Raw genomic sequence first — 71,229 nt, 5'->3', positions numbered from 1 at the left:
AGCAAGAAGGGTGCTTGCAGTTTCATATTTGATCTGTGCTCATGTGTGGGCATAAAACTACAGCCACAGCACCTTCTAGTAGATCAAGTTGTTACATACCTACACAGGCCCATTTCAAGACAGAAAAGATTGTGCCCGAGTTACTGGGTGCTTGGGACAAGCCCAGGTGATTCTGCCCAGTCAACCACTCTTCCAGTAGTGGAGAAACTCCGTTTAGTGACATATGGACACATATAGTGACACACTGGTTAGGCTGCGGTTGGACTTGATGATCTTCAAGGTCTTTTCCAACCTGAGTAATTCTATGATTCTATGATTCTATATCCAGTGGGATCCAGATAGGATGAATACCAGAAGCCTACTCAAATGTTTGTTAATATGGAAGCAAAAAGCAGTTGCTCTCCAGTTTCCCCGGCTCCAGAAAAAAAAATCACTCTCAGTTCCTCTAATTCTTTTATAAGTGATATTGAAGGATCTTTACTATGGTCAGCTACCACAGAGATAATTGATGAAACCAATATTTGCATGGATTTCATGTGAGATGTTCTTGGACACAGGCATGGTTCCTTCTGGAAGAAGCATGCAGCCCACTCCATGGCTATCCACTGTTGTTCCTTCTTATCTCCCATCAGGAAATAGTATTTACTTCTCTCCTGTGAAAGTAATGAAAATCTTTCCCCTTTGCCTGCCATCTCTTTCTGTTTGATCAGTGGGTGTTACGGACACTACTGATGTACTGTCTGAGGCTTGAAGTCAGTAACAAGCTCAAATTAGATTTAAGGAAATGAGTCAATAAGCGGAACAGGAAGGAAACAGGTCAGTTAAAACCTAGAACTCCACACACCGTAGTGTAGCTCAGGAATGTAATGCTTTTTACCACAAAGGAAAAAACTTGGGGACATGAGCTTTCACGTACAGTGTCCGTGAAGGGAAGCATTCTCTCTCTATCTCAAGTCAAAATATACTAGTTAAAGAAATGATTGATGACCAGAGATGGGAGACAAAGGGAAAATTAAATAGAGGCCGAGAGACTGAGAGATTGAAATGCCAGCCCTACACAGAGACCACCCGGCTGCAGGGACACAGGGAAGCTTTAGAACCTCACTGGAAGTTTCCATCTGAAGCAGTAAAAAAAGAGAACAGTTTCTCCTGGAAGGTTTTAAGTACAAATTTCCCACTGCCCAAGTGGTGAGACATGGCCTGTAAATATCAGAACATCAACTGCTTGAATGGGCCGGCTGAAGTGCTGTCACCCAAGCACTGTGAACAATGTATGTGTCAATGTTATTGTAGGGGAAAGCAAGCCAAACAGCAGTTTCCAAAATGTAGAGTAAAAAAGTAAGTTATACTTTGTCTTGTCTCATGCAAGACTTTGTCAGCATGTGAAATGTGCGCAAAGACCCCTTGAACCTGCCTTCATTCCTGCTCTTAGTATTTTACTGCACTTCTACTTAGCCAAGCACAGGGGCAGGGATAAGGATGGGTCTGTCCTTTCATGGAGCAGGGAGAAAGACACAACAGATAGAAAAAAAAACTATTAATTTTTAGTGGGGGCCTGGAGACCACTTTGTGGGGGCTTTGGAGGAACCCAGGGCAACTCTTTGCTCTGATACCTTTGCAAATTGCTCCTTTGTTAAGTTTGCTGGCATGCAGATGCTGGTGAAAGTCAGCAGGGAAGTTGACAGCAGTGTTTTGAATCACTCTTCTCAGCAATAGATAATACCTCTCATTAGACAGGGTAAAACTACGATGATAATGATTACCACACTTGGAATAAATCAGCGACGTGCGAACTGGCACATTTTTTGGCAAGCACAATTACCCATGAAAATTGTATCATTTTTCTCTTCCTGCCCAGCCTGCCCACTTAGCAGTGTTCTTCTTTCCCTAGGGAAGTGATCCTTAATTTTGAGCAATGAAGCTGTGAGGGTCTGGAGCACAAGTCTTAGGGGAAGCAGCTGGAGGGACTGGGAGTTCAGCCTGGAGGAGGTTCAGGGGAGACCTTATTGCTCTCTACAACTGCCTCAAAGGAGGATGTGGTGATGTGGGTGGGGGGTCAGCCTCTTCTTTCTGGTAACGGTGATAGAATGAGGAGTACTGACTTTAAGTTGTGCCAGGGGAGGTTCATGTTGAATACTAGGAAACATTTCTTCTCAGAAGGATTAGTGAGGCACTGGGATGGCTGTCCAGGGAGGTGGTGGAGTCACTGTCCCTGGAGGAGCTCAGGAAACATTTAGGTGTGGCACGGAGGGCCCCGGGCATGGTGGGGATGGGTTGATGGCTGGACTAGATAATCTTTTCTAATCTTAATGATTCTATGAAAAGGCCCCTTTCATCTTCTGGTCTATCAACAGGGGGCCTGATTGCTCTGGTCTGTGTTTTGACTCACAAAGTCTTTGGGTAGGACTGAAATGGTGTTACTTTGACAAGTGATGGCTTTGCAATTTAGAGCCACAAAAACTTACTTTCTGTCATATCCCAGGTATAACAGGCCAGGAGGCCCCCTTACCAAAAAATTAGACAGAGGTGTAGAATTTCATCTGAAACCTCTGGTAACCATTTTGGAACCAGTGGCCCAAATCCAGGCACACGCACAGCTATGTGCACATTGCATAAACATACATGGCACTGTCTACATTTTGGACAGCTGCACTACAGTGTGTATTGCTGCTGTAGTTTTGACAGTGTTAGCTCGATGAAATTACTAATTGCACTTGAAGTGCTGGAAATAATATAGCCATATGTGTAACTGCTGTGTGTACTTCATAAATGAGATGGTGTCACCATAAACTGTGAAAATAACACAGCTGTATAAAATTATAGTGATGAATGTGTGTTGGCTTGCAGTTCTACCAGTCCAAGCCAATGCTGTTCCCTCAGAAGTGTGGGCATTTAAACAGGCGGTGTAGGCAGCAATTGCTTCAAGTGCGCTTTGCTTATCTGCAGAATATAACCCTGGTACCTTCTCCTCCCAGTGCTTGTAGATGTTCTAGGGCTGGGGCAGAGGGGAGTGCAGCTCAGCGTGGGGGCTGTACTTGTTGTGTAGCTCCCTACTTCTAGTCTGTGACCAGAGGAAGCTCTGGGTTGAGCAGGTTATCAGCACTGCAGCACATCTACATGCGGCTGGCGGGGACTTGGGCTGGGGAAACAAAGGACAAGTCAGAACAAAAGACAAAAACTTGAGCAGTTCTAAACTGACAACAGATAGGCAAGGAGCGGGATTACAGTCAAAAGACACCCAAATAAGGAGACAAAGGACCTTAAGAGAATCCTAATGACTCAGAGGTGGGAGAGGATGGGCAGACAAAGGCCGTGATTGGTATCAGGTGCTGAAGGCAGCTATCTGCTCGTGGAAGCAGCCCAGGTCAGCCCACGGGCATCCAAGGAAAGGCGTGCTCAGAGCTGGTGAGTGTCTCCTACCTTTGTGACCACAGGGATACCTGTCCGGGGTGCTGGTTTGTGGCTTGGGGGTCTGGGGAAGACAGTGGTGATAGGAGCAAATTGATATCGTTTTAAAACAAAATAATCTGCAGTTCTACGTTATTGCAACATCAAAGGTAAGGATCTGGATGCAATTTAGTCTCTGAATAGCCTGACTGTGCTGCTGGATGTTTCCTGAAAGAGGCAGGCTTGGGAAAAAGGGTAGTTAAGCCATCAGCAGATAAGCAGAGATTTGTAACTTCCACATCCTGAGCAATTGGTGTGCCGGTGTGGGTGCATCACTCGGGAGTGACTGTCACTGCTTATCCATCTTGATAAACGCAAAGAAACATCTGGGGTCAAATAGCAGGCAGGATTCGTACCGCCAGGGCTATAAACTGAGGCTCTCTTCTGATATCACACCAAAAAAAACCCATACCATCCTAATAATCCCAGAAGGGAGACAGTCGGTGTGTGAGAGACACGTAGAAGTTAACAGTGGGTGCATGGAGAGCTGTATGCGGTATCACACTTGTCTTACTTAACAAGTTACGCATGGATGAATGAGAAGGAAGGATGCATTACACATACCTAGCAGAATAAAAGAAAAGAAATGACATCTCCTGGGCAGCTCTGTAAATGCTTACTGTTTTTACTTCTATTTTTCATGCTGTGGCAACACCACTGTGCCCCTTATGCCTTAAAATGTAGTCAACAGGAACCCACCTGCTGATGAGGCTGAGATGGGGCTACAGCTGCAGACGTGGCTACAAAGCATCAGCCCCAGAGAGAGGTTTGTTTTGCTGCCATCAGCACTTTCTTGTTATATAGAATGTCTGGACAGGTAGGAGAAATATTAGGCTCTGGCAAGCAGCAACTTGCAACTGCAGCTGTTTTCACAGCTTGAAAATAATCCAGTGTGAGGTAAAGACTGGTTGCACTGAGAGCAGCAGGAGCAAGGGACCAGAGGCAAGCTCCATCCCTGCCTCAGATTTACAGTTTGATCCTCCTCATTCATCTGAACATTTCCCTCCTTGCCGCGTGGCAGCTTCCTGGAGCCACCATCACACATCAGAGATGTTTTCCTCATAAAATAAAAGGTAGAGCAAGCCAGTCTGGGCTGGATCTGGCTGGGAAAGGGTGCTGTATTTCAAACACACTGAGGACGTAGAAGGTGGTTACAAGAGTTCAGGTCAAATAATATCCTTCATAGCAGCAGGGAAGGAATGAATTATGGGGTATGAGGTGAAAAGGAAAAAAAAAATTAATAGGATTGAGAATGATGCTGCTTGATCTCACTTCGATAAAGCCACAGCTGAACAAATCAAAGTTACCTGGGTCAATGAATCTCACATAGAGAGCAGCTCAACTTGCTGTAGGCAGTTACGATGAGTAGGAGAGGTGAAGTCCCAAGCAGAGGAAGGTTTCAGTGGAGTTGGCCTATCTCTCATCATTACGTTTGACTTTAAGATGCAGTTGAGTTCTGCCATGCTTAGGTGAACTGAGCGTTAGACAGCTTTGCCTAAACACGCTTTCTCCATTTTCTTTTATCACTTTTGCTGTTTTTTGTTTGTTTTAGACACCTGTGTCATGTAACTCAAATGGCCAGAGCCTGCAGCTTTCAGCCAAACTCACAGTCCAGAGCCCTTTAGCAAAGAATTTCCTAGCGTGTGTTGACTGCTATGGTTGTAACTTAATTAGCAACGTCCTTATTTCCAATAAGCTTTGGGCAGACGTGACCTATGCTGGTATGTTGCTGTCATTTCTCCCTCAGAGGACGTTTCACTGTGAGGATCCACATCTCCTTAACTGGGTTGCTGCCCTTGGGATGTTGGTAAATAGGTGAAAGGCTTCTGGAAAAGGGTAGTTGCAGCTCTGCACATTCAGCACAAGCCAGTGGCTTGGAGTCGATGTTTTTTCTTTGTTAAAAGCTGGGAAAATAACAATGAAAAGAAACATTTGCTTGGGAGAGGATAAAATAAGAGACTTGGAGGTCTGTGAAGCATCATGGAGATATGTCAAGATGGTCTGGAAAAGAGACTGGAAGAGAGAAAGAGAAATGAGTGGAAAAAAATAAGCAGAGGGGAAAGACATGCAAATAAGGTGAAAGTAGCAACCTAGGACTTAAAGGAAGAGAAAGATGGAGAGAACCCACGAGAGAAACTGGGGAAAGAAAAAGAATTCAAATGTTAGACAGAGAGCATGAAGAAAGCCTTGTAATATTAAGACTAGCAAATTCCATCTTATTTATTCATGTTCCTTCTGAATTACTTTTCCCTGGTGGCTGCTGAGGGTCCAATTGCTGTGTTCTTTCTTCCCAATTGCTGTGTTCTCCCCTCCTTCCATGGAGTGTGGCCAAGCACTTTTCTTTGATGATGATGAATGGGCAAAACATTCTTCAGCCTTAAAGTAGCGTTCTCCAAAGCCTCTCTGCCTTGAGCAGTTTCCCCACTGCCTCCCTGGTGGAAACTTGGCAGTTTCATTACAACCCCCAGGCAGGTTCTCTCCTATGAACTCCTCCTGCAGGTTGGTCCATTATTAATGCTGAAATAAGTGTACTGTTATAAAATAACCACGAATCAGACTAGCTCTCCTTGCAAAGAAGAGAGACGTATTCCCTTTTCCATATCCTTCCTTGTCATCTCTATGCAGACAGATGGCCTCTTGCAGATATTTAGTAACTCATTTTAAGGGACGGTCCAAATCCTGTTGCAGTCAATGGAAATTCTGCTAGTTTTAAAGGGCATTGGTGTGGCCCTGCAAGGTTTGCCCTTGTGAGGCTTGTGCCCAAGCATACCCTTTGGACTCTTCAGAGAACTTGTTTGGCAGAGAACTGAATTGGTAGGGTAGTTTCTTAGAAAGACAGATAAAGCCTTTGAACCTTTTCTGCCTTTAGCACGGGCAGGATTTTACAAGCCTAGAAAGATGTTTAAAAGAAAAGCTTTTCTCACTGATAACTTTTATTGGTCCAAACAATAACACAGTGATTTTTTTTAAAAACAGCTTCCTAGTGATTACAGGGAGTGAGTCCCATCTGACTTCTGAAATGAGGCCTGGGCTCTTTTCTTGCTCCTCGGCCATGTCTTCCTGTTCTTCAGCCAGACTTCTATGAAGGCTTGCTCTCGTTAAAGGAAGGAGCGAAGAAGGGATTTAAAACAACTCTCTTTAAATCAGAGGCATGTTTAAAAGTTGACATCTCACAGGATTGACATCAGACACATGGATCATGTGAGCCTCGCAGCCCAGAGGTCTGAACTAGGAACCTCTGTACATATCTTCTGGCAGCAATCTTAAATGTGATATATGTGGCACTGTGCTGGAAAGCATATACAAACTTGACTGGAGTACAGGAGCTCTAGGCAAGTGACTTTCAACAAGATCACCTGCGAGCTTGAAAAGCAGTTTATTCCCTCTTTGACCTTACTTAAGTTGTTTGAAAAGTCAAGTATTAACTAAGCGAGGCCAGGAAGAGACAGTAATTTAGAGAGTGCTTGCATCACTGCTGTAGGTCACACACAGCTCTACTGTGACTGTGGCTGTCCCAGAGGTGGAAACCATACCAGCACGGGTGTTCCCGGACTCATGTTTTCAGAAGGTCAGGAGGTGGAAGGATCTTGAGGACATACAGAAGCAACAAGATGTATGTGTTGACCTAGGTTTGAACAGCCCTGCCTTGGCAGGTCTGGTCTTGAAGATAATAGTTTGCATAAATAGTCCTGTTGTCTTCAAATGGTGAAATCCTTCTAAATTCTTCCAGGGGTGTGAGGGCTGCAGGGAGAGGCCCTGAATGAAAGACTACTGTGCAGGAATTGCCTCAGCCGCAAGAGCCCAATCTGAATCTCTCACAGGGACAGAGTAATGTTTAATGTATTCCTGGGTACAAGCAGTGCCATCTCCTCTGCTGATGCATACACAGGGTTGTCGCCTTTTCAGCAGTCCCAATCATAAACAAATAAATATTGACTTCATTTTCACATGCTTAACTGGCTATACTGTCTATCCCAGAAAATCCATGGGATTTCTTAAAGAGCTTTGTTACTCAATTCGTTTTAAATGGCGATGAATCCACAGCTGCAGTGTTAATTATAAATGATATCATTTTCAGGAAGTGTTAAGATGAAGCACACTCACTGCTGCCATGATAGCACTGAGTACATCAGCGTCCCAGCATGCTTGTTTTCCCAGGCATACTTCAGCTTCCACACTGAAATTTCAACCCTTGGTCCTAATCCTGTTAACTCTTAGCCATGTGAGTAATGCTGCTCAGCTAAGTGTGCTTCAAGATAGCTGCTCCTGCATGTGACAGCAGGCACAATCAGGCAAATGTAAAAATAAGTCTGTATAAACACACAGACTTCCAAATTCCACTTTATTTTCTCTGCTAAATAAAGGTCTGTCTCTCTTGATCATCGCTGGACTTTCATTGTCGGATGTGAGCCAAGTGTTCAACGTGAAGCAACCAGGACTTTATAACACCAATCAAGGGGTGTAAAACACCCAACGCTGGCCAAGTGGTTTGGTGATAATGAACTCTGCTTACAGCATTTGCACAGTGTGGTTTCATCTTCACAACGCCTATAATGTGAACTGTGGACTCATACTACCCTAAGGGTAATACATAGGGGACTTGAGTTAGGCTAGAGAAAATAACCTTTCTCTTACTCAGTTTGCTCTAATTATAGTCTGAGCTGCACCACATTTTTTTGTGTCCTTGATTTCCGCAGGTGGCATAAATAGATGGACTGTTGGCTGAGGATTTGGGGCGGAGAAGACACGCATTGTAAGTTTGTCAAGACAAACTAGGAGGTCACGCCAGAAGGCATAATGAGGCCCCCCAGGGCTGGAGAGCAGGGATGAGGGCACAAAGACAGCTGGGGGCAGTGGCATATGGACAGGTGACTAAGGAGGTTGGCAATGGGGAGTAAACTGAGAGGGTTGTGCTACTGAGATCCCACCAAGTTGGTGGGGAGCCCAGCATCTTGTAGAAAGCAGCATGCACTCATGTTGTTGAAGAGTATGATTATGTCAAGAGAGACTTACACAATCAGCCATTTCCTGACTTTGAATGCTTCTGTTTGCTACACTAACATTCTTTTTAATGGAGCCTTTTGTCAGCAAGAGGACCATCTATTTTGCTGCAAGCTGGTGCCAAAGGAGCATCACGACAAATGGAAGTCACAAACAGTGAATGAAGTAGTTTTTGCACTTATTAAATTATGATGAAATATCTCCATGTTATTCATTTGTGTTGCATTTGTATATGAAGGCAGTAATTCTGTTAAACCTCAGCTACCTCAGTGGAGGACAGTGAATTAACGTGGATGAATGAAGGGCTGTCTGACTAATGGACTTGCAATATAGATAATGCCCCAAAACAAATTCAACATTGCTTTCGATAACAGAGAAGGCTTTAAAAAAGCCAACAAACCCAGAAGTTTTGGTAATTGAAATTCACTGATGTGCGAATATTTTTTCAGGCAGATATTTACTCTTTTCTTTAATATACGGTGCCTTATTAATTATCGAGAGGATACAGGCATGATTCTGTATTGATGTATGGTACAAAATGAAGGATCAAGATTTGATTCGTATCGGTGTACTTGTCTAAGCACTACCTAGTGATGGAGCAAGGAGAGATAAAAGTGCAGCTCAGCAGAAAATTGCCAGAGCTCCTAAACTCCTTTTTTTCCTCTTTCATTTCTTGACAGCTGCAGCAGCAAAGACAATATCCAGGACTGCAGAGATTAACCGCTGTGGTAGCACCACTGGTTTGTTTATCCAGTACTTTGCACTAGCCATAAATGCAGCTCAAAATCCAGCAGGAGATATGGCCCTGAGCACCCTGCATAGCTGACCCTGCCTGAGCAGGAGGATGGGAAGGAGGATCTCCAGAGGCTTCTTCCTCTGCTAATGAAAGCTGGTGACCTTCCTGTTGCAGGTACATCCATGCAGGATGCCCAGAGCCTCGTGTTGTTGGTGGCACCCAGGAAGTGGGACATGGGATCAGCAGATCTCCGAGGAGGCTTAGAGAGGGTCATCGCTTTAAGGGAGATGGAAGATGAATCAGTATGCCCAACTGCACTGGAAGGCTATTTACTCTGCCTATCTCTGAGCATAAGAGTTCAAGAAGCCTTTACCATATACTGTCTGTGGAGGGAGATTAGACCAGGCAGAAGGTGACTCAGAGCATCCAAGCTGGTCTCCTGCTCTGAATCACCTCCTGGGACAGCTCTCCTGTGATTAAGGAGGTAGCTGATAGATACTGAAGGAGCAACTTTCCTAAGTGTTGTGCTGAAAGATGTCTATGCATCTTCCTTTTTAAGGCTGTGGATAACAGATGAGTGTTTTCAAACCAGCACAGGAGAAGATCATCGGTCAAATTTCTGAACCTAACCCGAGGACAAAAAGTGGGCTGAATGAGTGCATACAGAATATCATTCTCAGCCTCCCGTGACAGGCAGATTAACCATCTCCAGCGGGAAGTCTTCAGTGTTAGCACAGTGGAGAGGACTCCTCTTAACTGGTGAGATACTGTGGGCCATGGCAAGTGGACATGGTGGTGATGGGTTGATGGTTGGACTGGATGATCTTAGTGGGCTTTTCCAACCTTGATGATTCTATGATTCTAGAGGGCTCAAAGCAATTTATTAAACTGAATTATTGTGGATACACAGCCTTTCTACACGTTCATTCAGGTTAGCAAACTGTTAAAATACTTACTCTGCTGAATATTTATAAGTGTACAATAAGATAACAGTTTAAGGAAGAGAACGAGGGAACATGTAGGAACACACCAGATTTTAAGCCAAAATTTTCCTCATGGTTTTATCACAGGGTATCAAATGAGAAGTGACAGTTACATGTGACCAGCAGGGCAGAATTGCATTCACCAATGGATGCCTTTTCAGTTTCCACTGGCTGTATTTTTGCCATGCAGTTTTTAGGCAAGATGGGAGGCCTGACAGACTCTGGTTCAGCGGTGATTTTATGGCAAGTGTGTTCTTTTTCCATTGGCCTCAGAGGTCTGAGGCTGTAGCAGTCTTCATTTTTCCATTGACAGACGTTAGGTGAGGAGTGCTAGGAAGGCTGGTTACATACCTTATGCATGTGTGCTTCCTGGCTGCCGAACAAAGCAGAGAGCAGCCAGATCCTCCCTGCCTCTTACTTGGAGGGGCTCAGAGAAGTTTCTTCACTCTGTCCTGTTGATGACTGAAAAAAGAAGAAAGAGGAGGCATAACTGTCCTTGATACTGTCCCTGATTTCTCCTGCACTGACAGCTTAGCCAAAAGATTCCAAAGCTGCTGAAGGAAAAGAGGAAGAAAGGAAAAGAGGAAGAAAGGAAGGTGGGCAGTATGATATGAACTTTGTTTTTGAAGGAAACTAAGATAAGAAAAAAAAGTTCCTAGGCCTCTTAGTAACAGAATAAACCTTGGAAACATGACTTAATTCTACACCGTGGGCTCAGAAACTAAGAGGAATGAATCCCATGTGTACTGATTATTTTTAAAACGCTTGCGAGCTCTGGTTCTGCTTTATGATTATTTGGTGACTTGCTCCTGCCTGGAGCGGAAAGTTTGACACTGAGCTCCCACAGATATATGGCCTATTAGAGGTCCCTCAGGTGGTCGTAATGCAGAAACCAGGAGTAAGTTACCTCTGCTGTGGGTCTCCAGCACTTCTAAAGGACTTCTGCTGCTGTTCCCATGAGTAATATTTCCTCAGGACCCCACCAATATGAGCCGTGCTTGGGTGAACACATACGAGAGCAGTTTGCCGGAATTCACTGTTAGACCTGATATGTTTGTAAGAATTGTCAGAAGCTTCTGGAAGAAAAAAAGGGATCCCTCAGCACCACAGAGTAGGTGAGTGTAGCAACCCGCAGCAGAATGCAGTGCAGGAACATTTCCACTCTGCCTTTGGGTGCCCCCTGCACTGGATGATCCACTGCATGCAGTTTTTATGAGGGACACACTGGAAAGGGTGATACCAAGGAACTCGCTGCCTTCTATGAATCTGAATCCTTGTGAACAGAGGTTTATAATCATGTACTGTATGGAGCAAGCTGAAGCTGTATTCTTATTACCTTTCTTTTAAGCTTATTGCTGAGAACTTTCTAAGCTTTCTTCCCTGGAGATGTGCAGATTCTTATTCTCATAATAGGTGCAGCCTGGGGGATGACACCAGCAGCACAAGAATCCTCTTGGGAACAATTTTGCTTCCTTTCTCCTTCCCTTTGTCTGCTGTATCTATTTGGCAGCACTTCTGTAAGGAGTCGTGCACATACGTAACTTTAATCCCATTCAGCAGAGGGAGTCAGATGCTAAAATCTCTGCATGCACAGCAGCCCCTCAGGACCCAGAGCTGTGTCTGCATGTTGGTGTGCAAGCACTCAGCTCTCTGCTGTATGCTAGGCCAGGATGGGGTCTATGTAGGTGTCCCACTCTCAGCTCGGCTCTGCTGCAGTGAGAAAAGCACAGTAGCAGCATGGTAAAATAATTAACAAAGTCACTGTGTTCTTTGGCACTGCCTGGTGGGTTATCATGGTGAGGCACTGGAACAGGTTGCCCATAGAAGTTGTGGGCTCAAGGCCAGATCCGATGAGGCCCTGCGCAGCCTGATCTGGTAGGCCGTAACTCTGCCTATGGCAGGGGGTTGGGGCTGGGTGGGCTGCATGGTCCCTTCCGACCCAAACCATCCTCTGATTCTATGATCTTTCTCTATGTATGGTCACAGGACTCTTTAGCAGACATCATTTGCAGCAGAGTTGGCCTGCCATTTGTGAGATGTTTGTTCCCATTTTGTGATGTCTTTTCCTCTCCTGTGTTTGTGGATAGCTGGTGCTGCAGTGCTGCTTTGGTGGCCAGCTTTCTAGGGAGGAAAGGGGAGCTGACCTGAACAGTGATGGGAACCTGGCACGCCAAGGCACGTACACCTCCAAGACCTGAGATGTCTGTTCAGAATCAGGATGTCACACAGATCTGTAATGCAAATTCACCTTCACTCCTTAACCATACCAACAACCTACCCCAAGCCAGAAGCATGGCTGCAGCCGAATGCTCAGGCCTGCAGCAAGATCCTTCCCCCACAGTAACCATCTTGTGCGCTGTATCCCAAGCAGCTGGGCACAGAGCAGGGAGGAGCACTGACAGCTTTTGAGCCACCCTGCCAGCCTCTTGTGGGGAAATGAAAGCCAAATGCGTGTGCTGAGACCGTGGCTGTGGTGTGAATCAGTGATGAGAAGTTAGAGATGCTAATGACTGGTACTATGGGGGCAGGCCTGATGGGAGAATTGGGCCCACGTGGCTTCTCCAGCTTTCTTTCAATTATCTGATGAGCACACTTTGATCTAAGAAAGACTGCAGGATCTGAAAATCTGCTCAGAATGCTCATCCTTAGAGCGGTAACTGAGTTTTCAGTATTTATGGCAGCACCTGGAGCCATAATTGTGTGTGCACTATAGACGTTAAGATGTGGTAGCTCAGCTTGAAACTCAGCTTGGCCATTAGCTCCATGTAGAGGAGAGCAGGAAGAAGGAAGGGGAGGATGCTCGGCAGGCTTTTGTGAAACCTGCTTATCTTGCTCGTTATGGAGGTTTGCCTCCGCTACAGCCAACATCTGTCACACCAAGATGACCCGCAGCTCTTCTCTCAACTGCTTGACCTGGTACAATGTCATAACAAGTGGAAAAAGGTTTGCTGCTCCTCGCATCTGCTCTCCTGCCCCATACATGATGCCAGAAGGCACATACACTTTTCCCTTCTGCTGATGGAAACAGGGTCGCTCTCTTTGCGGGCACGGGAGCAACGAGTCCTGTGCTCTTTGGCAGACATAGGCCTTGATGTAGCCATCAAAACGGAGGCCTCATTCCCTAACAGTGCCAGGCGCACACCTATAGCCTACAGCAAGGTGCAGCAGCGGTGCAGGTTCAAGCCTGGAGCTGGGACCGCAGGTCTCCAAGGCCAAAGTTTTGGGTCAGATCACCTGCCCTTATACGGGCTTCGGCTGTCCCACGGTGCAGCGCCGGAGGGCACAGAGTCGGGTAGAGGTGTTACCGCTGCGCCCCGAGGCAGGACGTCAAACCGCAGAGCCGTCCCGATCCCCCCAGGCGGGGTCGGGCTGCAGCGGGGGGCACGCCGGCCCCCCGGGCGGGAGCCGCAAGCACGCCTGGGCGGCTCCGTCGCTCCCCGCCGCCCGAGCTCCGCCTCGGCCCCGCACCCGGCGGGGCGGGGGACGGGGGGGCGGCGCTGGCTGCCGGGGCGAGGGCGCCGGCTGCGGCGGGCGCGGGGCGGTCGGCGGCGAGGACGGCCGTCGGCAAGGTCAGTGGTCGCCCGGGAGAGGAGCGCGAGGCGCGACGGATGCCGCGGTGCCGCCGCAGGGGGTGAGGCGACGGCCGGCGGTGAGGAGGGGGGAGCCGGGGCGGGGTGGGCGCGTCGCCCCCGCCACACCTCCCGCCAGCCGCTCCTCCGCCCCGGCCGGAGCCAGCCGCGCGTTTCGTAAGCGGACGCCGCGCCCGGCTCCGCCGGCGGCAGGACGGAGCGGCGCGGCCTCCCGGTGCGAGCCGCGGGCTGTGGAGAGGGAGGCGGCGACGGCGGCGGCGCAGGTAATGGCCCGGCGCGGGGGTGGCGGGGCGCGAAGGTTACTTAGAGAGCTGCCCGGTAGCGCCCGCCGCATCGGCGGGGTGGGCTCGTCCTTGCGCTTCGCTAGCGGGTAAAGCCGGGTAACTTGCGGACTTTTTGGTTATCATCGCTGTAGTCTACGTGGAGTCTATGGCTTTTTTCTTTCTTTCTTTCCTTTATTTATTTATTTATTTATTTATTCAACCCCCACCTCCCCTCCTCTTCCTTCCCATGCTGGCAGTTAGCGGAGCGGATAGGCGGTCGCCCGGGAGCTCTCGCTTAGCGCAGGGTCCGCACGCAGCCCGGCCCCGCAGAGCGGCGCGGAGTTGGGTGCGGGCGGAGATGCCGCCTCCCGGCTCAAGTCGCGACGCGGATCTCCCGAGCGGTTCCCCGAGCCGTGCATCCATGGGCGGGCTGTGTTCCGACATGCCGGCTCGGGCTGGAGAGACTTTCTTGGAAGCTTCTGCAGCGTGGATATGCCTCAGGTCGTCAGGCGGGGAGACACTAGGGTGTGTGTTTCTGTCATAGAGGTGTATATATTAAGAAAATGAAAGGAGAACAAAGCAAACAGGCTTCTGATAAGGTCCTGTTAATGCAGCTACGAACACTGTAATTTCGCTGTTCTTGTTTTCTCGTTGAAACTCTTTCCCTCCTTCTTGCAGATACGGTCGTTTTTTAATATTATCTTTCAGAGATCTTTGCATTTGATACAGATTCACTCAGGTTTTGAGTCTGCCTGAAGCTGGCAGAAAATATCTGTAACCTTTTGACTTGCGATGTCACCGACGTGCTGCTCGTAGCCTCCTGCATGCAGGCGGAGGTCACAGCCCTTCTGAAGTGCCCACCGTGTCTGCACTAACACAGGACTTCGCAGCACGATGATAAGCGTGATTTAGAAACAAAGCCTTCCGCTTGAAACGCTGTTCTTGGCTACCTAACGGGATTGGGTTTGAGCTTCTTGTTAACTGCACGAGAGGTGAAACGTGTAGCAGTAACTGGCTGAGGCGTATGGGGTCAGGATGACTTGGGGCCGTTGCTGTCAGGGCACTGATGTATATCACAAGGGTGGATAATTCCATGTGTGCACAATGCTTCTGTTGGTGACATGGCCCAAAAGCTCATATCTCTACTTGTGTCTATTGGAGGTTTTGCACAGCTTGCCAGGTATGTGAGGACAAATGGGAAAGGTTTGCTGTTTGACATGGGGGTAGAGAAGTTGTTGGGGCAACGCCTGGTCCAAGTTTTATACATGTTGCAAAGTCTCCTTAGAAGCAGCGGACAGTGATGTTGGACATCCGGATTAGAAACGCCAGCAGGGCAGTCAGTGTTATTTCTGCCTTAATATGATGTGTTTAAATTATACACGCAAATGAAGTAGCTTGGAAGGAGCCACTCATCCAGATAGGCTCCAGCATAGCAGTGTGTGCTGAGAGCTGGCAGGTAGAGGCTTCTGGGCACCGCTCCCCATTCGACTCGGTGGGTCTTTAGCTCTGCCAGAATCCCTGTGTGTGTTTTTCCAGTGCCTCTTTCTGGCTCCATTCAGGCTTCTTGCATTGACCCCTTGATGGAGCGGAGCAGGAGCTCTATCAGTCACAGCCCTATGGGGGCTTCAGCACAGTTTTAACTTACCGAACATATTGTCCTGGTGAAATTAAGGAACGATACACTCAAGTGAGTTTACATGCAGGGATGTTAAGTTAAGGGCTGCTTTCCATAAGCTTCCCAGGTTGTGGACTGTGCATCTTTTGTGCTTGCATAGTGCTTGGAGCAGATGCCATGTAATGGCTGGGTTGGAAATGGAAAAGCTGACCTCACTTGGGCCCAATGCATACAGAGAAGGAGCAATGCTACTTCTCTGGAGTTCGGTGAAGGATTTCAAGCAGAATTAACTTTTCTAAGTCACTGAAGTATTTTTCAGACCATGACCCCAATCAGCGGGTCGTGCCTGGAGGATGCATCTCTGCAGCGATATGTGTGATGTAGGTGATGGGTTGGTGTGACTCTACCAAAGACCCAGTGATTTGTATTTCTGCACACAGTGTTGACTTCAGGGTCTGGCCAAGGGCACTGGCCTTCTATTGGTCTTATATTCTGTATATCTGTATTAACTTGTCAGCCAGTCCTACATCCCTTCCTTGCATCAAGCAGCAGTTACTCGGGCAAGTAATTTCCCTGGCTAGAGTGTGGTTGTTCAACTGAGTAAGTGTTGTACGCTCTGAATAAAAGATGGTGCACTCGGGGCATGAGTGCTCTGTGCTTCGGTGCAGAATGTGGACAGTGCATTCCCAGAGACTGAGATCCTGGCATGCCTTAAATTCTGTCCTGTTCTTAGGCTTTGCCTCTGTCTGGTGAGTGGGCTGGGAGGTGGATTCTCCTCTCATTCAGAGTATGCAGAGCTTCTGGAGAAATTCCGCAGCTGTTTTGGGTCAGCCCAGAGCTTCCTGCTTGGTCTGCTGGTCCTGTTTTCTCCACAAATAGCTTTGCTGCTTCTGGGCCCTGCAAAGGAGGGGAACAGAGAAGCCAGCCCCCAGTAGCGATATGGCTCTGGCCTGTCCAGCTGCAAGACGTGTCATGGGCAGCCGTCCAGGCTTCCCAAAGTCTCCTGATCTAGTGAGGCCTTAACCCCTCTCCAAGCAGCTGTTTTTCTGCCCACAGCAGAGTTGCCCATCTTTTAGGCACTGGCTTGGTGTGTCCTGGTGCAGGTCACCAGCGTGGGGACTGTGATGTGTCCTGTCTGATCTGGCTGTCCCAGGTGAGGAGCTGAGGTCTGGAATGGGATTACCTCCCTGGCAGCAATCTCAATGAGCGAGGAGCCCCAGCAGCTTCCACATTCACCCTTAGGTAACAATCCTCCAGCTTGCACCAGTGGCTGGCAGTCCTGAAGGTCATTGATCTCGCACTTGTTAGGATTAGAGGCTGGATAGAGGGGAAATCCTTGAAGCAGTGCTGTCTTTGGCAGGGAAGAGATGAGGTTTGGCCACTCTCCATTCTGCCCTTGTAGTGGTCAAACCACCAGGGCCTGTGCAGGCCTGGCCATGCTGTGGTGTGAGCATGGTCCCCATGGCAGGGGTTAGTGTGAAGTAGTGCAGTAGGAGGGCTGAGGAGGGCCTGAAAATTGCGTTTCTTCTCAGCATGGCTGCTTTTTGGTTCATAAAGCAAGAGCTGCTTGAAGCCTGGGAGGGACAGCAGGCTGGCAGACACAGATGGGAGCCTGCTGTGTGACCTCCAGGGCTCCTTGGGCTGAGTGGAATGAGCAGGGAGGACTTTGGCAGAGGTGTGTGATAGCATTGCAATTATCTGGGTGCTTGCAGGCATCACCTCTGTTGAGTTCAGTGGTGATTAGATTGTCCAGAAGACAACACTCAGTGCCATGTGTTTCTTCCAGAATAGCTTCAGTGAATGAATACAGTCTTAATTCGCTTGCAGCAGCCCCCTGCCAAGTGTGGCCTGTTACGTACCCATTGTCAGAGTGGCCCTTCTGAGACTTCCAGCGTCCATCTTTGATGTCAGAACTGTAAGCATCACCTTAGAGGTCTAAGCTGGATCTCTAACAGCCTTCTAGAAGGTGTGCTGTGCCACTAAGATTAGAAGCAGCTGTCAAAGTCAGGTGGAGGAAGAAGCTGTGTAGCTGGAACCCCGTGGTAGGTTATAGAGAGTGCAGAGCACCAGACAGTACAGGAGGGCTGCAGGTTCTTCTGTCCTTTCCCCAATGCAGCAGTGGCTAGTGAGGTGACACAGCAAACACCTGTGACAGATAATAGCAAGCCCTTGCAGCAGATGTGTGCGGGTCCTTCCTCTGAGGTTGCTGGCCTTAGAGCTTCCATGTGAGAAGCCCTGGGGCAGGAGCCCTGGGTGAAGCATTGCTGCTGCCTTATCCCTGCCTGCTTGTGTTAACCAGCACTGGATGTTTCGAGTCAGCTGTACATGCTTAGTGATGGGCTGGTGCTTTCTGCGTTAGGTTTTATGCCAAGAGCTGGGGAGGGATGCTGTGGGCTCTGTCTGAACCTGAGGACCTGGTAGCTCCAGGTTACCCAGGCTCTGAGGGCAAGGAAGGATGACAGTGAAGCTTGCTTTGTTAGGAACATCAGCATGCAAAGCTTGTGACAGTTGCTGCCAGCGCCTGCTAGACCAGGTAAAAATACTAGAAAGAAAGAAGGAGGGGGTGTTTACATATGGGAGCATACAAAGACAAATAGAGTTTTTTTAAAAGCACAAAGCCTATACAGTGACTGTGCCATCAGACACGTTGCCTCTCGTCAGCTAATATCATCTGCAAATAAAGCAAGTCAGGTTGTTGGTATTGCAGCTGCTTTCTCTCATGAAGCAGGGTGAGCCGGACCTGTCTGACTCCGAGAAATGTGTTGACAAGCAGCCTGAAGTCCGAGGTGCAATGGGTAATTTCCTTAAGAAAAACAACAACAAAACCGCACATGAAAACAAACCAGCAACAAACAGTGTGAGACTTATCATCCAGGATGAGCATGTACAGCCATAATGTTTGCTTGCAGCTGTATTTTCTATGACACACTCTTAGAAGTTGCTCTTCGGCTGCGTTCACCAGCAAACACAGCCTGGAGGCGATCAGCTTCTTCTCTGACCTGCAGTTAACAGCTGTAATTACGTTTAAGCAGGTTTTGGTGTGGGAGGGGTTCAGATGCTTGGAGCAGTCAGCTGGGTTTTTTGGGATCCAGGCCTTGGGAGTTTTCATCTTGACCTTGGGCAAAACACATCAGCTGCTTTGTGTTTCTGCTTTTCAAATCCAATCTGTTATGATTCATTTCAGAGCAACTGATTGATATCAGTCTTGGTTTCCTCATCTGAAACAACCCCAAAATCCCCAAATGTTTGTGCACGAAATTGAAGTTCAAATATGAAATCTCCCTCACTCCTCCCTGCTCTTTACCTCTGATAGCGGTGGAAGGAAAAGAATCATTCGTAGCCATCTGCTGGAGGCATCAATCACGCTGGGAGCAGTCTGCTGGTTGTTCCACACGTTATTAATGATGAAAAGATATAAACATACGAGCTCATAATTATGTTGCATTCAAATTACTTACAAAATAATGACATTAGGAGAACAATGAGGTTACAAAATCCAGCGGACAGAAAGCAAGGAAGTGCCAGAACTAACATTACGCGGCTCCCCTTTGCGTCTGCATTATGATACAATCTTTAATTCTGTAATTGCATCATTTTTTCCCTTTCAGAGTCCCTCTTTTAGTAGGTAGGTAATTACTGCATAATTCATTTTCTCTTCCCCATTTACTTTCTGAGTGCATCTCCACATATTTACTTTACACCCCACCCCGACCCCACACTGATCAGTGCTGTTAGTTCCTTCCTGGGGGCTTCACAGGCAGGGAAGCTCTTACTCTTCCAACATCTCAGATGCTGGCACTGCATTCATTTTCAGGAGCGGAGGCAAAGAGTAAGCAGAGCTCAAATGATGGAATCTTCTTCAATTTTTGGCTGCCTAAAAATGATGCTGAGGGATGTTGTTGTTTTTCATTCACCCCAGAGTACCTGCCGTGATGTAGCAGTTCATCTGCTGGAAATACAGGGACAGCTGACTGGAGCTGGAAGTCTTGGCACTCTTGCAGGGCAGCCTTAGATGCACTGGATTTGCAGAGAGCAGGGAAAAACTGCTTTTAGTGACTTGCTGAGCATCTTATGAAGACTGACTGTGAGAGAAAGTTAAGTCCTGCCTGCAAGGTGGTGTATCCAATTTTGCAAGTCAAGTTGTCTCTCCTGACATGCCTTGTTCACTTATCTTCCTTGCTTCCACTGAGTGGGACAGGGGCTGAGGGACCGCCATCACTTTTATCACACAGCCCCTATCTTTTTTGCCTACAGCAGCTGATTTGCTGGTTTACAATTAGAGATAGCATCAGTGAAGATGTGTTACAGGAGCTTGGTGAAGGTTGTAGAGTCATTTCTCGTGGTACTTCTTAATTTCAGAGTGCTCAAAGTTCACAGACCTTGTATTAAGCATGTAACACATCTGAGCTTTTATGTAATTTTCTAGCTGGACAAAGGGAAATGGGAGAGAGACATAAAAAAAAATTGACCTGTCACATGAATCTGCAATGACCCTGGTCATCCACAGGGCTTAGACCTTTGGGCTGCAGCATTAATTTCTAATCCATGAGCTTGCACCAGTTGGCTGTGATACTAATTGCTAGAATGGGGTGATGTGCTCTGGGAAGCTTGCTGTCCCAGGTCCCGTTTTGGGATGAACTAGGCAAGGTGCTGCTGCTTCCCAACTCCTCCTTGCCTCTGTTCCTCCTGCCTGGGTTTTTATCCCGTCCATCTGTTTTGGTCCTATCCGTCTATGACACCTGCCTCCTGCCTCTCCCCTGGCTTGCTGGTTCCACTGCTGTAGCCCATGCCCTTACCATTGGTGCTGTCACTGCCACCTATAATTTTTCAGAGGTCCTGGATCTAGATACCATAGTGGGGTTGTGTGCCATCTTGATTGAAATCTAGATCTAGAATTTTTGTATTTCCAAACTGTAGATAAAGGCCAGTCCAAAACCATGAGTGAAACATTTTTTGGGGATTAATCTTCCTTGCTTTCAGTGTACAGCTATTGCTGTGGACATCCTCCGAGATCAGACAGTAGGGTAAATGGCTGCTTTAGGCCAACCCTGTACAGCAGCTTTCTACTTAAAGAATATGCCGTGCTCTGCCTGTTTCTCAGTGTTTCTTTCTATGTATTCTCACTTGATCTTACCTAGCTTATTCTACTGTTAAGCCTGGGTAAATACGCTGTTTAATAGGTCTGAATATGAGGCTTAAATTACTTTGCTTCGTAGAAGAATGAGGAAGACTGGCCACTTACATTTCTTTCTTGGGGGTATGTGGAAGTAGGTTCTAGAGGCTGGGCTTCAACGGAGGAGCAAACTGTTGCATCTCAGTCACTTCCTGGAGATAGCATGTAGCCTGATCCAGCAATTAGATACTTTTTTGCCTGTATTTAAATTATCCTTACCAATTTACAGCACTTGTCTTCCTAGAGCTTTGTTCAGAGGAGAGGAGGGGGAGGAAGGTTGGTATAAACCTCATGCTGCAGTAAGAAAGGAAGAAGCAGAAATTATGCTGAAATGAGTGTAATGATTGGCTTTCTTTGCTCTCTTGGAGCTTTTCTGTTTCATTAAAATAGATGAGGAAAAGTGGATACCAGCAAAGAAAATAACAGTTGCCAACAGAGAAGGGGCTTGGAATGGCCAGCCTGACCTGCAGTGATACAAAATGGGATGAAAATGGTTTTAAACTCAGGCTTGTGTTCTTGGGAATTTGTGATATTAATCATGATCACGACAGATCAGAAACATGTCAAATGAGAACAATACAAGAGTGACGGAACTGAGTGTCTTTAAAAGTTTCGAATGACTCAACAGATTGTGCACCTCTACTAATTAATTAATAAGCCAGATACCAAAAACTGGCACCGATCATTTCTCCCAGCACTATCACTATGTGTAAACAAGTCCAAGTATTTTGGAACTGAACTTTACCTACTTGAAAATGGTGCTCAGAGGAGCATAGCACTGCTTTTTGGCTCTGATCTGCAGGTTCTTGGGAGCCAAGGATGTTGTCTAAAGAGTTTAGGAAAGGTAATGGGGAAAAAATGGCTTGTGTCAAAATAGAAATCTACACAGCTTTCAGAGGGGGAAAGAAATGGTTCTGTGTGTTGGAAGAAGGTTGCGCATCCCTGACCTGGCCACCTCCAGCCTGGAAGGCAGCCACGAGCGTGTGCAATCTGGTTGAGTGTGAATAAGGGTTACGTGTTGGCTTCAGGTGATCTCTGCTGTAGCCTTGTTCTGGATAATTTGTGTGTTTTTCTTCTGAGGGCAAATCTGGGCACTGCAAGTCATCACAGCTCCATGGGGATATAGGCCATCGCCCTGTGGCGTGGCCCTGTGCTGGATGTGCCTTGCTGGCATCCCTCCACCTCCAGCTCTGCCTCCTGCTCTCATCTTCCTTAGAGTGCCTGTGGTTGGTTGGATGCTGAAAGGCATGGACAGGACTTTGGGAGAGCTGGCTCAGCAGAAGAGGTGGCGAGCCAGCTGATGCCAGTATTAATATTCTTTCAGAATTGATGGATGAGACGATTATAAAATTGCAGAGGGAAGTGAAACTTAAAAGGAATCCATGTTTTAATTGCGTTTTGGATTTTTTTCAGCAGCCAGCTTCTGAGGTGCATGGCTGATCCTTCTTTTTTTCTGTGAGGTTGTTGACGTAGGCTGCAATATATCGTTTAAAACAAAAAGAAAAGAATAAAAAGAAAGAAGAAAGCCTGGGCCAGGCTGCTTTCTTCACTCTTCAGTTGCATTACATGGGAGTGTGCTGTGTCTAGACAATCAGGTCTGAAAAAGGAGAAGGGAAAAGGAGGCTGTGTTGAGCAGCTCTTACTATACCTGTGGTGGTGAGATGCTCAGGCCTGCATGAGGCATCCAGGTGGTGGACTTGCATTTCCCCTATGCGCCTTCCACTTCTGCTGATAGGAGCAGGATGCTGGAGCCATGCCACGCTCCATGCCAGTCACTGGCATGGGCACTGCCTTGTCTTGTCCATGGTGCAATAATGTTCTAGCTGATGAAGGCCCCGTCTCAACCTGTGAGAAGCACGGATCACAATTTTAGGCACTAGATAGCTAACTTCTGGTGAATGCTGGCTCAAAAATACAGCCCAGATGTTTTATGTGCTGTGTGAGCTTTTTCTCATGGACAGCAGTTTTTTGCTGGAGTGTGCTTCGTCTAGAACTGGACCAAAACATTTTTCATCCAATTTTGATATTCTGCAGGCTTTTAAGAAAAACACCGCTTGGTAATAGTTTTCCATAGCCCTACTTTCCTCTGGGATTGAAAAGTCTGCTGAGTTTCTTAAACCCTAATTTGCCCTAATTGCACTTATTTTGAGAAAGTACACACGTAGGTAATTTAATTAAGAGGAGGAAGTATCAGCATGTTTTCCTCTTGTCCCCTCCTGCTTTCTCCTAAGTAAAAAGCTGAGAGAATGAGGCATCTTTCTAGAAGGTCCTGTCCAGAAGTGTGGACTCTTTAAGTCCCAGACTTGGCAAGTCCTGGCATTTTGGTGGCCCTTCCATCAGCTGCAGGTCAAGTTGTGTAAGGGGTGTGCTCAGGTGTTGGGTGGACTCTTTCTAAAAGTGATTAATTTGGGTGGAGGTGTTCTGCCTGAGTGCCCTGGCATGCTGGTTTTCAAGCTCCGTGCCCTCTCCCTCCCTCTGTCCCCTGGAAGGATGTTCTGGGTCTGCTTAGCAGTGGCAGGTTCCCACTTTCCCCCTGCTTATCTTCCCAGGGCAGCATCTGTGATCCACGTGGTGAAGTTTAGAGATGAATTCCTCTGGCTGCATTTCCCACCCTAGTGCAGGTTGGTGTGTTAATGCTTTGACATAATTAGGAAGAGTGGCATACTGAGGAGACTGCTTGCTGTGGGAGGCAAGGTAGCTGACACTCTGCATGCTGTGTCAGCCCAGGCAAGAAGCAGTTGTGTGGATGTTAAGATTTTGTGGTGTGTTTGCATGTGGTGGCTGTATGTCAGGCACAGCTGGCAGTGCTGATAGAGGGATTTCTATTATACAAACACTTGCTGCTTAGATGGGAAAAACTTGCTGATAGTGGCATTCGATGTCCAACAGTTCAGCTGCTACTGCTGGATCTGTGCTAGGAAGGGCTCATGGCAGCAGGATGTGGTACTGAGCCATTCCTCTCGCTGTTTGGAATATTTAAAATCTTCAAAGCTTTATTGTTAGCAGTATTGCATAGAAATGAATGGAGTTGTGCTGTTTGCAGGTGCTTGGGAGCCTGTTTTCTTCATTCCACTGTGGCAGGTCTGCTAACATCGGTGACTGCAGCTACATATTGCTTGTCCAGGTGTAGCTCCATATCCAACAGCTCCTTGCTGAGCTGGGGACAGGCAAGCTTGGGTGGTGCTCTTGAGGTGTTATGGTAGCTGGGGGATGGCTTGGGCTCAAATACGAGGTGATGTTGCTGCCAGCTGCAGCTGAGCACAAGGTGTGCTGGGCTGGTTCTGAGTGATGGGGCAGCTCCTGCACATGGGGCAGTGTGGGCTGAGGGCATGTTGTATAATCCTGGGAAATGCTCATTTAGAGGCCAGCGTGGTTATTTGCGTTACTGATGAGATCAGTAGACTATGTTCATAGTTCTAATTATGGACCTGTGGATGACTGGCATCAAACAGAAGGGATTTTTGTATGTGTGTGTAATTCATGAGATCTGCTGTTCGAACCTTCACTGATACTCTCATTTGTTGTCTTCCAAAGTGGTAGTGAAGCTGAAGAATTCTAGTTGTGTTGCTGACAAAAGGAAACAAAGGCAGCTGTTGCATTGGGGTAACTTGGCTTCCCAGAGGCTTGGCTGCTCCTGAGCACTGGTGTCACTGCTGATGGGTGAAGTACTGCAGGGCAGGTGAAGTGCAGAGGGATCTGCTTCTCTTACCCTCTAAGCGTCCATTCAGAACTGATGAGCATCTGCCTTTGTGCTGGAATGCTCTTATTTTCACAGGATAAATCAAAGGGCCAAGCCCTGTGCTTCGGTGCTGTTTGTTCTTGGTATCTGTCACAGTGATTTAGGAAAAATTACTTCTATGAAGAAATGGTGTTAGTAGCAACCTGTAGTAGCTTTGCAGGTTACTCTGCTTTGTGTTCTGGTGGTACGTAAATGTGGGCATAGTTCTCCACTTCTTGCCCATTCCTTTTTCTAACTCCAAAATGCTTATGGTCAGTTTAAAACTAGTCAAGATTCTCACATAGGCCAGTGCCCAGTGTTTTTTTTTTCCTGTTAGTTCAGACTTTTGTTATATTAGTTAGTACCAGAGATGTGGGCAGCTCCTAGCTCAGTCCAGTGCCATGTGCTGTTTGGAATGGCTTGCCTGCTACTTTGCTGTCCCGGTATCACAATTCATGAGCTTCTCTAATCTGTTTCATTTGCAATGCACAGCTCTGAACAGAAGCCAATGCCTCTCTTACAGGGGCTGAGGTCATTGGTGTGACATGCTCCGTGCTCTTGAGATGCAGTAGCTTCTCCCTTGCACAAATCCTATCCTGCACAGTAACAAGCAGATCCCATTTTATTTCCACGTGGCTTGCTCATGCAGTGGAGAGGATGCAGAGAAATGTATGCAAGCATCTTGGTGGGGGAAACCACCTTTGAAGGCTCCAGTAGTGTTAAACGTGACAGAAATGCTGAGCTTCTATGTTAAGTACATCCCTTCCAAGAGGAAAAAAACCCCTTGGTTGTACTTTTGAAAGCAAAACTGTTGGCAGATTGTGCATTAAGTAACTGCCTCTATGACATCGTTAACATTTTATTTTTTATTCTTGCTACCGAGAAGGAAAATAAATAAGAGACTGGGAAGGACAGGTAACCATTAGTTTGGGTTTTTGTTTGTTTTACTCTTGTGCATCCTTGTTCTCAACATCTGATGTCCTGGCAGCCTTTTACGATCTCCTCTGAGCAGGAGACTTGGTGATACGAGTCATCCAAAGCAGTGAGTCCTGTCAGTAGTGCTCTCTGTGCTGGCCTTATTAAAGTAAGTTTTTAAGGTCACTGAAGATGAGCTTCATCTGTAAATTGGCTGTAGCACACCAGGAATGCGTGGCTTTTTCACTCATGTCAGCGTAGATGTGCTCAGGCTCTCTGGATCTTGAGGTTGCTTGGTATCTCAAGCAGCTTATTAGGTTTCTTTGGACTATCATGTGATATAGTTAGTAACTGGTAGTCTATTTCAGGAGTGCATCATGGAAATAAATTTGATTAGGAATAGTGCACATACATCTTCCATCAGTATTTTGGCTGCGTTTTCTAGCTTATAAAGTTCAGAATTCCAGATACTGGGAAAATCTCTTCTTGCAAATTCCCTTCATGTGAAAAGCTGGTGCAGAATAGTTTGGTTGTAGCAGAGGGAGAGGCCAGAGGTGCCCTGCACCTCCCAGAGCCAGAGAAGCTGAGTCTCGCAGGCCACACGTTGTTAGCTTTGTAAGCTTTGAGAGTGCAATGGATGTTTGGAAGCAATGAAAATAGATGGCCGTGTGGCAAGTACAAGAAATGATTAACTCCGCTGCATTTATTTTTACAGTGAAATTGCATTTTCACATCTCCACGAGGGATACTTTATCAGGATAAGAACCCAGCAAAGCATTTCTTTTTGTGGACATAGCAATTTTGGCGCAGATGTGATGAAATTAGCGGCTCTGTTGATGAAAACACAGTGAGTTGGTAAAGCTGCAGTTTTCAAACTATGGCTGCATTCTCTCTAAGGACACTTGGCGATGTGGCTGTGATGATCTGAGGTTGTATTTCTTCACCTTCCAGATTGGCTGGAAAAGGTATGTTGGGCAGTGATCGTCACAGTGTAATTAAGTCGTGGAGATTATAGAACAAAACCTGGGATTAAAAATTATGCAGGAGATAAAACATTATTTGGTGGAAATTTGATTTCACTTTTTAGTGACTCAGAGAAGTCAGCAGTTAAGATCTGAATCATGTTTTTAAAGGTGTTCTAACAGGACTTTCAAAGTTGTGGGCACACCGCATTCAAGCAGTATACCTGTAAAAACTTGTGAGTACCAATTGCTTGTGCTTGTGAATGGGACAATTGCTTGGCCCACCTACTTTTTGTGTTTGCATGCAAAATAATTTACGTTTGCAGTAGAGCATTCTGTGTGCAGGCAGGTTATGCGATGCTGATCTGTGTTCAGGCAAAACAGGCTTGGGAAAGGTAAGTTTAGGTAGGTGCTTGGGTAGGGCTGAACGTTTACTGGAGGCCACCAAATTATGCCTTGTAAAGAAAAGAAGGTGAAAAATAGAGTGAAGAAGACAGAGAGGCTACCTGGTTGCTGTAGCTAGGACCCAGTCTATTCAGTCAGCGCAGTGCACTGTTGATGACAGGGAATTATGCAGGGCTCTGTTTCAGCTGGTTTCCAAAATGACTCAGTATAAGACCTGACAGTGAGGTCATGTGGATTTCTTTTAAAGGACCTGTTGTACTAATTAGGTTATGTTATGTGGCTTAGCATTAGTTAAGCATGCTCAGGGTTACTGGTAGGAGTTCAACCTTTAATTTCCTGCTGGAAGCAACTTCCCTTCAAGATGTACAGGAGTTGTCATTAAAGACCGTAACACATTAATCCCCATAGCACTGTTTAAATTATGGAGGAAAGGGGATCAAAGAAGCTGCAGAAAGGAGAAGGGGAATTATTGAGTTGTGCAATTGCACGGCTTAACACTCGATGTCACAGGGAGAAGATAAGTTGTGTCAGTGTTAGTAAATATTTGAGTTGAGTCTGTTCATCTGCATGTCATATATGTATATATAAATAAGTGGCAGCTATAATTATGTATAATGGCTTATGTAATTGCTTGAACAGGGCAGCAAAGAAAGTAAGATTTCCAGACTATTTCTTTGGCTCATTACAAACACCCAGTTCCTCCCTCTCCACCTCCAGGCACTCCAAACTCTGCTCACACGTTATCTGAGTTCACCCTGGCTTCCTGCTTTTCCCTGTCCCCATCCACCCTGTTTCCTCTTGTTCCTGCCCTGGTTTCCAGCTCCTGCAGGGAGCCCAGTGTTTTCACTTGGGTTGTTTTCTGCAGCCTGCTGCCCCCTCCTTAATCTCCAGCTCACAGTTCTAAATTTCTATAGCAGGTGTAAGTTAGAAAAAAAAACCTCTTATTTTTTAAGCATCCTCGTCCGGTGTTAGTTTCCAGATACTGTGCAAAGGATGGGTGGAGTTGTGCTACAGGGAAACTTGGTGTGAAACCTGCCATGCCTGAAAGAAATCTCCATCTCTTGAACAGTAATTCCAGAGGTGTAATTCTCTGAAGGCTCAGACTCTGATTTTTTTTTATCCTAGAAAGTCGGTGCCCACTAAGAAGACCTTTATCCCCCTGTGCTGCTGGTTGTTTGAAGTACAGGGGCAAAATTCAAGTCCTGAGATATGAGGCTTTGTGTCTCTGGAGGGCTGGGCCTCAGCCCCATCTAAACCAACCAGGCCATTGCGCTGCCAGGCCGTGAGGCAGAGTGAGCCAGTTGTGCAGCACGTGCAGTGGGGTGTCTGTATTTGGCTGGCTGTGGGAAGATGCAGCCATTCCCTCTCATCATGTTGCTGTTACCTGGGAGAAGAGGCCGACCCCAACCTTGCTCTGACCTCCTTTCAGGTCATTGTAGAGAGCAATAAAGTCTCCTCTGAACCTCTTTTTCTCCGGACTGAACAATCCCAGTTTCCTCAGCAGTTCCTCATTAGAACTGTGCTCCATACCAGCTTTGTTGCCTCTGATGGCTGTTGGTACTCATTGCTTTTTTCTTTTTTTTCTTTTTTTTTTTTTTTTCCCCCAGGTCTAACAACTCTCAGTGGCACCTCCAAGTAATGTTTCATTGCCATGCAAAAGGAGGAAAACACTTTGTCAGCAGCCTACTTCAGGCGGAGAAATTTATATCTGTGAGAAGCATATGTACAGAGCAGCAATTACTCAGATCATCAATATTTATACAGCAGATAATAGTCATCATGGACAAGATGAATATTGTCACAACAGCAGTAGTTGCTGTAGGGGGGGGTGGGTGTGGAAAAATAATTGCTAGGTTTCTTTAAACGGGATAATTATTTAACTTTCAAGTGATTGGTGAAAATTGCGTAGAGTCTGAATCAGGTATTCAGTAGGAGCTCATCTCCTTCTAGAAAGTAATGGAAGTGCCCCTCCTGTTTACTCTTGTGTCACATAGGGAAAGCTGCCTGGGAAGTCTTTTGCATGCTGTTTTTGCTGAAGGCAGTACTGGTGTCAGTAGTGGAATCAAAAATGATGAAAAAAAAACCCCAACAAAACAACAGAGAAAAGCCCAGCGACTTGTTTTGAAAATAGTTATGTTCCCTTGCAGACAGACAGGTGTTTGTGGATGAGATGGCCACAGCTGTGTGCACCTGGCTTTTATGAGCCACAACCCAGTTGTGGCTGCAAGGTGGCCATCCCTAGGGCAGACTCTTTACCCCCAGAGACTGCAGCAGCTGTACCAGGGTTCTCCTTTCCCTTCCGTCCACTCCTGTGTCTGGCTGAATGCTCATGTATGTCATTTGTTACAAATAATTGCTGAGTTGTTTTGTTTTTTTTTTTCCTTCTGCTTTTGATATACCTCTGAATAGCTCAATTTTCTTCTGTATACTTGCTAGCTCTTCAGAATGACTATTTAAGGATTTGCACTCATTCAGCTGACTTGGAATAGTAGACAGTGGTCTGCAGTACTTGATGCTCAACATGAAGCTGTGGTGAGTTGGTTGTCATTTGTAACACAAATCACACCAAAAGTAACACCAAAGTAACTCGAGAACGTTCCTGACAGAGCAGATACACAAAAGACCATAAATAGAGCAGCATCGAGCTTCCAGATGCCTTAGCCTAGGGGATGCAGATAATGATGTTGCTGGTGCATTGCCAGGAGAAAGGAGCCCCAGGAGTGGGATTTGAAAAAGCCAGCATCCCAGATAGGGAGCAGTGTAGGCTGGCTTCAACAAGGAAGAGTCAGAAGTAGCTCTTTTAAGTCTGCAGTCCTCCTTCTGTTGCAGGGAGATGCTAAATGGCTCTTTTTTATTCTCTTTTGGAGTTCAGCACCTTCTTCTCTGGTGCAGGCAGGGGAGGAGCCTAGTGGTAGCACTCTGTGTGAGGTGCGGTGCTCACCCAAAGGACAATAGGGCTGTGCTCCTACCTCTGGTGGCACTTGGTCGTGGATCTTTTTGTAGGTAAAGCTGTTAGACTGCCTGGATTCTAGCCCTTCTCCAAATGAATTTTTAATAGAAAATAATTAAACATTCATTGGAGCAGGGACAGGAACCCAGGTCCCTCTCATCCCTCATATTCACTTTTCCTTTCTGACCTGAATATTGAATTATGCACTTCAAAGTAGAATGGGTTCAGCAGGAGGCATTGGCAGAGCTCTGCTGAGCTGCTGAAATTGCTGGTACTTAAAACATTCATCTGGGAGAAGGGATAAGAATGTTATTATTTTGTCAGTTTGATGCTTAGTGAATGAAAGTTTCCTTCTGCAGTGAGTATAGAAGAACTCAGGTTCTTACAAGCTAGTTTGCTTGTAAGTCATTCTCTGAACCTTTCTTTCATTGTAGTAAGTTGCATTGGGATCTAGAGATAATGAAAAGGAACCACTTCTCCCCTCATTTAAGGATATGCTGCGTTTTGGCCTTACTATCTCTTTAAGCCCTGTGCCATTAATATTCTAATTCCATGATGAGATTTTAGCAGTGAGATTGGTTGCTTGCAGAAGTCATGAGTCCCTCTAATTCTGTTTCACTTCAGGTTCAGGCACTGGGGCTTTAGATCGAGGTCTTTCTGTCACACTGGTGGAACCCAATTAAAGTGTTTAGAGGTTTTGATGAATGAGGATTTAAAGATTCAGAGCTGCGTAGTAGTGTTCTTTCAGATTAAAAATTGGAAGAACTTTGTGACAAGGGATGGAGTCAGAATTATGTTGCTATGTCAGAATGTGTATCCTTAACAATTTTCCTTGAGCAGAAGAAAAAGCCTCCTTAGCTTCTGAGCAGCAATAGGGTGAAGCTGCCTCTTCAGTTAGTCTTACAGCTAGTTTGTGGGTTCACTTTGCATTGCCTTCTGGAAATCTTCACAGCGTCCAACTTTTGTCAGAAAGTTCATTGTTTCAGTTTATGGATGGAAGACAGATCACCCTTAACTGAAAAATCAGCTGGAACACTCGGGTTTAGGAATGTTAGCGCCATTTCCCATGGGAACTAATTGGCATGCTTTCTTTTCCCATTCCTTCCCTCTGGGCTTGGCTTTGTGGCTGACTTGCATCTCTTCTTTTCATGCTGAATTGCCCATTGTGGTTGTTGGAGATAAAATCTTGCTCGGAAATCCAGTCTGTTTTGGTGATTGGAGTCATCCCATATGTAAAGACCCTGTACTGGTATTTCGCAGATCTGAAGACAAATAGCCAAATTTCCATTATTTAGGAGGAAGGCAATACTTGCCTTAGTACAGGTAACACAGGCGTTCATTTTCTTCATCAAGGAATTCATCTGAAAATCCACATTTTGCTTAAAACTCACTTTTGGACTAATTTCAAATCAGAACTTTGGCTTAATTTTCAAGAGTAAGATATCATTTTTTAGGCACTTGCAGTAATAAATGTGTCAGCAGAATAATGGCATTTCTTTTAAGGTCTAAGTAGAGTGTGTAGGAGATGGGGGTTTGATTTGCCTGAAGAGACTCCTCTTGGTGGTCTAGCGTAAACGTTTCTACATATTGAACAGAATAAGATTGGCAATGTGCTCAAATTTCATATTAGACTCCGGATTTTACTTTTAACAAGGTAGATTACCTTGCCAAAATAGAAATCAAGACAAGTACTGTGGTTGCAGTAACTGTGGCCTACCGATATATAGTCAGTATTAGAGTAGGCAACGTATGAAGTTTAAATGTGTCTAGAAGATAAGAGCTGGTCTGTAGTAGCCACTTGATAAGAAATTACTCAAGTAGTATTGCTCCCAAATTTGCTTTTAGTATGTAGTCAGTTATTTTTACAAGGCCACTTAGTGCTGTTACGGTTGGCTAATCAGCAACTCCCCTTCAAAAAACAAACTATAAAAAAAGGACCCTTCTGAAAGTCTTGAGGCGTACGGCAGCTTGATCTCTTCATTCTCTCAATCAGGATCTTCTGTCTTTCAGCTTAAAACCTCTTGGAAGCTGCCACTCTCTGTCTCTGTGCTGCTACCATTGAAAAAAAAAACAACTCCAAAAACACACTAGTAGTAGAAGCTGAATGGGAATATCAGATGATGAAGAAGTCTAGGACATGTCAGGATGATTTCGAGGTGGTTGCCTTTTTTGGAAGTTTTTGCTGAATAGTTTGAGATTCAGCCTCCCTCTTCTTTCTCTAAAGGCTGGGAAGAGTGAAGCATTCTTCTCAAACAGAGCCTGTCATATACACTGTGTTTGCTGCAAGTGGGACTGCTTGTAGGATGACTTGTTCTCCATTGGAAAGATCTGTGATGAAAGTCTAGCCCAGTTCTCCTCTTGAGAATGATTACTATGAAAGAGTCTTAGCCCAGTGCAGTACAGTTGCTTCATATGTGGGGATAACTGCCACAAAGAAAAGCTACCCAGACTGGACTCAGACTTGAAGGAATTAGAGACATGAGGCTTTAAGGAGACTGTCAAGTTCTTTGCTAGGAGAGTGGTGAGGTCCTGGAACAGGCTGCCCAGGGAGGCTGTGGATGCCCCATCCCTGGAGGTGTTCAAGGCCAGATTGGATGGGGCCCTGGGCAACCTGATCTAGTAAACGTGGAAGTTTGGTGGCCCTGCCAGGCAGGGGAGTTGGAACTTCATGATCCTTGAGGTCCCTTCCAACCTGGGCCATTCTGTGATTCTGAGTGATTCTATTTATCTTCCTGCAGAATCTGTGTGATTATTTAAGTTGTATGAAAATAATGATAAATTTAAATATGTAAAATAAAAAAAAAAAAATCACACTGGTGTTCCTGAATATGCTCATAAATAGACAAAATAATCCGGTGAAAAGCGTTTTATATAAGGAAATGTTCATTTTAAGAGGAAATAATGCCCATCTTCAGAAGTAGTTTAGGGAAATAGCCTCACACCATGTTCCACTTCGGAGTCTTGATTTAGTTTGCATCTTTTCTGATGCAGCCACATCCTTGGCCCAAGGAAGAGTGCATAAGGGGCTGCTAATGCTCTAATGCTGGTAAGAAGTTATGCAAGGGAGGAGTACCATCTTCTGACAATACTTTCATCTTTATATCCAGTCCTTTGGATCCAGCATGACCTAAAGGTGAGTGGAGAAGGGCAATGGAAGCATGCACCCAGGACCACAGGAATGTTACTGTTGCAGCCCTTGGAGGATCCCATTGTAGCTCAAAGAGATGTGTTGCTGCTTTCTTGTCAAAGTCTGTGTGTGGATAGTCATGGGTTTCTCTCAGAACCTCACATCTCTTAAAGTATAGCCATTGTTACTGCAAAGAAAAGTTTGAAAACATGACTCCTTCCCCTTAAGAAGGCAAACAAAAAACTCACTCTGTGTTTTGAGGGACCTGACTCATCTTTTCCCAGTGCTTGGGTTACTTTCCTCCACTGCCCTCCCCTGTACTGTCTGAAACTCACTCTGGTCTATTGGATAAATTCTTATCTTTTTATGTTAATTAGTGGTTATGAAACAGGAACAAAAAAAATTAAAGATCATGCACTGGCAATTTAATGAAGTGATAAGAATCTACAACTTTGTCCTTTAATAAGATTATAAAACTGTTGCATTTTTAAAACGAAGGGAGATACGGAGGTGGCTGCAACCTATACAAGCACAATTTTAAATCAGAATATCATAACATCATGCCGAGTTGGAGTTTTAAAGGTCTCAGTTTCTGGCACTTAGCGCTCACTTCTTTTGTGCGATTCTAAAAGTTATACAGTGGCGTTTTTCAATCAAGAAAGACCTGTGCATTTTGGTGACCTTTACTGCTTTCTTCAGAGGGTTTTTGCAATCAGACATAAAGGAATGAAAAAATGTTCGGTTTGTTATTTTTGTTTGTAAAGGTCTTCAGCTTAATCCCATTACAGCTGCACTACTCCCAGTTAAGCACCTGTGTTCTGCACCTGCACCACTCTTATTTTGAGGAGGCTGAAAGTCTGCTTGCAAAATCTGAGCTTGTTTGTGAAAGTAAAGCTAAAAAAAAAATATAGGAGGGTAGAATGATGCTCTTAAAAGCAAGAAGCTTTTGTTCTGATATTTCTTCCCTCTTTGGTCCCTCAGCTCCATTAAATATATGATATTTTCTTCTTAATTTAAATTCAGAGCTTTCAAAAAGATTGGCTGTTTTTATCTCTATTGACTGTAGCTGGCACCAGGGGAATTTTATGTGCCTTTCTGAACCCGCTTACCACCACTTGTCGATGTTCTGCTGCTTGGGAACATGAAAGCTCCCAAGAGTCCACGTTAATTGCAGTCTCCTCTGTCAAGAGAGGTTGCTCATTAGAGAATGCAGTTTGTTGTACCAAACAGAGAGCATAGAGAAGCCTGGGCACCCCTGAGTTCTGCTTCCACATCAGGTGGGTGGAATGTCAAGTGGAACATCCGTCTGCTTGGGGAGAGCCATGGAAACGGAGATCAAGTCAGTTCTTACAGCAACAACTGCAACACTTGCTAACTTGGAAGTACTTCTGATGTCTCATGATAATCACCAGACAGTTACACGCTTCATTGCTGCTCCGTGTTTAAAATTGGTGTGGGTTACAGTTATGCTTCATGACTTACTTTTCTACAGATTAATATTTTATGAGGCAAATCCACACTGGGATGGCTGCTAGGAAGGCGGAGTAAGCAAGAACAGTTGCCCTATTCCTCTTTCTTTGTCATCAGCCCATTCTAGTGTAGTAAAAGATACCTGCAAACTGTGTGGTGTGTGTATGATAGATGGACCTTGAGCTGAATCATGCTTCTTCAGCTGGATAATGTTGGTGACCAGCATGAAAAATGGTATGTGTTACTGCTTGCTGGGAATGAGTTGTGAATTCTAGATATAAATGTGTAAATTTCCAGAAACACAGTGAACATCACATGGCGTTGATTGTGGGTGCTCTTCAAGGAGGACGTGTTGTTTTGCCTGGTTTTGTTTGGCATGTGCGTTGCTCGTATCCGCAGAGATGACCTTAAACTTCTCCAGTTTTGTGTCTTTGTATACCTGGGGTCAGTCTGTGGGGGAAGATGCCAGAGATCCACTGACAAAGACAGGAGAGGAAAGGTAATTGCTTTCTGACAGACCTTTTGGCTACATCTGCATAAGCAGAAGGATCCTGTGGTACAGATTGGCCTTTAAGGAGAGTGCAAGTGGTAAGAATGTCTGCCTTTTTGCATGAGGGATGAATATTCTCAGTATTTGTATAGTTTTTAGGTAATTCATAAGGACTTCTGATAAAAACACAGTCTTTTTTTCCACCCAGCTGTATGACCTTTAATGTTTTGACTCTGAACTTTTTCAGGGGAGGATAGTGTAGAAATCGAATCTTTGTCAACTGAATCATTTCATGGGGTCTCTAAAAATTAACTGCTATGCTTGATACCTCGAGTAGTTAGACAAAACAACTAGCTTTAAAAAGAAAAGCACAATCTTCCTTGGTTAAAAGGCACCATGTCCTCCTATATCCCCCTGCTTGCTTGGTGTTTTAAAGGACCTTGTGTTTAAGACAGACAGACTGGGAGCTTTTCAACCAGGAGCAAAACAAACTAATTGCTCTTACGGTTAGATGAGATCTCCAAAGACTGGGTGAGCCACAGCTCTTTGAGTTTGGATTTATTTCTTCTGGCTGACGAGGATACTAGGCAGAGGCTTTCCTGCCAGTCAGCATTTAATTGGAAGAAGTGTCACTTTGACTGAATTTGCTGCGGGAGGAGTGTGAGCGATGGGGTGAGGCAGAGGGCTCTGAGGAGGGTGGGAATCGACGCAATGCCTCGAGGAGCCATCTGTAGAGACGCTTCATAGCTGTGCAGGCAAGGCCTGTTTTGTTATGTGTAGGGGAAGCTAAAAATAAACAGGCGGCAAAATGGTTTCTTAATCATTAGGGTGTGTTGTGTGTTGCTGTCTTAAAGCAATAAAAAGGCAGCATTATTTCAGCTTGTTTGAAGGAGTTCAGGAGAGCAGCAGGATATGGAAAAATGGCACCAGTTCTCCATACACAGCATGGGAAAGCATCTCAGCTTGCCCAAAGGGAGCAAGCCATGAGCCCAGCACCTTGGGGTGTGCTGTGCCCTGTGCTTTCAGATACGAATGCTCTTATCCAGCACAGTCATGGTGCTTGAAGGTGGGGCTGGAAGCATTTGGCTCTGCTCTTTGGGAGTGAGAAGGGGGAGATGGTCTTCTAATCCAAACCAAACTTGAAGCTGGTGGCACAGCTGATTTGAACGGGCTTGCTTGGTCCTGCAAGCCTTGCTGCTCGGTGCTGTGTATTCTGGAGTGCCACCTGCTGGCTCTTGCTCTCTTAGCTCTCTTTTCTAGAAGCAGCTGCTCTAGGAGATGAGAGCTCCAGCCAAAGCTCGTGGTTGTTAGTAATAATAACAGTATTATCTGTTTGTATTGATACCTATATTTATTTATTTATTTTTAATTGCCATGGCACTTAAGGACCCTTTATATTGACAAGGACCTCACCCTGACAAGTGTTCTGCAAACTCAGTGCGAAATAACCCAATACAAGTTCCATTGCTTAAAAAACACGGAACGCTGTATGATGAAGTGGTTTAAAGTTTAGAAAACGATTTTCCCAATAGATGTTGTTTTTCTGGTAAAATATGCAATGCAAAAAAGAGCACACACTTGATTTTTTTTTTAAAGGAGTAATCATTAGAATGAAGGCGCTTGACAAATGAAGTTACTTAAGCAAAAGTTAGGACAATGCTGACCCAACTGTAAGAAGTAACAGTGATGTCAGTGAACTAAATAAATCTGAGGTTCTTTTGGCTAGAAAGCAAGGGATGTTGTAGTTTGTGGCACAGTGCAAACCTGGATCCAGAGCTGAAGTATTCTTCTAAATGCGAACTTGATTTGGTAGTAGAGAAGAGGTATGTCTCGTATCTGCTTTGTCACATTGATTTTCAGTCTGTTGGCCAACTCTTCAACTGGTGTGAATCACGTGGTTCCTGTGGCATTGCTTTGGCTGTTAGGCATTGCTATCACCAGTCTCGTACACCGCTGTAAGGCACACAGGTATTACTTTAACAGAATAGAATTAAGATCTTAACCGAATGGAATTTACTTGAATTCTGCATAGATACATGTCTTCTTAGACCACACCTCCACTTTATAGAGTGGCGAAACAGGCTTTTGGCCTTTCCTCTTTTCTTCCAGCAGTCTGAGTGTCACCTTTTTGGCTACAAGTGCTGTTCAGTGTTATGCTACGTGTAATATATGTTGCGTGTATGTGGTGAAGCTGCTCTGATGCGTGTTCATAAGCTATTAGTGACTTTTTGGGATGTGCTTTTGAGTCTACCAGGGTGGGATAAATGTGACTCTGAACTACCTGCCTTTCCAAAGCAAGATCCTCTAGTTCTTCTACAAGAGGCACCACAGAAAACAGTAATCCCATCAAACAGAAGACTTCTCAGGCTTCGATCACATCAGGGAATGTGACATATGTGAAAATGCCTCGTGTTGTGTTTTTTATTTATTTTTGAGCCAACGACCAGAATGAATGACTCTTTGCAAATGTGTGGCTATGAAACTACTGCTGAATAGTTGGGTGTATTTATCTTATTAGCTTTCCCTGGGCTGGGTAAGAAAAAGAAAACACGGTGCATTGTCTGACTTATGTATTTGCATTCAGTAGTAGACTGGTGTGAGTAAGAGGTAATTCTGTCTCAACCAGTGGCTGACAACATCAAGAAGTTATACCAGAGTCGGTGCCAAAAGCTTTGTTTGCCCTTTGCTTTACCTAGGTAAAATTTCTTTCCTGTGAAGGAAAACAGTCAAACTGAAACGAAAGCTGAAATGGGTTGGCATTTTAATGGAGATTACTGTTTTTGCCCAGGGAGAAAGTATTTGCTTAATTTGGTCTGAAATCACGGATGAATTTGTTCAACTTGAAACTGCATTTCTTTAGTTAGCTGTAACTCAGATTCTGAGTCCCAGGGAATCACGAGACTGGTTTGCAAGTTAGAGACTGCAGTTCAGGGAGTTCTAGCTAATCAGAAGCTGGGGCTTCTGAAGTTGATATTTTCAAGCTTTTCACTGAATACTGAACTGATTGTTGACAATCATGAGCCTAAGGGACTCAGCGTTGCTCTGTACAATCAGGATTGTGATGAAGTCCTGAGCATTAGCAATATTGTGCTCGTTATCTTCTCAAAGCTTGTTCTGCTTGTTCTCCAAGCTAATTCTACAGAATTAGGCCCTAAATTAAGCAGCAAAGCAGTTTGCTTCGTTTTGATTTTTTGCTCTAATGTAGCATAACGCTGTCCTTTCTCAGCATCTGCACTCCTTCATGCAGTAAATGCTGTATACTGTTAGATAAGTGCTGCCAAGTAGAGTGTTTTTCACACCAGGGTGTTTCTAAAGCAGCCAGACTTTGACTGGCAGAAGTATGATGGGTGATGTCTAGCCTGAACTTCGAAACTCGCTGTAAAGAAGGAAATACAACCTGACAGATCTTGGCAGGTCTGATAAACTCCTTGCAGCTACAGAAGGTGAATGGCTCTTGGGATTGAATACCTACCATTTCTGTGAAGGAAAGCAAACAGATTTTGAGTAACACAAGCAAGAAGGGTTTATCTTCCCCTGCCTGAGAGTTTGAGTGGCTGATGGCCAGTCTCCACTATTGCACGACTGTCAGAGCAGAGAGGCTGGCAGCTCTGCAGTTGTGCTGGGTCTCTAGGGAGCTGTAATTTATCTTGGCCCACCAGAGAGGGTTGTGTGACATGCCAGTGCAGGCCCAGTTGCTACCTGAGTTACAGTTGTTGGCCTCTAGGGTACCTAAACTGCTTTGCTGCAAGGTGACTCATCTTGCAAACTGTGTTGGTTCACATGAGGCAAAGTGAGACTGGATGCAGATTCCCTTGCCTTATTCTAGGCTTCGTCCTAGAAGACCATGCACAGAAGTCTTCTCCCACAGCCATGCCCATGTCTATTGGCATGAAGGGAAGAGCCAAGAACCTTTCCCGGCATTGGTTTGTTTCCTCCCTGCTAGTCAGAAATATTTCCTGGTGGGACCAGGGCTTTGAATCTTTACATGCAACCTTTCAGGTTGGTTGCAGCTGTTCTGGGAAGATTGGGTTGTGTTTTCCCAGGTTGCCCATTTTCAGGGTGGTACGGGAGGACTGAAGGCTTCTGCCACTTAGAGGTTTAGTGATCTGCCTGTGGCTGCTGACACCAGTTCTCTGTATTACTTATACTGATGGATAGCGTGTTAAATATGTAAATGTGCAACTGACCTCAAGAGCATTTGTCATCCCATTAACTTCAGTGGCTAATGTCAGATCATTCACTTCATTACTTGGCTGCTCCAGACCTCCAAGTGGAGTGTTTGTAGTTATAGGTAGAACATGCAGCTTGGAAAATTGTTGGAAAACGTTATTTATTCTCTTTAGTATTCCAGATCTTTTGGGGAGGATTTTACTCCTGTAAAGTCCTGATATATACCAGGAAAGCAGATCACCTAGAAATAGGAAACCATGAATATGTATGCTGCTCGGGCTTGGCCTACCTCTGCTTGTGATCCGTATTTGCAGTGAGTGTTGGACTGTTCCCAAAACTCAGGCGGTGAATGTGGTATTAATATTATTAGCTGCCAGGAGTGCTACGGGGTGAATGATTAGTTTCCAATAAGAGAGAAGTTTTTGGTTTGGTTCCAGTTCCTTTTGGTGTAGTCTGCAAACTAGAATGACCAGTGCCGTGACCTGGGGTAGTTGTAGCACTTATCAGAGGCTGCAAATGCATGAAGATCACCATTTGTCTGCATTAGGAAATTGACATTTTCTGGCTGACCTTGAGGAGCCGTGCTAGCTGGTTATCGGCTGCTCTCTTGTGAAGATAAGCTCTTGGAAGTCATTCTTCTGTGTTATGACATCTGCTGCACCTTTTCTCTTGATAAACGGGGACTTTACTCCCTGGCTCAGTAAACTTCAGGAGAAAGGTAATAAGGTTTAAAGCTACCCTCTCGGTGTGGTTTCCCTCAAACCTTTCTCTGTTTCTTTAGGATCTATGTGATAGAAAAGATCTTCCTTATTATTATGAGGCTTCTACTACAGTGTTTTCCAATTGCTTAATCCCATCCTTTTCAATGCAAGAGGGTGCATTGTTTGGATTCCCTTGAATCTCTTGCTTTTTTTTCCTGTTATTTGCTGAAGCAAAGGAAGAAACCTCCCCTACTACCCACACCCTCACAAAACACAGTTCAGCCCAGCCTTTGGGATCAGGGCTGCTGAGCAGTGTGGGTCTCAGCATCGCTTCCTCAGGAAGTCACACTTTGTGGGTTCTGTGTATTAGAAACACAGAGCAGAGTTGCTTGAGGTAAGCGTGAGATGGGCTTTCTACTTTACACGTTATGTAAACAGCACGTGAAATGGGAATGTTGATTCCTTTCTGTCTTCCTGTGTTTGGGCCAATATACAGGCAAATTTTGACCTAGTTTTATCAAAAACTACTTGGAGAGCTGCGCCCTTCACTTCTCTAACAGTCAACTGCCTTAATATGCTACTTCAAGCTGATTTCCAGTCAAGCACCCACTGACCTGTATCAGTGAGAAGCATTTGAGTTGTATTTAAATTATTTCTTTATTTAAAATTACTTCTTTTTTTGGATGGTGGTATTATGTCAGGCTACTAGCAGATTCTCAGGGGAGGGAGGGATGGAAGAATGTTTTAATTAAGTTTCTCTTCAGGTGTCAGGCAAATTCCATCAGTGGCAGACAAAGCATAAAGCTGTAATGGAAGAACAAATTTGTCACTTTAACTGATCAGTTGCTTCGTGGTCTCTCTCCCTCTACATTCTGAATACCACAGAATCTCATCACGTAGCCATGAATGAATATCTTTTTTGGGAAGAAGATGCTGCTACCTAGAATGAGTTTGATGTCCACAGAGCAAGCTTTACTCTGCTTGCGTATAGCTGTGAGGTTGTGGAATTTGGCCTTTGTGGCTTAATTTGTGACTTCACTGTAAATTAGGGAAGATACTTTAAATCTGTCCTTGCCAACCATCTGTTCCATGTGTCCTGGCCATCAGTGACTAACCGAGTGGCTTTTAGTCAGGGGATGAGAAGATTGCTTTTCTTTTGGGCCCCCGCCCCCATTCCGCTTAATGTCAGCTTGAGTGGCAAATGGATTTGTCACTTGGTGGTGGAGAAACCTGGCTTTTAATTCCTGTCACCCTAGGGTCTACCAGTGTGTCAGGCATAATTAAGAGCAGCCAAGAAAACTGATAAAAGTGCTAATGGCCCTGCCAGAGTTACAATGAGAATGAACTGCAAACATGAGCGCTGTCACTTGAGATGCTTTGAGCCCTGGAGTTTCAGTTCATCTTCAAATTGAGAGGGAACCTTTTAGTATCCTCTGCAGGGGTATGTCCAGATTTGGGGTGTTTCAGGACCAGGGTTGGCCTCATCCTGTCAATGCACTCCTCATGCAGAAGGAGAACTTCCAGACAGCAGAAATGAGGAGGAGTCACTCACGAGACTTTCTGGCCAGGCAGCCCTGCATACAGGGATCTCTTGTGCTCTTCCTGGCTAGGGAGAACCTGGGAGTTTCAGGGACCTATAGCTCTGGAGCAGTTTGGTTTATTGCCTTGTTAAAAAGCTGCAAACCTTGGAGGCTCTGGGCTGGTGAGGAGCAGGTCAGGCTCCATGGCCTGGTCCCCATGTCCAACTGTAAGGAGGGCTACTGAAGGGCTGGGTGGGCAGATGAAATGTGCCTGAAATAGGCACGTTTGTCAGGAATATTTTGATTTCAAATAGCCATTCTTCTGGTAAAAAAACACTGCATGATGCTTTCTAGTGAGCATGGCTGTACTGTTTTGACTCAGCAGTAAAAAACTGTTCTCATCATTTGCTGACCAGGCACGTTATGGGTGATTAGTAGTGTTTGCTGTTGGAACAAAGTGCAGCTTTATCCTGATCATATTTGACCAAAATAAGGTCTTTGGAGCTGGGGAATGTGGACGTGTCAAAGTTTGCAGATAAAAGGAGGGAGCAGCAGAGATTGTGAGGTGAGATGGAGCAACGTACAGCAAGTGAGTCTCTCTTTATATGAAAGCACTAAAGGCTAATGTTTTCAGCTGATGTGGTTTTGCTCCAGAAATGTAGACTTCTGCAGCTGGTTACAGTAGTGTGGTGGGCCTTTATGTCTCTGCTTTCTGTTGGAAGGGTTGGCTGGTGGCAATTCCTGAAGTAAATGTGGTGTGTTAACACCTTGTATTCAGGTTCCATGATCCACCTCTGTTAGCTGAGTGCTAGAGAGGTAGGTCAGCTCCTGTCATGTTTAGTCTGTTCTATTGAGGCTACCCAGAGCAGATTCTCCATCAGCACGGATCCCCTGGCACAAGTTCATAGGATACTGCAGGCTCATATTTCCATATTTCACAGTTTCACTCAGTGTTATTTTCTGTGACTCCACACATTCGGGAGTATGTATGCCTAGTTGTCATCTTGGCAAGGGCTGGAGTAAGCTGAAGGACTGGTGCCAGCATATGCTGGCTAAGGATTTGGTCAAATTAAAGTGCTTTTGCTCTGCAGTATTTCTGTACGATTGTGAATAACAAAATGGAAAGGATAGTGGGTGTAGGCTGTCCATCTTAGGCAGAAGGTGCCTGGCAAATAAGTAATTCCTCTTGGACCAACTACGTCATCTCTGCGCTTCTTTTCTTAGATGATAAAAGGGTATAATAATGATAATACTTCTCTCTTAACAAGGGTGTTGTGCTGAATAAATTAATTAATCTTTGTGCTGTTTCAGTTACTATGGTAATTAGTGCTACAGAACAGCCTAAAAATAAATGGAATGGTTTAATGAAGGATATTCAAGGAAAGTCAGGTAGTACGTCCTAGGTATTTGCAACAGTCCTAATACATTTTGTACAAGCACAAGTCTGCTGAAAACATTCACAGATGTTGAATTTTATAGCAGGAATGCTACCAGATATTAATTACGTTCTTCCTATTCACTGTCAGTTTTAAGTGAGTGTAGCAGGCATTTCTTTCCATGTCTGTGGGCAGAAGGCTCTTACAATTAGTTCCCCTCTGCGCTGCCCCCTCCATCTCCTTTCCAGCCTAAGGGCACTTAAACCTGGTGGATCTTTCTTTGTCGTAAATCATGGACAGTTATACCATCACAGAATTCTTAATGAGTTTGGGGGCTTTGTGTAATGAACCTTCCTTGAGAAAGGTGAAGTTTTGTCTGCCTTGCTAGAAGCCTGTTAGTAACCTTGCCATGCAGCAAGCACAGCATGCCTAAACACAGGCATAAGCCTCTGCAAAGTTTTCGAGGCTTTCATTGATGAGCTAACTACACCAACGTGCCCTGGAGCCAGTCTTTAACAACGTGATGTGATATTTAATCTTCTGTGAATTGTATTAAATTCCACGGGCATTATTAAAATATCTCTTTGCGGCTTTCATGCTGGTGTAATTTGGAGCCTTAATAAGTCAGAAATATGTGTGAAGATAGTCCTTCATTCTCTGGTGGAGGCAGCACCCCTTCAAGGCTGTGCTTTTCATTTCTTAGTCTTTGGGGCTGTCCTTATACTGTGTTAACAGGCAGTGAATTGTCACTATTGTGTTCTTGAACTTGTCCCTCTCACATCCAGTGGATGTTTAATGTCCGTCTTTGATCCAGGTTCCAAAATTAACTACCTTTTCTGATCGCTTTATAGTTGGTGTTTGTGCAAACATTCTTTGCAGCAAACCTAATTTTAATCAAACCTCCTTGCTTTCCCTTTCCTCTCCCTGTAGCTGCGTTGCATTAGCTGCAGCAGCCTTCTTTTGTATGCCTCGTGCAACATCTCTGCATTGTGTTGGGAGGCTGGGAACTGCAGCAAATGCCCTTTCCCCCTTTGATGTCTTGGGAAGCAGGAATTCAGTGCAACAGCATGCCTGGCATCACCCAAAAGAAGAGTTTGGGGCCCTGCCTCAGCCTCTGACAAGGTGTATTAGCAGAGCAGATGGCATGAATGACAAACAGCTGAGAGCCAGGTTTTATTCTCCAGAGCTTTGTGTCTGTGTTGCTCTCGAGTCTTGTGCTATTTCCTCAGATCTTTTAAGACTCCTCAGAGGGCAGCCCCAATCTGCAAGGTGGGCCTCTGTGTCACACTCTGAGCCACCCACAGTTCATCACTCCCTTGGGTTTCTTCCTTGGTTCTCCTCTCCTGAGAGCGGTCTCTATCACTGTGTGTGACTCTCTCCTTGCAGTGGCCATCAGCAGCCCCATGGAAATTGGCCGCATAAGGGGCAGGCAGGATGGTTTCCTGATGCTGCTTTACAGGTCTGTCTCTTCTCACTTTCTCTGCTGCTGCTGCACCTGTCTGATACTTGAATTTTGGAGTATTTTTCATACTCTGTTAATTTTTGTTTGTATTACTACCGAGCTCTCAGCACTGAAGAGCTCTGTTTGCTGTCAGGTTTACGCTAGGCGGAGTTAGTAATTGCAGTTGCACTTGCCTTTTCCTGTTAATGTGGTTTCCCTGTCGTGTCCCCCAGCCCTTCCACCCACATGCATGCCCATATCCACCCGTACATAATGCTGTCTCTCTTAAAGACCCACAGAGTCCTTTCTGATTGTTTTCCCCTAGTTTTCCTGCCGGCACCCCCCATGGCTGTCACTGTGTAACAAGCACAAAGCCTGGCTGCCTCTTGGTTTTTGAGCTCCAAGCACCAGAAAGAGTGTGGCTTATTCCTTTCTGTGGAATGCAATGGAATGAAGCAAATAGTTACTGTGTGGTTTAATTCTGACTGTAGGTAATGGCTTGACTTTCTTCTATCCCTTTCGCTGTACTTGGGAGTGAAGTTGCATTTTACCCACCAAGCTAAATCCATGAGCTTTGGGAAAGGCAAGCTCATCAGCATCTGCAAACACCAGTGGGTTACATGGCTGTGACTGCCATTTAACTTGTCCTTAGACATGTTCTGGAGGAATCATACTGGCTTCCGCTTACAGGATGTCACCGCTGATCAGTCAGAGTATATCTCTGATTGTTACTTGAGGCGTCTGGGAGAAGAAATGTCGTGATTTGAAATAGGCACGTGCACCATGCTACCTTGCTTTTCACAGCAGTGTTTGTAATTAAACGTGTAGCTTTAAGATAGAGTTGGAAGTGGCTGTTTTCTTTGGTTCAACGCCAGATCAAAATGGGGCTCACAGCATGTTCTGCAAATATATTGAAGAATCATAGAATATCCTCAGCTGGAAGAGATCTGCAGGGATCGTTGAGCTCAAACATCATGCGGGTCTTAGGTCCTGTCATACCCTTCCAGTTTGACTCCATGTTGTTTTGGTTTTTTTCCTTTTGTTCCCTTAGGTAGCACCAGTGCGTTGTAACTTGGATCACTTGGAGAAATGCCTCACACCGTTACTTAGCATTCAGACCAGCCAAGGTCTTTTCATTGGGATGGATATTTTTGTTTTTCTTGGACACTCTTTGCTTGGAGGTGACTTTCATTTTTTTTCTGTTCCAAATACCTCACTTCTTTCTCTTTTAGCACTGATCTTCTGCCTTAAGAATGTCATTGCACCAGGGATGAAGGGCTCGATAGCACATGAATATGTAACTCCTGAGCAAGGATAGGAGGTCAGAAAAAATTGAGCATGATCTCAGTTGCTTGAAGATCAATAGAAACTAGTTTAACTTGAGCGCTGTAACTGGAGAGAAGTGGTTAGAGGTGACAACTCAGTGGGGTCAGAGAATTTCACCGTTCTATTCTACTTCTCATAAGAGTATTGCAGTGTCGGTATAACATTTTTTTTAACAGTTTTGATAATAGTTTAACAGTTCTCATAATAGTATCTCTAGGACGTTAGAGTTGCATCTTTTTAATGTCTGAGCTCATTTGTCAGAGAGAATGCACGACTATGAAGAATTTGTATCAATCTGCTGGGTCACATGTGGTTGGTTGGTCTCTGGAAACTGGGTCTGGTGACTTTTGAGTGATCCCTTTCTGAGTTCCCTTCACTTGTTTTTGATCTGGCCTTTCCCTCTTAGTCTTTTTTCAGCCAGGAGGTGCCCAGCTCTTCCATTTTTCTTTCTCAGGTGCATTCCAGTCTTTTGAAGATCCTTTCTTCCAGTCTTCCTTGTGCCTGCCTTTGCATTAGGGATGTGGGGGTAGTGATGCAAAAGGATCATTCCTTTCCTTATTTTCTGCTCTTTTCTTTTGGTTGTAGCCTGCATGTGAGCTGTGAATGCAGAGCTCCCTCCATGGCAGCATTAAGTTCCTTCTGCATGTGAGGTGTCTGTTAATGCCTTGCACAATATACATCTGGTGCTTGGGTGCCTCGTCCCAGTCCCTGTGCAGTCTTCACACTGGCCAGGGTCTTAGGCAAAGCATCCCAAAAGTCTGACTCCCATGGCTGGAACATGGCTTTTCTCACAAGCTCCAGCTTTCATAACCTCAGCCCCTGTTGCTGCCTCCTGAGTCAGGGTTGTCACTGCATGTTTGTTGAAGCATTTTGTGAGCCAAAATCCACTGCTGTTACAAAATCGGCAGCAGGGCCAGCGCTGCCAGCCAGTGACAAGTCATTAGCATCTGAAGAGATGACGTGTATTTTGTTTTCTCAGTTCAAATATTGGCAGCATGTGGGACTTTATAGTCCAGAGGCTCACCCTGCATTGCAAACCCGGTGTTTATGCCTGGTTTGTATTCTTGAATGACATTATTTCTGTTCTGCTGCTGTCACCTATTGAGTAGCGTGTTGCACCCTAGTTGCTGTTACCTGTAGGAAAGAACAAGAAATAACACTGTGAAAAGGGAAAAAATCATCTAACAGTTGTGGTGTTAACTGGGTATAATGTTGTGATAAGAGACAATCAAAGGTCCCCACGCAAATATTTTGGGTTTGTTTTCTTGTATTATCTGGATGCAAATTTGATACTACTTCAAATACAGTGAGGAAGGCAGAGCAAAAAGTTGTAAAAATACCTCCCCTTCATATTTGCCATGCATTGGAGTGACTGAAATCAAACAAGGCTAAACAACTCGCTGTGGAAGTAAATACAGCTGCCTCTTTTTGCATAGCTGTAAGCAGTAAGTGGGGAAGTGCAAGGAATCCTTTTTTAATGACTAGCTCAGAACAAGGCCAACAACAGCTTGCTTTCAATGCTGTGCCTTCTCCATGGTGTGCTGCAGTCCTGGGCTCTCAGCAGAGCCTTTCACCTCGGGGGATGCCTTTGTCAGGGGCAAGGTTTATTTCACAAGCTGTTTGTCTAACCTAGCCCACAGTTAATTTAACTGAAGAACTTGCCATTCCTTTCTGTTGCGCAGGAGAGTGGGTGTTCCGATGTAGTTAGGTGGTTGCTCATTCATGAATGCATTTGAGCTTCAGGAGCCTGTGGAAATGCATCTGTTTTTTTTTTCCTTCCACTTTGCATGCAGATTTAGTGGCTGGGCCAAATAGCTAGAAATCCTCAGGGTTTTAGAGGGCAAAATTAGAAGAACTGTTACAGTACAGAAAGGGCTGAAAGGGAGCTCTGAAAATATGAGGTGGATGCTGGAGAACCTGCTTCGTGCCTCTCCTTTCATGGGCATAAATACCTGAAAGGTTGGTGGTGATTTTATAACTGCAAGAAAAGGGTGAGTGCTGGCTGTTGTGACAGGTATGGTAAAGCTGACAAAATAAGACTTGCTTGTTAAGCATTGCAAGAGAAACAAATCTGTTACCTTATGAGGTCATCTCTAGTTTTCCCTGACCCATAGCCAGGCTCTTGTTTCCTCACATTCCTGTCAGTAACCACCTAATTCATGTTTCTCTTTGCCTCAGGTGCTGAAGGACCGGAGGTTTCTCTGCACTTCTCCCAGCCTTCTTGAGAAGAAGCTGTTGAAGGTGGCAGTGGGACACTGGCCAGACTCCCACCAGGTTGGTGGTACCTCACTGTGCCGTGCCTGCCAGCCACCATGGAGACGCTGTCCCAGGACTCCCTGCTGGAGTGCCAGATTTGCTTCAACTACTACAGCCCACGCCGACGGCCCAAGCTACTGGACTGCAAGCATACGTGCTGCTCGGTGTGCCTGCAGCAGATGAGGACCAGCCAGAAGGACCTGCGGTGTCCCTGGTGCCGTGGTATCACCAAGCTGCCACCAGGCTACTCCGTGTCACAGCTGCCCGATGACCCCGAGGTGATTGCTGTCATCGCCATCCCCCACACCTCTGAGCACACCCCTGTCTTCATCAAACTCCCCAGCAATGGGTGCTACATGCTGCCCCTGCCCCTCTCCAAGGAGAGGGCCATGCTGCCGGGAGACATTGGCTGCCGCCTCCTGCCTGGCAGCCAGCAGAAGTCCCTGGCAGTGGTGACGATCCCGGCCGAGCAGCAGCCGCTGCAGGGTGGCCTTCCCGCTGAGGCGGGTGCGGAGGAGCCTGACCGCAGAGGTGTGGTGAAGAGCTCCACCTGGTCAGGGGTTTGCACTGTGATCCTGGTGGCCTGCGTCTTGGTCTTTCTCCTGGGCATCGTCCTCCACAACATGTCGTGCATTTCCAAGCGCTTCACGGTGATCTCATGCGGCTGAGGGGTGGGGGGCTGCCCCAGGGTTGCTCACCCAGGGCTTGGGGTGGTGGTGGTGGTGGTATCGAGTGACACAATTCACTGCAACTTTGGCCGATGACTGCAGGATACTTTGTTCCCAGACGATGGTGCGCCGGCCCGGCAACAGCCCTCGGCTGCCAGTGGAGAAACCTATGTCCCCTATGCGATGGTAACGGCAGTGAGGAGGACTGCATGCATCACCATAATCATTTATCAAAGGGACTGTAATTTATGGCAGTTTTTATTGTGTTATGAGATTAAAGACATCTGTGTAGCTGATTGTACTGTAAAGTATGCGGTATGAGCTCTTCTCTAACCAAAATCAGAACTGCTCCACATAGAACTGAAGGAGATTTGGCCCGTGACTCAGTGAAAAGTGTTCGATACCAACCCACATGTGTTATTTTTTAATTGGGGGGAAGGGGAAGACTTGTAAAAAGAGAAATCATTCAGTTGGTAAGACGTTTTATATGTTTTAAACTGCACATTAATTAAGTTAGGAGGGTGTACAGTAGTTTTTAAAAGGAAACGTTTTACAAGCAATCATTTGGTTCTGTGGTGTGTGGTTTTTTGCCTCTATGTCTGATTTTCCCCCCTGTTTTTGGCTATGGGGAAGTGACGCTTCCAGAATCTTCTATTTGAAGGAGGTTCTGAGCAGGGAAGCAAAGGAGGAATGCTTAACAACGCAGCCAAACATTTCTGCCTACCCTACTTCACATGAAGAATGGCTCTGAATGGTGAACATTAGTCGTACTGTTTTACCTCTGATCTGGCAACAGGGCTTCCTGCAGATTGGCCTTCATGGCCATTAGTGAAGAAGTGGGTCATGAGAAGCCCGAAGACTCCTTCCTGCAAGGACGTGACAGCAGATCGTTCTTCCTTTTCTTTTTCTAGAGGTTGGGCTTTCTTAATTTTTTTCTTAGAAAAAATGTACACCTATTTTGCCTCCCTGTCTCACAGGAGATACAGCTGCACACCCATGGGTGGTGTGAAAAAGGAGTTGCTGTAAGGAAGCCTCACCATGCCAACAGACCACGGACCCTTCTGTGCAATCTTTACGCTTTTGTGTTAAGAGGCAGTGACAGAGCTGGAAGAAGAACACAGGTCAGCCGAGCCCTCTTCTGGGTTGTGCTGCCCCTCATAAATCACTGTGGCTGTCATGGTGTCAAAACGCGTGGGTGAGCATAATGCAGACCTTTTGCCACGTTTCATATGAATGTTGGTCTTCGTTGTGACAGATGTGGAGAAAAAAAAAAGCACAGGAAATATCCCTGTCCACCTATGAATGTCCTGATCTCCCAGTTATTTGCAGTTCTCTACTCAGAATGAGCCAAATTCCTGAACCTGCATTTCAGCAGCGCCTTTGCTCCGCTAGGTTTAGTTAGTACTGTTTGTAGCTTAAATGGAGCTCTGTGTGAATTGGTAAGTGTGAATGCTGACATCTGTGAGATTTAAGGATCGGATTGAGAGGCACATAGCAGGCCTTTACTAAGACAGAAAGTACTATTGATTAGCACTGGTTCTTTTTGCAGGTACAAAGTACGAGCAATTCCTTACGTGTAATCTCCCCGAAGAGTGACTTGTCCACCCAGTGCTCTCTGTAGTAATTAGAGATTGTTCAAGGTTGTATTACAACAACAGAGAGCGTAATTTAGACTACAGTGCCCAGGTTGGCCTCGTAGATGGTGATGGTTTTCTGGTTTTGTTTCTGGTTGACGGTAAACATTCTCAACTAGGACTTGTCAAAGAACATACCTCTGACTTAGTGCTGGATTTCTTCCCCTCCTCATTTCCACACCACCATTTTCTTCCTTATTTTCTGTTAACTGCAGGATAGCATAAACATATGGTGCTTAATTGTTATGGTGTATGTATGGTCATGTTTGGAGAGGAACTGTCATAGATATTCATAGCACAGAAAAAAAAAACAAACACAACATTATCCTCAGATAACAAATTCAATGCCTTTTTTTTGTGCAAGGCAACGTGCGGTGTGCCTTGAACTTAGGAGAGCTGTAAGGCATTGACATCTCTCAGCAGCACATTTGATTTGATTGCAGTAGGGAACGACAGGAATTCCAGAATGTGTCTGGGAGCGTGTTAGTCTTTTGTTCCCAGTAGGCAGCCAGGTATCTGGTGACATCTACACTACGCTGCTTTTTATGTAAAGAAAAGCCAGTTCACCAAAAACTCTTGCCTTTATAGACTCTTAAGGAAGTGACTAGATACAGGACTCAGCCCTCTACTGCCTTATCCCCTGTAGCAATTCATGCTTATACCAGGAGTACGTAGCATAGCTGGAAGGTGCTCTGAGAACAGCGTGGAAGTATTTCGCATCAACTTCTACATATTGGAGTTTTTGATGGCTGCATAAAGACACGAAGCAGTCAGAGAGCAGGCCCAGGAGATAACAGCATTAACCCTAACCTTGTGCTGGCTGTACCTGCCCCACTGGAGCTCTTGAGGCCAAGGTTTCTCTGCACTGCAGAGTTGTCATGAAAACTGCCCCTCTTCATCCCCACATGGAGAGCGCAGTATGAAGGAGCAACCAGAAGTTAGGTTAAAATGCCACACTGCATAACACATTACACAACAGGCAGAAGTGGAGTTTATCTGGTGTTAACGACGTACTGTATTAGCAGAATACCATCGTGTGTTACATAATGCAGTGCATTGTTTTGTTAATATGAATTTCCTGTACTCTTTATGCCTGCTGAAATGCATGTGTGACCTAATTTCTGATCCAGCCATTTACCTGCTTACGGCCTTGTGTAAGAGCAATAAGAAAAACCTCAAGGTTTTTGTCTGCGTGTGCGGTGTGTACGTTAATTCCTTCTTTTCTAACAGCAATTCAGGAGCCGGTTTTGTTCTGGCTTTGGACTGTGACTCTCAGTTTAAATTTGCAGCTGCCACATCGTGTGGGCTCACCTCACGTATCTGCTGACTTACACAGAAGAGAACTGAGTAGTTTGTTGTCATGTGCGGTGTTAAAAATGTTTCTCGAGTGTGTCAGTAGTCATCCTGCATTCCACGTCCCGATCCCTGGCGTTGAAAAGTACCTCTAGAAACAGAGTTTGGGTCAGTTTTGTTCTTTTTTGGTTTTGTTTTTGTTTTTTTTTTCAAAAAGCATCCTTGTCTTTGTATGTTTTCTCTGTGGAGATATTTGGAATTGTGTGAAAATCACTGAGTTTTTGGCTAATTTTTGTTGCCTGCTGTCCGGTAAGAAGTCAAAGTCACTGCTGAGTTCCACCAAACAAAAAAGAGACTTAACTGTGACTGCGGTGCTGTCTGAGCAGCCAAAAATTAGACTGAAAGTGATTGTGGGGCATTACAAATGCACCTGCATTTTTAGAGCAAGTTACTCTGTGAATGCTTATTAAATGGCTTGTTTAATGGGAAGGATGTGTGTGTTGGGCTCCAGCCTCTTTGTTATCCCGGAAAGTCCCGACTTCCATTTATGGCTCCTGCTTTCCTGGCAAACAGACTTTAGGATTCACTTTGTGCAATTTGGTTATGTGAATTTTAAAGATTCAAAATACGCAATTTTGGTATGTGGGATTTCTTTTAGGAACTGGTGTTCAGTAATTCTTCACGCTTAACTGCGATGTAGAGGAGCCTGAATGTTTTGTGAACATGGAGCAATCATGACTCCGAAGTTTCATCTTTATTAATGTAGCACGGTCTGAATAAAACATTAGCAGGAAAAGGCTGATATCAAATGAATTACGGTACCTCTGTTACTTTGCTATCAAGTGAAGAGCGTGGATGGGAATTTGGCAGAGTTGCTGTTTTTATTATGAGGGGTTGGCTGAAATTCGATTCTTAGTGTTTTAAGGCAAAGCGTTAAGTGTGGGTTGTAGTAAACGACAAAGGGATTCTCACATTTGATTACTGTGGAATATGAAATTAGAGCTGAAGACTATGAAGCAATGCAGTAGATTTTTCTATCTGGTTAATCAGGTGATTTATAAGTTTTATGTACACTTTGTGCTCATGGAAGTGAGGGGCTGTTGGCCTTGACCTGATGTGCATTGCACTGATGGGGACCTGGCTTTGCCCTCGCAGTCATGGTTATGCCGTGAGCCCTGGACTGCCTTTGTCATAGGTCTTCTGAAACAGGGGTGGCTGACTTTGGACTGGTTTTGGTACATTCATAACGAGGCTAAAATGAAAGAAAAAAATTAATACCCAGTTTCTTTATCCTAGTTGTGCATAAAGCGTGGCTTGAGATTCATCTATTTCCAGATTTCTTCTGTGTTTGGATGAGGGCAAAGCAGGGATGAAGGGAAGAAGAGATTGCATGGGAGCAAATAAGTCCCAGCGTCATCCAGGAGGCTGCTGAAGTATCAGCTGGCCCTGGAGGCGATGTTTTTGTGCAAGAGCTTCAGCAGGGTGAGATGGCCTGGCTATGCTGCAGTGGATTTACAGCATGCTTTAGTGACCTTTCCCATGCTGTCCGTGGGCCTGACAGCTGGGGCCGTTCTGTTCTTTCTCTTTGTCACTTTGCCTCTTGCATGCTCGTGTCAACAAACAAAGCTGCTTGCTTCATCCTCAAGTCGAATGATTCTTGCAGATGTTTCTAAAGTTGCCTTGAGCACCTTTAATGAAAAAAATTACCTTCAAAGTTCAGTGAAATTTAAGGCTTAATAAATGCATTTTTTTTCCCAAGTGTTTCCTTTTACTTATAAATTTCTCATTTTAACATTAAGTAAGTCCTGGAATTTTTGTTCTAACAAGTTCGTATATGTCTAAAGCGATTCAGAGACTGGATGAGATCCACAGCCAGAAAAGAAAGTTCTTCCTATCCTTCCCACAGTCCCCTTCTGATCTACACAAGCCTGTTTCCCCCCCCTCCTCGTTTGTACTGTGCATGTACTAAGCGTGGCAGTGAGATGGAGCTGGTGGGAATGCACTGAGCCCCTGCACGTATGAACATGGGGACGTGTTGCCATGTTCAGGGGAGGAGGGTAAGCACACAGCACGTGCTCTTGTGTAATAGAGGCCAAGAAGATTAGAAAAAGGGCCCCAGGCACTTACAGCTCAGAAAGGTTGTGTACTTCATGGTGCTGAGATAGATAGCATGATAGCACAAAGCCCAGGTATTGCTGTCTGGCTTTTTGCATGAGATGAACGCGGCTCCCTTTGAACTGCCTCATGCAATCAGGCACCTAGTGCTGCTGCATAGGACCAGCTGCTCCAGAGGTGGCAACTTGTTTGGGGCTCCCATGAGGAAGCCACATCATTGCTTTGTGCGTCCAAGCTCGGGTGCCACAGAATAGCTAGATGCCTGAGTTTTTACTCCAGCGTGAGTTATAAATTCAATTGAAGTTCATTTGTCACACCTTCATAAAACATGCCTGAAAGAGAGGGTGGGAAAACAGGAGGACCAGATGAACAGTGTGTGACCTACTGCTTTGGTTCTTGGGATGGAGTCAATAGATAAAGTGAGAAACTTGGCCTTCTTGCTCAAGAGTACTGGTTCATGCATCTAGAGAATGACAAAAGGATGTGCGTGTGCTGTCTCTGTGCTGATTGGTTTTGGAAGCATTGCCCCATAGGCTCCTATGTGCGCTGCCTAGACCTGCAGCACTGGGGTTTGTGTGTCCTTAAGGGGGTAAGAATGTGCCTCAAGACCTGAAAACAAACAAAAAAGAATCCATCCCTGCAAGGTGCTTTGGCGTTGTAAAAAGCATGCACTTTTACTTTGGGAGGTTTAGGTTGGATGTTAGGAGGAAGTTTTTCACTCAGAGGGTGGTGACACACTAGAACAGGTTGCCCAAGGAGGCTGTGGATGCTCCATCCCTGCAGGCATTCAAGACCAGGCTGGATGTGGCTCTGAGCAGCCTGGTCTGGTGGTTGATGATCTGCACATAGCAGGGAGGTTGGAACCAGGTGATCATTGTGGTCCTTTTCAACCCAGGCCATTCTATGATTCTATGATCTTACGGTACTTTCAAAGCAGCCTATCATGTACCACGTGCATGTGGCTGACTGTGAGAATGAAAGGAAGCTCAGTCTCCAGGCACGGCCAATTTGCTGACTGAAATGCAAATGAATAATTTCTTGCTTAAATTATTTGGAATAACGGTCACAGATGTTTCTCAAATATTTACTTAAGAAATTTACTGGAATATTTGGGACATGATTCGGGTTAATATACTGAGCAAGAACTAAAGCATTAAATGTACGGAAGGTGAAGGGATCTGGCCATACACTGAATGCTTTCTTGAGGAGAGGTGGACCTTACCTTTAAGAATTTCTTTCTCTATTTATTTTAACTTTGCTAATCTGCATAATTCTTTGAGTAACGTGAAGTTAATCAGCTGTGCTATGGGGAAGACGATATTGCTCTTTGGAAGCATATTGGGTAGCAGAGGCTCTGTAGTCTCCCAAGGCAGCTGTTTTCAAGCATTTGAATGTAGAAACCTATACTTTTATAACCCTTATTTTTAATTGCTGATTGTACCTGGCTGGCAATTCTTAACTCATAGAAGGAAATAATAATAATAAAGTAAAACTATGCGGTCCCAGCCCATGGCAGAAGCCATCCTAAGAATGCAGAGTGGCTGTGATTTAAAGAACTCTGGAGAAATAAACTGGATTCTAATAGTGTTTCTCCTGCGGTTTCGAAATGCTGAGGGATTTGCTAAACCTACAGGTTGATACAACAGAATCCCTGCTTAATGATTGTGTTTGCTAAACTGGATAACTGCAGTGGCTACATGCGCTGTGCTTTCTTTTCCTTTCTGACCTCATCTGGTTTAGAGAAGACAAGGTTTGGACAGTTGTAGCTGCATTGAACAGCATGATAAGAGTTGTAAAATGTTACCAGCAAGGAGCGTGTAGCTTTGTGGTAAACAAAGCATTGCAACAACACTGAATATCTCTGGGCAGCCATCCAGGCACAACAAGCATGAAGCAGCTCCAGCGAACCCCAGGGATCGAGAGAAATGTTGCTGGGGAGCAGTGGATAAACGAGGGTGCTTTTTAATACTCTGGATGCTGTTTGTGTTTGTTATTGCTGGTGTCTGACATTCTCGGGTTTGAGTTCTTCCTTTTGTGCTCTGTAACAAGGAGCCTAGAAAGCACTTTGCACTGCCTCCTTGCGAGACTGCTGTCTCCTGTTTCTTTTTCTTCTTCCCATTGCTTTGCCAGTCTGTTTTCCTGCAGATGTGCAAGGAGAATCCTATCTGAATGTACCTGAGACTTCTATGGCGTTTTCAGTGATGAAAATGATAACAAGTCTCCACAAATAGGAATGCATCTCCAGGGCTTTGTACAGAGTAATGTAATACATCTGTCATACCCCTTTAGTGTACTGCCGTCATCGTCAGCGCTCTGTAAATAAATGTTTTGGATTATTATAGCTTTCAAGATACTATAACCCTACTATTTTTTTTTGGGGGGGGGGCGAAAGCAACAGCAATATAAGGGGGAAAACAAATCAGAGACTAGAAACTGTTTGCACTACCACATTCTATGAGTAAGATTCCTCATTATCGTCTCTTTTTGTTGCAGTTTTAGTGCATCAGTGACATCAATTCTCTGATTCCACTTTGGGTGGGTAGAGGGGGGGGAAAGGAAGAAGAAACCCCATATTCATGGCTTGGTTTAGGTCTGCTGAGTTTCCAAATCTGTGTTTGTGCTTCTGTTTTGTAATATCTCGTGAACCTCCTAACAGCTGAAAACTGCAGTAGCATCACCATCTCAATGAAACGTCACGTGCTGCCTGTTCAATTTGAGATGCTGGCTGAAATGTGCAAAGCCTGGACTTCCTGTGTTTTGAGCGCTGGGTGTGGAATTAGCTTTGGCTGTCGGCTCTCAAGAGATCAAACTTGGGTCTCGTACCTCATTTAAAGCCGTTAGTGGACTCAGCCTGCGAGGTTCTTTGTCATATGTCCTATATGCAGTGGCAGTCCTTGTTTTATAGATGTACAGCAAGCAGCCTTTCATAAGGAGGTATTGACCAATTTGGAGAGCAGATTATCCCTTTCCTGAAGAGACTTTGAAATCCTTGATTGGCTCAGTGACCTGATTTTTTGCAAGAAGAAGATGAGAGTTTGGTTATATCACTTCTGTGCAGGCCGTAGCTGCTGCATTTGCTTGCGTGGCCCAAGGAGATAAGAGGTGTCATGGGGCAGGTGTAGAACAGCCTGGAACACAGCTGGCTTCTGCCACAAACCTCTGCTGGAACAACAGCTCAGCAGGGACACAATGGGAACATTCTCCTTGCTGAAAGAGAGTAGCTGAGCACATCTCAAGTTAGAGCTTGGAACTCACGCTTGTTTTGCAATAGATAGGAATCGAGTGTTTGAAAGAAATGTCAAAACCTTTCTATAGGGATCCTTCAGCTAAACTGTCACAAATGTGGAGGTCTCTCAGCCACCTCCTGTCCTGTGAACTGAAGAACCTGTCCTTTCATTCAGCTTCAGGTAAGAGATTACCAAAATGGGCTGCTGGTTGCAGGGTTCTAGGCTGAGACCTGCCGTGCTCCTCAGATTCTCTTCTGGTAGGCTCTAAAAAGTGTTTCTCATTCTTCTATCCCCTTCCCCAGCCTCACTTTGCTTCTGATTGCTTTGGGAAAAACAAAAACAGGAACTAGGAAAAACAAAAAGAGTAAAACCGTTCTTAATTCAGGCCTTGTTTGTACCATCTGTTCTAGATCTATTTAAGAAAGAGGAGGTGCCCCCTGCAATTCAGCTGTGCTCCGAATGAATCCCAGTAGGCTTCCTGCTCTGAGAGCTTGCTCAGCAGAAGACATTTGAGAAGAAAAATATTTGTATGTCCTGGGAGTAAGCAGATGAGGCCCACAGCTGCTGGAAAACGCAGAGGGACAGGTGCATGCATGTGCATCTCCCTGCTGTAGATCAGACAATGATCCCTGAAGTCTGGGACCAGCAGGCCAGGATGGCAGTGGAGGAGGTAGGATTGACTGCACACATGCATGTGTTCTCTGGGGGAGCTGCCTGTCAGCTTCCCAATCGATGTTTCAAGCTCCTTTCAGTTAATGTCAGCTCAGATGACTTGAGCTGCAGCAGCCCTAATCACACCAAAAACATTGAAAGTTTGCTGTAGGGCCTGAGGGAACAGCATGGAGCTGTGTCAGGGGAGGGTAAGTTGTTCATAAGGAAAAGCACAGAGGTTGTTGAGCCTTGGAACTGGCGGTGGTCATGGCACCAAGTTGCCAGAGCTCAAGAAGTGTTGGTAGGCAACGCTCTCAGACATAGGGTTTGACTAGGTGGTCCTACCTGCAGCCAGGAGTTGGATTTGAACATTGTGTGGGTCCATTCCAGCTTGAGATATTCTGTGATCTGTGATTCCAACAAACCTGTCCCACAGGGCCTGTCCTTGTGCTAGCCCTATTGGCAGAGGTTTCTGCATTATTAAGGGAGAGGGGAAGGAGGCGAGAGATATTTTTATTTGGGTAAAGACAAATAAACTTTGACAGGTGTTAAAAAGACAAAGGAAAAGCACGGAATGGTCATAATGTCAGCAGGAGTATCCTGAGGTGCAGCTCTGAAGTGAGCTAGTTCTCTCCCTCAGCACTGAGGAGCAGACGTGTACATATTCATGCGATGAGTCCATCAGTTAAAGCAAGAACTGAACAGAGGTTTGGTTCTGGCTTTGAGAAGGAAGTCAGACATGCCCTGTACTACCTGATTATGACAATGTCCTCTTCCCTACTACTCTGGGCTTCCAGGTTCATTAACGGATGCACCACAAGCCAAGAAGGTTGATTCTAGCCCTGGGTGCACAGGTACTATACAGGTCTTCTACAACACTACCGCCATTTCTGCTCCTTGTTTTATATGTTCATTTGCTCACTGTAGGCTCTCTCCCCACCTCCTAGTTCTATTGAAGTAAGCAGGCTGGCTGTGTTTGGTTGAACTGTGAACTGAAGTCCTTGATGTATTTCAGAGGCAAGAACACATATAACATAGTATTTAGAAGGCCCTTCTTTTCTTGCAAAGGTCTACTGAGCCCCTACTGATACACGAGCTGCTGGGCTGCCTTGTCAAGACCTTGCCAAATATTGGTTTTATAAAGGTAAAATCAAAGTGCTGTCAATAACTCTGAATGTTTGTGGAAGCATTCTTTGCTTGCTTTGCTTGTCCTATAGCGTATCTTAAATGTCGCTGTATCCATTCCGTTGCCCTTTCTTCCCCTGTATTTTTGTAGGTCAATCTCTGGAGTCTTGTCCTTTGGTATATGTAGAAGCACTGATTTTATGAGAACTGTTCAGACACATTTGCTATGATTAAAATTCTTTAAAATGATTTTCAATAGACTGGTGTGTGCTTTTCTTTTTTAATACAGAAAGTAAAATTGGCTGGGACATTCACTCATCGGTTCCGCTGAGAGCTTTAATAGAGTTGCGCAGTAATAAAGGCAGGCTGAGATCCCCAGCCAAGTTTCAGATGTGTGGAGGTGACTTTCAAGTGGTCCATGAGAAAACTGTATTTTATCTACTTGTGTAAAAGAGGTAGAAGATTGTCTTGTGAATGATCACCCCCCCCATCTTTCCCAGGGCAGCTCTATCTCTACAAGCTTGATGTGACTGTGCCCTTGCCATGGGTGCAAATCTGTGTCCTGAAGGAGTGGAGCTGTTGTGACATCTCCCTGTGAATGCTCTTTGTGATACCTGAGTGTACATGTCCTTGTGCACACACGTGCCTGGGCTCACATGTGTCTAGCGATGCTCCGGTACCTCCTTAGCTGACACATGGAATATAAAAATGAAATCAGCGGGTTACGGATAATAATGAATACAAACCCAATGTCTTCTGAGGATCTCTGAGGATTTACAGCACCCAAGGTGAGAACAAATGTATACAGATAATTTTTTATATTCAGCAAACTGATGTTTCCAGCAAGTGTATTGCTTTGAGCCAAAGTGCAGCTCATTTTCCTTGTAAATCTTTCATTTTAAAGCCCGGTTTCCTATGGAAATGAGTCATGTATGCTTATACTGAGTCACTGTGTCCCTTTCCAGTGACCTTTCAAATGAAATTTAACACTTGATAGCCATCAAAAAGATAATTTCTGTTCTGATGATGTGTGGATAGAAGAGTAAAAGGAAAAGAGATGGTGATTGTGTATGTGCCCAAGCTATGAAAAAGGTACAGCGTGGACTTGAACCTTATTAGAAAGTCTGTATGGGAGAGATCTCCCAAATAAATGACTCAAGCAGAAGAAAAAATCAAATTGGAGCTTGCAGTGAACAGTGAGAAACCAGTCCACGAGAAATCAGACTTTATTTATGCTTCTCTTCTAGTAATTCTTTCTCTTTTGACATGCAGCCTCTCCTAGCATTTTAAATATATATCTTTTATCCTTGAGTTGTGGATTTTGGTGGTACTGCCTGCCTGTAAGTAGCCTGGGGCAAGTGGAGTTTTGCAGCTGCAAGAAGCTGAATTCCTTCATTAGCTGTGCCACGCCACGACTTTCATGGTGTCACTTTCCAGTTAGTGACTTTGCACAATTAGGCCTGGGTCATCCGGTGTCACTGTGATGTGACTAACACCAATTGGCAGAAATGTAGAGCAGCATTGTCAAAGAAAGGAAAAGCCTGAAAATGGCGTATTTGCTCATTTTTTAATATCAAGAGCAAAGCAAAACCAAATAGCGCTCTGTCATTTGTGATCGCTTAGCAAGTATGATGGTTTTAGCTGGGGTGAGCTAAGAGTATAAATCAGGTTTGTCAGGTGAGATAGCATGTTTTATTAGATGAAGCGATAAACTGAGGGAGCAAACAAGATTTCTTGTGCCCCCGAGCTCTTTAAGCCTGAAATAAGAGCAGCCTGCATCAAAACAAGATACAGGCAGATGACGGTTGCCCTGGATTTACCTTAGTTATGCCACTTGGTTGGAGTATTGAGAGAGTAAGGGAGATGTCGTCCTCACGGGGGAGAGGAAATTCTACAGAAAGGCAGGAGGGCTCGCAGCCTCTGTGAAGAGGTGTCTTCACAAGTGAAAAATAGAAGTGGTTATGTCAGTACTGAGGGAGGCTGATAATGTGGCATGATATGCCCACAATCGGTTGATTCTAGTCTGAGCAGTGAGGTAACCTCAGGACCCACTACAGCTGTTAGCACTCAGGCTAGGTGGAAGCTTTCTCAAACAGCGCTTTTTCTCTCGTTATACCATCCACTGGTAGACTGGAATGGGCTGCCCAGGGAGGTGGTGAACTCACCATGCCTGGCGAATTTTAAGGGTAGATGTGGCATTGACAGATGTAGTTTAGTGGGCACGGAAATGATGGGTTGGTGATTGGACTAGATGATCTTAGTGGTCTTTTCCATCCTTAATGGTCTTTTGATTCTGTTTGTGTCACAGGCACTCTATACAGGGTGTGTAGGATGTGTTTTGAGGGGATAGTATTGTGTGCAGGCTTGCTCCAATGATGGACCTGTTTAGTGTGGCCTTTATAAAGGCTTCGCTGCTCTTTGTCTAGGTTTGCTATGCTGCAGGTCTCCAGCTCAGAGGCCCTCTGGGCCATGGGGTGGGAGAAAAATGTCGGGGCTATGCTACCTGTGGACTAACATGGCAGGAAAGGGCAAAGTCAGTGGCCCAGAAGCTAGTCTGTTGTGTATTGTGAGTATGGGCAGTTAGTCTGGGACAGCAAGTGCAAAAAAGCGAGAGATCAACAGAATCATAGAATCATTAAGGCTGGAAAAGACCATTCAGATCATCTAGTCCAGCCATCAATCTATCACCACTATGCCCACTAACTATAACTTAGTGCCAAATCTGCACATTTCTTGAACACCTCCAGCGACAGGAGAGCAAAATGGGGCCAGTTAGAGTCATTTTGCTGCTGAGCATTCTCCCCAGAGCATGGGAAGCTGTGAGGAGGACCTCAAGTATGTGGAAGATGTCTCATTAAACCACCCCTTTGCTGAATGCTGAAGGCTTTATAAAAGATTGCTGAGAGCTGAAGTCTTATGCAGGAGGACAGGTTGAATTATTGTGCAGTTCCTCATGGCCTCGTAAGCAATGAGTCTGTAAAGATGTGAAGTGGGTTGTTGCTTTCACCATGGAGAAATTGATCACTGTAGCCAAATTAATGACTGCTTCTCAAAAGTTTCTCCTGCTACCCGAAGCACTGATTTGCTGCCCACTGTTTGTTATCTATGGCATTTTTGAGCTTCGCCCAGATGAGTATATTGCTTTGTGTATTTAATGTCTGTGCCCAGCCTGTCTAACCTTGATGCTGTTCATTGTTTCACTTTATTCTTTTGCTGGGGTTGGTGATGATAGCGTAACAAATTACCCAGTGAAGAGTTTGCTGTTTATTTCCTGTGTGGCCGCTCCCTCCAATCCTTTGGATGGTCCTGCTTGCAAGTTGACCTTGTGGTGGGGGAGCAGTAAGGCTGAGATCTTTCATTGGTATGTTAGATTGTGCAGTCTCCATCTGAAGATGAAGTACATGGTTCTCTATGGTGCCAGAGAAGGGGGAGTGAAACAAACAGGTCAGCTGAATGGCTGCAAATGAGCTTGTAATGTCATAACTGCAAGGCATAACACCAACTAGCCGATCTGCTTTGCTGTCAGTGTTACATGAATAAACACCCTGAGGTGAGTTTAGTCAGCTCAGATTATTGCCAGCATTATCCTGATCTGAGCTTATCACTTAATGTTTTTTTTTTCTGTACATTTCTATCGGCTGTCAGGGGTTGAGAGCTATGGAGCAATGGTCAAAAGGCTGCAGGGCAGGGCCTGATTACAAAACGTAGTGGGTTAAATGAAAAATGAGTAGAAGGGTGTTGGTTGTGTCCCCTGGCAGGTCTGGAAATTGTATGAATAGAATAAACACATTGGCATGGCTGACACTGAATATGCAGTGGTTTTCACTTTGATGCTACCTGTTACCACAGAAAATCAAGGCTGTTAGCTCTTATTAATTAATTTGGGCCTTCTATCAGCTGTATTCAGAGCTTTGCCGCTGAGGTATCTGAAGTTTCAGCACCATCTTCAAACCTGTTGTGTCCAGGATGGATTGGAATCTCCAGACGTCAAGAAATGGGATGTCTCTACATTCCAGGTTTCAGAACCAGCTGGGGAGGGAATAAATGAACAAAAATATAGCTGTGACCTAGGATATGTTCTGTGCAATCAGAACACACCAGTAATTAAACAAACAAGCCAGTGTTTTTTGTTCCTTCCTGCTCTGGTTAGAAGGTCGCTAGGATTATCTGTGGTGTGCGAACAGCTCCCAAGCTACTGTTCATCTTATCAGCGTCCCCAGCCTAATTAATTGGCCACAGGTGCAGATGGGCACATTAATTGCACCGATGCATCACTTTTGAGCAGCCCCAGTCATGGCTGTGTAACGGGAACAATGCAACTCAAGCAGGTTTTCGTGGCGGCCCTACGTGGACCGTGGATAAATCATGAAGGCCCAGTTCTGCCACCTTTATTCTCAGGGAGTGAGACACCGCGTGAGGAGTGGTGTTTGAAACACCAGGACTAATGGCGAATAAAATGCTCTCAGCATGACTAAGTATTGCTGAACAGCAGATTAACGCGCTAGGCCAGGCGCTTATCTAAAATTAAGTGTTTTCCTCTACTTACGCCCTGAGATTGTTGTCTCTGATTATATTTGTTTTTTTTTTTTCTCTATTTTTTTTTTTCTGTGTAAACTCAAATATTGATAAGAGCTGCCTACGCAGAGACCAAGGGATGGATAAGGTCTGTGTAACACAGTAAAAATAAAGCACCTGGGTGGAGTTCAGCTGCTAAATCTTATGGCTATGCTTAAGCTATAATTGCCTTCAGCTGGGTATAAAGTACTAATGTACCTCAGCAAGAAAACAAATTTACAATTGCTTCGATAGTAGTTCCCTTTCCAGGAAGAGCTAGAATAAACAAAGCGTAGGTTGAAACAAAGCCAGACTGCCCATGGATGCATTGAAAGAGGCCTTGTTGAAGCCAGAATAGTTGTGTGCTATGAAATGACGCTGACTTGCTTTGCCACAGGGTTGCTACGGCAGATGCGTGGTCTCAAGGCTGCTTTACAAAGACATGCAGCAGCATGGTGGTACCCCACCTGGATAAAATCCGCTCCTGTCCCTGAGCTGCCATCATGTCTCCTTTGACTGGGCGTCCTCTCCATAGGTGAAACCTACCCCTGGCCAAAGCCCCTCAGAGCTGTCCTGTCTCACAGCTCCCTTATTGGCCCTCTATTGGCTGCTCTCTGTGTTTTGCCCTTCCCAAGGGCCCATGTCAGGGTTGGGCCCAAGGAGGAGCTCCCTACCCAGTGCCCAGCTCTGTCCCAGGCTTCTCTACAGCTCTGTCCCTTTTGTGGCTCTGTGCAGGTCTCCTGCTGCACTGTGCAGGAGAGGGTCTTGTTTACACCTCCTTCTGTGGCTTGAAGGTCCTGAATCTTCCTGGCAACATCTATGGGACAAAGAGGGTATAGCTGGAGCACTGGGCCTGGTGTACCAGGTGTCTGGAAGAAGCAAAACAGGATATAGGGCAGTAGTGTTTTACCAGTTAACAGTCTGCACCCCAAAATATTGAATTCTTTGCCTGTGCCAAGTGTTGGTTTTGAGGAGAGGGTGAAGACTTCAGTTTCCTCACCTGGCCTCTTTAGAATGTGGCAGGCGACTTCATGTCTTAGGGACATGGTTTACTGTGCAATGGTGGTAGATGGATGTTTGACTGGGTAGTTTTAGAGGTCTATATCAGCCTCTGTGATTCGATGATCAGTGTGTGTAGGCATTCAAACATTGCTGGGAATCTAACAGTAGCGCTGTTCTTTCACCTCACTGATGAACACTGGGCATTTTTCAGGTGCCTGTAGGCAGAATACTGAATAGAGAAGCTCTGAACTCTCTGCTGGCATTGAGCATGATTCCTGACCATGCCCTGCTCATGTGCTCTGGGCCATGCTCATCAACAGACCTCGGGACAAGAAAGTTCCCTTTGAACGTTGTTTCTTTTTCTTTCTTTTTTTCCTTTTTAGTGGGCAGGAAAGTTTAGCTACTGGAGCCTTCAACACACATCTGCCAAACAGGCTGAGGCACTGGAGAGCTGTCAGAAGGAGATGGTACCTCCTCCTCGCTTTCTGCAGCTCCATAATTAGTGTTTTGGGGGGAGTGATGCGTACCTGTGCCATCAGGATATTTGGGTGAAACTGAGAAATGATAAGGGGGTCAAGCTAGATGCTCCCAATGATCCTTCCTAAAGTGAAGTTTACATAATGCTGTATTCATATGTGTTCATACCTCATTTTTAAATGAAGGCTCTGACCTTGATCACTTGACAATACATGGCTGAATTCAAAGTGAGCTGCTTAAAACTTGTTTAAGATATTCTCATGTAGAATTTAATGCAGAAAGACATTTTAAAATGTGGCTTATATGAAAAGCACTACAAAGTTTAATTGCATATTGATGTATCAGTCAAAAATATATATCACTGTCATTAAAACAACCTTCTAAATACTTTGCATAACAGTGAATGGTTTGTATGTTCAAAAGCAAGCGACGGTGTAAAATTCAAAGAATGGTTTTGTTCTAATGTAGCCAAAGCCAAAGGTCTGGTGAACTGGGTCAGTGGAAATCACTGATTTCTTTTTACTGATTGACTTTTGAATTCGGAATATAAAATACATTCTTAAGATGTTTACTTCTGCTGCTCCTCCTTTGATTCAGTGTCTGAGGAAAGCAAAGACGAGTGGACACTCCTGAACTCTACACCCGAATAGCAGAGCATCTCTGGGAGTTTTTCTTGGCAGCAGGATGCAGACGAGTCTCTTGCCCATGGCAGGTTGTTCTGTTGATTAACATGACCTTCCTTTTTTTCTTTGCTTCAAAACTCTTGGAGGTTTTTTTTCCTCTCAAGCTTCTCTGAAGTACAGCTGCTGCCAGAGCACCACATTTTCACACTTAGGAGTCCATACCCCTTCAGGGACAGTGGGAACACTGCAGAGGAGTAATTTGTATGCTCAGGTAACTCACATAGCTTGGAGCTGCATCCTGAAAACACAGAGTGGCCTGTGGGAGACCACGTACCAGAGTTATACCGGACACAAGGAATCAGAATGGCTTGAAGGCAAAGAGGCTCTTGCAAAAAAGGGCGCTGGAGCAAACGTCCCTTGCATTACCCATCTGTGCGTATAACCTAAACTGTTGCAGAATTGCTGTGGTTTCTCACAGAATAATAACAAGCTAAGTGTCATTCCTTTCATTCTTCCCCTCTGTGAATCTTTCACTTTTTTTTCCCCCTCACTTGCAGTGCCAGTTTATGTTTCTATTCTTGCAGTTATCACCTTACGCAGGAGCAGAAAACAAAACATGTCATTTCCAGGATAATTCTAACCACGGCATTTTGGTCAGTGTGCAAAATGGTCCAGATCCCTTGAGTTTCTTCAAAACATTGCTGTGCAACAGAGCTTATTCAGGCTTTGCTTGCAGTCTTCATGGTACTACCTGGGGAGCAGGTACCCAAGGTTTGCTTCTTGTGTAATTTGCACAGAAGAGCTGTGCTAACTGCCCATGCAGAAAGCTGGAGGATCAGATAACACCTTTCTTGTTCCATACTCATCAGGGAAAGGGAATGTTTCCCTTTGGATTTAAGAAGTGTTCTTATTACAGAGTCTGCAGTTTGGGCTGATTGCAAAACTGAGCAGAACACTGGAAAATGAAGACTCTACTCTGGCCTTTAGAAGCAAAAAAGAAGCTACCACCTCAGAACCATCAGGGATGTGTACCTTTCTCTCCTGCTTTGAGCCAAAGGGCAGTTACTTTCCTAATAACTTCTCTGTGAGCTGACTTTCTGTTTATCGATTTTATGACCTTTCAGGCACTGTCTGTCAGTCTTCTGCACTGACAGCTTTACAAGGATCATTTGTATGGTCAGAGCTCAGAAAATCTTTCTATTTTTGGTTCATTCAGAGTTGGGCAGATCCTCTGGGCCCGGATGCTGATATCATTTCTCACCTCCAGCAGCACTGTGCTTTGCAGGCCCAATCAATGCAGCCACTCTGTGAGCCTGAAGAATTCAGACCACAGAATTGGCCTTTAGGGTCCATTTTTGCTCTCAGTGAAGTTCAGGAGGAAAGTCCTCCAAGGTCACGGTAACTACTTGCGTGTAAACTTTGGTTCATGCACTCCTCTACGGAAATCTGACTGTATGCCAATGAAGTTGAGTTCTGCATCTAAAAATAGCTTCCTTTGTGCTAATGAGAGGTTTGCTTCGTTCATGTTTGTTCCTTTATCCCTGACTGATTGTTTCTGTCTGTCAGTGGCAACAAAGCCTCATTGTTCTGGTGCTCTGACTGGGACCATTAAGTGGGTCCTATTTTCAGAAACTGCTGAGCCTTTGAACCCTTGAGATGCCTGCCCTTTGGGGTTTCACCTTGGATGGACAAAATGGTGGGAGCCTCACCCCCTCCCTGCAGCAGTATTGTCCTGGGATGCAGCTTTCTGCATCTTGATCATTTAATCCCACCTAGTTTGTGAGGAAAGCAGAGATAGTAGTTTGCTCTTCAGATTTTCATCTTGGCTTTTTGCTGAAAATAACGCCACATCTTTGCCAGGTGATTTCTCACTTTCCTTTGTTTTTATCCTGCTGACCATTTATCCTCTATTCACCGTCCTCACAAACAACCTCATTTTTCATCCCTACTTCTCCATTTGTGGACACTTCGGGCTCCAGTCCGTTGTTCCCCCCTAGTAACAAGCTCATTCATATTCCATATTCAAAACCCACAATGTGATCCATTGAACAGAAAAGTGCTTTTGCTTTGCGCTGTTTGTTTGAGACAGTCCTGGAGGATGGCATTATAAATGAGCTCCTGTATCTGAATTGCTTTGTCCTGCTTAGCAAAGTCAGTAGAAGATGGAAAGAAGTTTCAGTTTGAGGGCAATCAGTTGCTTCTCTTCCTGCTGATCTTATGTCTTTGCTCCCTTCCCATTTCACAGGAGGCATCGGTTTCAGTTTTTGGGTCCATGGGGGAGGTTTTGAAAAGGACAGTTCACCACAGTTTCCAAAAGAGGACAGAATAGAGGTGGTCGTCAGATATGAAAAAAGGGGGCTGAATCGGTTCAGCCACTCTCTGTTCTTACAGATTTCCTCAGGTTTCTTTTAACTTCAGTCATATTCTGCATTCATCAAGGTCTCAGTCAAGTCCAGTGGCTACTGCTGATGTCAATGTTCCCATTTACAGAGCAGCAAAACAATACCACGTGGGTTAGAACTTCGTTTTGAGACATAATGGGTTTCAATATTTATCACAGTAGAGGTTATCAGATGCTTTAGTACTTACAGTGGTTACTATAGTAGTTCAAAACACCCTAGCTCATATAATAAAAATGGCATTTTTAAAAGTTCAGCAAAAAGGACTTAAAATATGAGCTTGAGAAGAAAGCTGCCCTCTGGAGTGAGATCATATCCTTCCTAGCACCCGGGGGAGCTCATTAGCACAAGGTTGTCACCTGTATGTTTATCTGTCTAACTCTTCTCTAACCCCAACACTGCTTGCCTCACAAGGGGCTCACCTGGATGGGGGGAAGCTGCTCATGCAGAGTCACCGCAGTTGTTTCTTATGATGTGACTGACAGGTTATGAAGAAGCAGAAGTTGTGCATGGTTAACATGGACAAGAATTTTCTGGAACAGTGAATTAAGATAGATTTCTGAAGATATTAAGAACTGCTTAATTTAAAATGTGCAATATACTGGCTTCATAAGAGTGGAGTTCTAATCTCCTAAAATTCACTGGGGTTCAGAAAATTGAATCTCAAAGCAGGCAAGGACAGAGAGACTACATGAAGGAATAAGGAGGGTTTGTTTTTCTACAGGAGCAGGTAAATTTAGATAATACTTGTGGCTGAAGTACTGGTTAGTGAATGGAGAAATAGTAGCTGAGAATTTGCTCTATTAAATAATGTTCTCATGCTTTTTGTACCTGTGCTAGTTTTCATGGAAGTAAATAGGAGGCATTATTTTCGGAGTGGCCTACACACTGTTCACTGCCTTACATGTTGTCTCAGAAGAAGGGCTCTATCCCAGCAACTCTGTTTTCAGTGAGGAAATTGGATGGATGTTCCAAAAGGGGAACAATTTTCCAGCGTTGCTCAACATGGCAGACCAAAAGGAAGCCCGTGTTAAACGCCGATTTCAAACCAACCAATTCAAAACCTCTCAGTACTTGTAAAATAGACACAAGCTGAACTGCACGGCGTCTTGGCCTGCCAACAGGAAACCAGGTGAGGCCGGCGCATGGTGATGACCAAGCAATGGAGGGTGTCATCGCTGTGGGACGGGTGGTGATGTTCCCTAGTGAAGGTGAGGCCTGGTGACACAGCCAAGCCCTGGTCTGTGACATCTCCGTGCAATGGATTGTGACTGCTTGGCCCACACTGCTCTAATGCGGGCGCAGCAGCCCAGCCCAGCAGTTCGTGCCTGGCCTCCAACCGAGCGAGTGTGCGAGGACTGGAGTGTGGACAGGGCGAAATTCGGAGCTGGAACGTGCTCTGGGTGCTGCTTGCGCAGCTCTCAGACGCAGTTTCAGGGCCATTTGTGGTGTACCCCGACCCTGCTGACAGCAGGCAGCCGGGGCATCAAGGAGAGGAGCGTGCAGCAGAGCAGGTGGGCAGCGTGGCAATGCCTCATGCCAGCAGCTGGGGGTGCTTCTTGAGGGACCATCCCTGGCTGGTCTATGCCTGTAAGGCATATTGTCCACTTCCTACAGAGGCAGGAGGGGAACAGGCACAGGGAGGGTCTGCTGATGAGAGACCAGGGCAGTGAGTGACCGTGGCCTCTCTCTCTCTCTTGCAGTTCGTAACACCTTCTGCCTGCTGCAGCACCTGTGAGGGGAGCAGCTTCCCGACCTCAGCTCTCCCCAGCCCACCGCACAGCCCAGGGCCATGGACGTGCCATCCAACTGGACCTGCCCCATCTGCAGGCAAGGCCGGGAGGATGTCACCTACGTGACCCCCTGCCAGCACCAGCTGTGCTACGGCTGTGCCATCTGGTGGGCAAGCAAGAAGCCGAGTTGTGCCGTATGCGGGCACAAAATTGACACCATCAGATACTCGGTGAGGTCGGACCAGGATTACCTCGAGTGTGCTGTCCCGCAGCCCGCAGCGCACTCAGATCACAGCCTGCAAGACGAGCAGGGGCCTGCAGAGCCGGTGCTCATCCCACCTGAGCACAACTTCCCAGCCGAGGTCTGGGCTGCCTTTTTCAAGGACCATCCAGAAGACCTCGGACCCCTGCTACAGTGGCTGCAGGAGGAGATCCAGCAGGTGTCCAGTGATGACTGGTGGGAAGTGCAAGTGGGACAGTGGACCACTGTGAACTTCCTCTGTGAGCACGGTCTGGACCAGGAGGCCTTGGTGCGGGAGCTGCAGCTGATGACCAGTGGTGAGGTGGTACCTTTTGTAAGGAGGCTCATCAGCACCGCTGCAGCCCTGTATGGCCCCGTGATCCGCCACCAGCTGGACCATGAAGTCAACCACGCTGGAGAAGGGCAGGAGGACAGCCCTGCAGCCAGCCCCAGCCACAACACCTCCCATCAGGAGCCTCCTGCCTCGGGCCCAGGCCACTCCACCAGTGCCGCAGGGCCCATCACGGAGCCAGGGCAGGTGGTGGCAGCGGGCCCCTCTTCCCAGGGCAGGGACCGCTCGTGTGGGGGGCCCCGGCGCCCCCCGAAGAGGAAGGCCCGCAGCAGCCCCCAGGACTCATCCCCGCCTCCCAAAAGACGGCCCCGGCGGCAGCACTAGGCCAGCACTGCTGCTGTCAGAGCATGGCTCCAGCTGGCTGAGAGGTCAACATCTACCTCTTGGCCTGCTGCTTACACACCTAATAAATAAATTTTTTTTCTAAAAAAAAAAAAATGTTTCCATGTTATTGACAAGGATTTTGATGTTACTGTCCCTGCCCATGCTGCTTCCTCTGTCCCCTGGTCCTGGAGGAGGGAGTAGAGTCACAGCTTTATTTCCTCCACCATAAATCAGCACTCAGGACATAAGCAGCAACTGCTTGTGTTAAAGCCAAAGGATCTGCCAGCCCTATAAGAAGGGATTACATGAAAGCAGGTTAAAGTCAGTTTACTAGAATCACAATATTTCTTGTTCTCTGCCATGGAAGGCTATCCATGCTCACTTCAAAGCTGCAGTCTCAGGTGGTGGATCACCTTCTATAATACCTGGCAGCACATGAGATAGATACTTTCCACCCACAGCCTTCTCCCTTTTCCTTCTGAAAGCCCGAATCTGTTGCCACACAGTGGCTGCCTGAGCAGCAGCAGCAGGTAGTGTAGGGTTCACTTTCTTTCTGTGAAAAAGAAATGGGGAGCTATTGGTATACAGACATAGCTTCCCCGGATCTACTGAGTTTTCACTCATCATTTACGTACTAAAAATCTTCCTGCTTCTGTTACTTAGGACAATCAAAATGCATTGAAACTACTGACGCACTCATCATAAGGTTTGCACATCAAGGTAGGCTTTTGGCTTCCACAGTCACTAAAACAATGGAACGAACAAACAAACAAAAAACCCAGACATCCCTGCCACACACATTGTCTGCAACACAAGGTGTCCCACAGTCATGGCTGGAACTGAAAGAATAGGTGTTTACACACTGCCAAAACCTAACCTCAGAAATGTTTGTTCTTCCTGCAGCTGTCACCACAAGGACATTGAATGTAGGCTTCTGTCTGCATATACTTAGTTTCTGTTGGACATGAAACATTTCAGTACTTCATACCTGCTGTGCGTGGAGTATTTGCTTTGGTATTTTGACATGGTTTTGGGGATTTTTTTGTTATTGGTATTTCACATCGTGTAGTGCTCTGGGAGTGAAAGATTTACTGCTCCAGTTCCATGGACTGTTGATATTTCTGGGTACCTGGTTCTCGGACGGGAAGAACTACATCTCCCAGAAGATGTGACTGT

At 45.5% G+C, this 71,229-nt stretch overlaps 1 protein-coding gene across 7 annotated transcripts; it reads left to right on the top strand.

Annotated features, from left to right (window-relative positions):
* The first annotated feature begins 13,687 nt into the window (after positions 1-13,687).
* RNF152 (ring finger protein 152) lies at positions 13,688-58,584 on the top strand. Of its 7 annotated transcripts, none has more exons than XM_072329602.1 (3): positions 13,907-14,020; positions 45,105-45,234; positions 47,558-58,584. In XM_072329602.1, exon 3 carries the CDS (start codon positions 47,692-47,694, stop codon positions 48,301-48,303), a length of 612 nt encoding a protein of 203 aa, XP_072185703.1. In that variant the 5' UTR covers positions 13,907-14,020; positions 45,105-45,234; positions 47,558-47,691; the 3' UTR covers positions 48,304-58,584. The 7 variants fall into 7 exon arrangements, with proteins under 7 accessions (XP_072185701.1, XP_072185704.1, XP_072185702.1 ...); XM_072329604.1 differs by lacking the exon at positions 13,907-14,020 and adding an exon at positions 14,104-14,127; XM_072329600.1 differs by lacking the exons at positions 13,907-14,020; positions 45,105-45,234 and adding an exon at positions 13,688-13,736.
* The last annotated feature ends 12,645 nt before the right edge of the window (positions 58,585-71,229 follow it).

Source organism: Excalfactoria chinensis, chromosome 2 (assembly GCF_039878825.1).
Source record: "Excalfactoria chinensis isolate bCotChi1 chromosome 2, bCotChi1.hap2, whole genome shotgun sequence".
Classification (NCBI taxonomy): Eukaryota; Metazoa; Chordata; class Aves; order Galliformes; family Phasianidae; genus Excalfactoria; species Excalfactoria chinensis.
This window is presented reverse-complemented; position numbering and strand designations above follow the sequence as displayed.

Excerpts from the sequence above, each read along its gene's own strand:
- RNF152 (XM_072329600.1), top strand. The coding sequence starts at position 47,692 with ATGGAGACGCTGTCCCAGGACTCCCTGCTGGAGTGCCAGATTTGCTTC.